The sequence below is a fragment of the Amborella trichopoda genome, chromosome 9, assembly GCF_054954075.1.
Source record: "Amborella trichopoda isolate Santa Cruz 75 chromosome 9, AtrichopodaSantaCruz75HAP2 v2.0, whole genome shotgun sequence".
NCBI classification, from domain to species: Eukaryota; Viridiplantae; Streptophyta; class Magnoliopsida; order Amborellales; family Amborellaceae; genus Amborella; species Amborella trichopoda.
Window position 1 is genome coordinate 47,792,675 of NC_142344.1, and position 68,002 is coordinate 47,860,676.

At 35.8% G+C, this 68,002-nt stretch overlaps 2 protein-coding genes and 1 long non-coding RNA gene across 4 annotated transcripts; 2 read left to right on the forward strand and 1 right to left on the reverse strand.

Moving 5' to 3' along the window:
* Positions 1-13,221: 13,221 nt before the first annotated feature.
* Positions 13,222-14,464, forward strand: LOC105421471 (snakin-2-like). The gene is made up of 3 exons (XM_011628937.3): positions 13,222-13,378; positions 13,879-13,912; positions 14,012-14,464. The coding sequence occupies exons 1-3, from the start codon at positions 13,292-13,294 to the stop codon at positions 14,191-14,193; spliced, it is 303 nt and encodes a 100-aa protein (XP_011627239.1). The 5' UTR covers positions 13,222-13,291; the 3' UTR covers positions 14,194-14,464.
* Positions 14,465-20,684: 6,220 nt separating this feature from the next.
* On the reverse strand, positions 20,685-30,322 carry LOC148780576 (uncharacterized). Its single transcript, XR_016040170.1, has 3 exons — positions 28,601-30,322; positions 27,226-27,857; positions 20,685-22,919 (listed from the first exon to the last, which is right to left on the reverse strand). It is a non-coding gene; the product is annotated as an uncharacterized LOC148780576 (long non-coding RNA).
* A 3,548-nt stretch (positions 30,323-33,870) lies between these two features.
* LOC18441810 (BURP domain-containing protein 3) lies at positions 33,871-36,371 on the forward strand. 2 transcript variants are annotated; one of them, XM_011627798.3, is made up of 2 exons: positions 33,871-34,044; positions 35,415-36,371. In XM_011627798.3, the coding sequence occupies exons 1-2, from the start codon at positions 34,003-34,005 to the stop codon at positions 36,258-36,260; spliced, it is 888 nt and encodes a 295-aa protein (XP_011626100.2). In that variant the 5' UTR covers positions 33,871-34,002; the 3' UTR covers positions 36,261-36,371. The 2 variants fall into 2 exon arrangements, with proteins under 2 accessions (XP_011626100.2, XP_020527500.1); XM_020671841.2 differs by having other exon boundaries at positions 33,939-34,044; positions 35,421-36,371.
* The last annotated feature ends 31,631 nt before the right edge of the window (positions 36,372-68,002 follow it).

The following is a 68,002-nucleotide window of genomic DNA, read 5'->3' on the forward strand; positions in this document are numbered from 1 at the left end:
GGGTAGCAATTTGTAAAGACATTCTAGCATAATTGCCAGTTTAATATGTATAGAAAACTCTTATAGAATTTCAAGAATACGGAATTATCACAATTTATGAGATGTCAATTCGCAATTAAACATTTCACGACAATTCTATAATCAATTGCAAAAATTTCAATTTTTTTAAATAATAAGGCAATCATTGCACATGAAATTTACAATGTCTAAATATTCAAAACAATAGAAAGAAATCTCACAATTTTACTAATAGCAGAAATATCACATTTATTTCTAATAATTTTATTTCTAAAATTTTCTAAAAATAGACAAGAAAAATAAATAAATAAATTTATTTCTAAGAATTTACAGCATTTAAAATTTCTAATATTATAATTTTATTAAAAAGATTATTTTTCAAAATAATGAGGTCACTTGCGCATAAAATTTATCGTGCCTAAAATTCATGATAATAAGTAGAAATAATTATTTCATTTCATTTTTAAAAATAACGAATTATTTTTCAAGATAATGAAGCCATTTACCTAAAATATTTGAGAGAGAGCTTTCGATAAAAATTCAGCTAGGGAGAGGAGGTCACTGTGTTTCTACCAGAGAGAGAAAGATCTCAGAAGTTTTCTAGGGTGGGAGTCCTCGCCTCTCGTATTTAAACTCTTACGACACCTTATTATAATATTTTATTAAGTTACTCCTCATACACGAGGTGTAATCGTTATATTACCCCTTATATGCTTAAAGCCCACGTCCACTGGATGTGACAAGGCAGGAGCAAACAAAAGAAACTCAACCAAAAGATTTTGAAAATAGTGATGGTCCCTAAGGACCATCATGCTCATACGAACCATCACTTATTAAAAGTTTCCCCCTTTTTTTTTAAAAAAAAAATTTATTTTATTTGAAATTTTAGAATTATTACATTCTTCTCCCCTTATAGAAATTTAGTCCTCTAAATTTGTGTATCTAATTACTGAAAAAGATAAGGATATTTTTCTCTGATATCGTCTTCTCGTTCTCAAGTCGACTCCTCTCTTGAATGGTATTGTCATAATCTACGGACCAAAGGAATCTCCTTGTTACGCAACACTTGTACCCTTCTATCCAGTACAAAATTGGCTGCTCAATGAAGGATAAGTCCTTCCTGATTGTTAAAGGTTCATATTTCAAGATATGCGTTGGGTCGGGCGGATATTTTCGCAGTCACGATACATAGAAGACATTATGGACGTTTACCAATTCGGGTGGTAAGGCAAGTCTATAAGCGACACCTTCGATTCTTTCCAGGATTTCAAATGGTCCGATGTAACGTGGGCTGAGCTTTCCTTTCTTACCGAATCCCATAATGCCTTTTATTGGTGAGATTTTTAGGAAAACTCGATCACCTTCCTCAAATTCAAGATCTCTCCTTTGGTTATCGGCATAACTCTTTTGTCGACTCTGAGCCGTCCTGAATCTTTCTCGAATTAATGCTATCTTATTTGTGGTTACCTGGATATTTTTTGGCTCCAAAAGCTTCATTTCACCAACCTCGTCCTAACAGATGGGTGACCTGCATTTCCTTTCATACAAGGCTTCATATGGTGCCATCTGGATATTGGCTTGGAAGCTATTATTATAAGCAAACTCAATCAGGGGTAAATGATCATCCCAGCTTCTTGTAAAGTCAATGACACAAGCCCTCAGCATATCTTCTAAAGTATGGATGGTCCTCTCCGATTGTCCATCAGTTTGGGGATGAAGGCAGTGCTAAAGGTGAGTCTCGTCCCCATGGCTAACTGTAGCCTAGCCCAAAATTTAGAAGTAAACCGAGTATCCCTATTTGATACAATACTGACCGAAACTCCATGCAACCGCACTATTTCCTTAATATACAACTAGGCCAGTCGATCCAAGGTGTACATTGTGCTAATTGGCAGAAAATGGGCTGCTTTGGTCAGCTGATCTACAATGACCCAAATACTATCATGTCCTCAATTTGTTCTAGGCAAGTCAGAGACAAAATCCATAGAGATGTGCTTCCACTTCTACTCTGGCACAGGTAAAGGCTGCAACAACCCAGCGGGCCTTTGATGCTCAGCTTTTACTTGCTGACATGTTAAGCACTTAGACACAAATAACGCTACCTCTTTTTTCATATTATTCCACCAAAAGGTTTTCTTCAGGTCCCGATACATTTTAATACTTCCGGGACGTATCGTATAACAAGAGTGATGTGCTTCTTCCAATATATTTTTCTTCACTCTAATCATTCAGGACACAAATCCGACTTTTGAATCTTAGCAAATCCTCGCTATATATAGAGAATTCGTCTCTCATTCCTTGTTTCACCTCTTCTACAATTGTTATAAGCTGAGGGTCTTTCTTTTGTGTCGATCGAGTCTGTTGGATTAATTGGGGTTCTACCTTAATGTTAGCAATCATACTTACCACACCATTAATGAACAGAACCGGATGCCAATCCACTATTTATTCTAACAATCTCATTTCTTGGATCATTAGATGAGCTAAGATTTCCGTAAATTTTTACTTAGAGCGTCGGCCACAACGTTAGCTTTTCCTGAATGATAATGGATTGTACAATTATAATCTTTTAAGAAATCCATCCATCTTATCTGCCGCATATTCAAATCCTTCTGAGAGAAAAGGTATTTCAAGCTCTTATGATCCGTATATATTTCGAATTGCTCACCATATAGATAATGCCTCCACATTTTCAAAGCGAATACTATTGCAGCCTGTTCCAAGTCATTAATTAGATATTTTTTTCTCATATTCTTTCAACTGTTTGGATGCATATGCCACTACTTTTCCATATTGCATTAATACACATCCCAAGCTTTTATGTGAAGCATCACTATAAATCACAAATCCCCCACTCCCCTTAGGAATAGTTAAAATAGGTGCCAAAGTTAATCGAACTTTTAGTTCTTGAAAACTCTCATCATATTCACTTGTCCACTCAAATTTGACATTTTTCTGTGTCAATCAAGTCAATGGGGTTGCGATTCGAGAAATCCTTCTGCAAATTTTCAGTAATATCCTACCAACCCCAAAAAGCTTCGAACTTCAATCACATTACTTGGTTGTTTCCAATAAACAATGACTTCAACCTTTGAGGGATCAATTGATAGACCTTCCTTCGATATGACATGTCCTAAAAATGTCACTTTTTGAAGCCAAAATTCACATTTACTAAGTTTGGCATACAATTTCGTTTCTTTTAATATTTGCAATACCATTCTTACATGCTGCTCATGTTCCTTTTGATTCTTGGAATATATTAAAATACCATCGATGAATACCACAATAAATTTATCCGAAAAGGGCCTAAAGATCCGATTAATCAAATCCATAAATGCAGTCGGTGCATTGGTCAATCCAAAAGGTATGACTAAAAATTCATAATGGCCATACTTTGTTCTGAAAGTCGCCTTGAAAACATCTTCACTTTTAATCTTAAGCTGATGGTATCTAGATCTAAGATCAATTTTTTAAAACACTTGTGATCCTTGTAAGTGATCAAATAAATCATCAATTCTAGGTAATAGATACTTATTTTTCACTGTCACTTGGTTCAACTGTCTATAATCAATATACAATCTCATAGTCCCATCTTTCTTTTTAACAAATAGTACTGGAGCACTCCAAGGTGACACACTGAGCCTGATAAAACCTTTATCTAATAATTCTTCCAATTATTGTTTAAGTTCCTTAAGTTCTGCAGGTGCCATTCTGTAAGGTGCCTTAGAAATTGAGGCCACCCCTGGCAATAATTTAATAGAGAATTCAATTTCTCTGTAAGGCGGTAATCCTGGCAATTTCTTCCGAAAAAACGTCGGGAAATTCTCGGATAACCGGAATGGTATCCAAATTTATCTCTTCCTTCCTATCTTCTTTGATATAAGAAAGAAAGCCTTGACACCCTTTTCGAAGGAGGCGATTAGCTCGAATACAAGAGATTAAATATGATGGGGAGTCTTTTTGATACCATTGAAGTAAAATACTGGTTGATTCGGAATACTAAAGGTAACCATTTTCTTGCAATAATCAATATTTGCATGGTATGCAGAAAGCCAATCTATGCCTAAGATTACATCAAAATCTTGAATTTCTAAGAGTAAAAAAATCAACCAACAGTTCCTTTTCTTCTATCTTTATTACACATGATTTGTACGCTATATTGGTGTCAATTGAATTTCCCATCGATGTGGCTACCTCTATAATGTAATCTAATTGTTTTGGTTTTACCTTTAAGTAGCATACAAAGTGTCGTGACACGAATGAATGAGTATATCGAGGATCAATCAAAACATGATCTACTTTCTGGAAGATAATAAGAGTACCTTGGATCACTGATTTGAAGCCTGAGCGTCTGATCGCAAACACTCTTCCCTTCATCTGAGGCTTTTAAGCTATCTCTCCCTGCTTTGGAAGCTGTTGCATCTGTAAGCTAGGACATTCTTTAATATGATGCCCAATTTTCTACAGTTAAAATAAGCTCCAGTATTTCAATAATAAGGGCTCGACCCATGGTTTTTCCCACATTTTTTACATGGTTTTATTGAGCTTTGAAGTGCCCAGGGCCTTAGCTTCTTGTTTGGCCTTTCAAATTGTTGTTGATTAGATGATGTGGGTCTAACATGACTTTTTTGATTTTTCATCTTTTAGTAATCTTCAAAATCTTTTTCGATAATTTGGGCTCGATCCACTATTTTAGCATAAGTTCTCAATTTCAAGACTGATATCCTGCTTCTCATAGCTGGCCTAAGACCCCTTTCAAATTTTTTCACCTTTCTTGCCTCATTGTTAATCATATGTAGTGCAAACCTGGCCAATTCAGTAAACTTGGCCTCGTACTGTGCTACTGTCCGATTTCCTTGGATTAATTCTAGAAATTCCATTTTTTTTTCTCGAGTAAAATCTGGGAAATACTTTTCATTAAATGCCTCTAGAAATACTTCTCAAGTCAATGGTTTATTTTCTTTGACCAATACTCCTTTTGCCATTCGCCACTAGTGTTGTGCTTCACCTTCTAACATAAAAACTGCCAAGGCCACTTTCCTATCATCAGAACATTCCATTACCTCGAATATTTTCTCCAATTGCATAATCTATCCCTCGGCTTCCAATGGGTTTACAGCAAGCTTAAAAGAAGGTGGGTTCAATTTCTTAAATTGTTCGATATTATTCCCACCATTTCCCGTAACTGACTGCCTGGGTGGATTGTTGTTTTCCATCTGATGTTGCATGAAAGAAACCATATTTTTCAAGGCTTTGTGAATTCCTTCCGTATTAGCTTCAGCTATTCTGAATATTGACTTCGTCCAGTCTGTAAATGCAATAAATGTGATTTTAAGTACATTCTTTTTAAATTTCTTAAGAATCTTAAACCTATTGCTCTGATACCATATTTGTCACACCCCAAGAATTTACAATACAAATATTCCTGAGATGTGTCAGTCAAAACATATATACATCTCTTGATAGTACAAATTTACAGTGGCGAATTCTTACAAAGTAACAAAATAAAGCTTAGGCACAACTACAATATCTTCCAAGGTTGATCCTGACGAGCACTCAAATAAAACCGCAGTTATCCTGAAAAATGTTTACCATAGTTTAATGAGTTTGGTTACTCAGTAAGTGATCATCATAATCCTAAAAATAATCATGATGAAAGAAATAAAATAACTTTCAAAATGGAGGTCAATTAAAAACAATGCGAGCACAGGTATGTATAGATAACAATTTTACTTTCAGAAATGCACAATTAAACATAATCCAAATGATTGAAATGCATATAACATTTTGACGACATTGCATAATTCAAAAGATTCCACAAAATTACCTTACTGGCGTCTCAAGTAGGTCACCTATATACGCCATCAACGTCCTGATGGATCCACTTAATCCCAATCGGCGTCCCAGATAGGTCCACTTAATCCCTACAGGTCTACTTATACCTCACCGGCATACCGGATGAGTCCACTTAATCCCAACCTGCATCCCGGATAGATCCACTTAAACCTCACCGACGAACCGGATGAGTCTACTTGCATACTTAAAGTGTTTCTAAATCTCTTTAAACATTCGAAAGCAGCAATATTATGTACTCAACATATCACTGAAATCATTAATATGAATTTCACTAAAACAATTAATAACAGTCACTTTCAATAACATTTCAAAAATAACCAATCAAATATTTTGGGCTCAAATTTAGAAGGGTAGCAATTCGTAAAGATATTCTAGCATAATTGCCAGTTTAATATGTATAGAAAACTCTTATAGAATTTCAAGAATACGGAATTATCACAATTTATGAGATGTCAATTCGCAATTAAACATTTCACAACAATGCTATAACCAATTGCAAAAATATCAATTTTTTTAAATAATAAGGCAGTCATTTCACATGAAATTTACAATGTCTAAATATTCAAAAACAGTAGAAAGAAATCTTACAATTTTACTAATAGCAGAAATATCACATTTATTTCTAATAATTTTATTTCTAAAATTTTCTAACAATAGACAAGAAAAATAAATAAATAAATGTATTTCTAAGAATTTACAGCATTTAAAATTTCTAATATTATAATTTTATTAAAAAGATTATTTTTCAAAATAATGAGGTCACTTGCGCACAAAATTTATCGCGCCTAAAATTCATGATAATAAGTAGAAATAATTATTTCATTTCATTTTTAAAAAGAATGGATTATTTTTCAAGATAATGAAGTCACTTACCTAAAATATTTGAGAGGGAGCTTCTGATAAAAATTCGGCTAGGGAGAGGAGCTCACTGTGTTTCGACCAGAGAGAAAAAGATCTCAAAAGTTTTCTAGGGTGGGAGTCTTCGCCTCTCGTATTTAAACTCTTACGACACCTTATTATAATATTTTATTAAGTTACACCTCATACACGTGGTGTGACCGTTATATTACCCCTTATATGCTTAAAGCCCAGGCGAGAGCAAACCAAAGAAACTCAACTAAAAGATTTTGACAATAGTGATGGTCCCTAAGGACCATCATGCTCATACGAACCATCACTTATTAAAAGTTTCCCCTTTTTTTTTTTTTTTTTTGAAATTTTTAAATTATTACAGAATATATTCGAGGGCAGTACCCCTACATATAGTCAGATATATAGGCACCTTATATCCTTCATATCGATGGTTTTCCACTTATTTGTATATTTGTCCATTTGGAGCTGTGAATGTATAGGTTTTAAGGCATGAATACAGAGTGTTTGATCGGATATAGTGGGTTGATGTAAATTTTAATAGGGATTGTAAGTTCTTAGAACTCCTCACGCACCGAGTACATATGTAAAAAACCATTATTGTTTCCATGATATGAAAATTAAGGGTGATTTTGGCCCCGATTGTGTTAGTCTCCTGGTTATTTCTCTGATATGGAGTCATAATACATTAATCATCTGCTCCTTAATACATTTCGGAGCTACCAAATCTCTGGCGAATCCACTGGGGAGGAGTTCGCCCTTCATCTTGGGTAGAAACTAGGAAAAATATAGCATTTTCTCTCTCTTGAATCGAGCTTCACAATAGTCACTCTCTTGTTCGATCTCTTTCTTTACTTTGACGATCAGTCCTCACCGGTGCCATGCATTTTTCTAGGATAGTCAATTTTGTGCATTTTCAGCAAACAATCACGTAAGTTAGATGCCTCGTTGAAAGAATCGACAGGACTGATGTATCAATCGCAGAAGCATGGGGTAAGATGATTAGAAAATCTTGGGTTGAAGTCAATGTTGCAGTGTGCAATAGCCCTCTTCAATTCACTCTGACCAATCGTGAGAAGCGACGATAGATCGTGAGTTGCAGTAGGCACTCCAAACGTCATGTGGTAACCATCATTCAATGTATCATTGGAAACATTATTGTTATACGAAATGTTCCATGAACGCGAGGGACAGGTTGTCGCATGGCTATAAATCCCAGGACTTACCATCGAAAGTTGAATGTCCCAAGCCAAATGCATTATCGAATAATAATGGACATCAACCGAAAATGGCTCATGCACCAAGTAAACCCCGCGAGAATAGATATAAGCTTAATCCCACACCATGTACAGTGCATGGGGGTAGAGAATTGTTCAAGCATGACAATCCATGTCGGACAAGTCACTCGAGCAATTCATCGAGCCAAGGAAGCCCAATCGGTGTCGCCTAAACGCCTTTGACCATTGAAAAACCTCGTTCATAAAAAAGAGTAGAAAGGCTGGCGGTAAACATGCTTGGACCCATATCTAATGTTCATAGGCCGGGAGTCAAGTCTCCTCTTGAGCCTAACAAGTCTGGACTCATAACGCAAAGCTCATGCAACCTTAAGGAGGTGGCAATATTTTTGTTCAGCAGCACCATTTTGTTGTGGTGTTGCTGTACATGAATGTTGATGGAACACACCTTGAGTTTACAAAAAATGTTTCATATCATTAGAGAATAATTCAATTCTATTGTTGGTATGAAGGGACTTAATTAAATAAGTAAATTGAGTTTTAACCAAGGTAAAAAAGGCTTTCAAGTGGTGATTAGTTTCAATTTATGTCAAATTAAAGATATCCAAGTATTACAAATAAAATCATCAACGAAGGTTAAAAAATAGCGTGCGCCATAAAGGAATGGGGAAGCATAACCTTCCTACATATCACTGTGAATAAGTAGAAAAGGTGAAGTGGTAGAACATGAACTAAATAGAAAAGATAGTTGAGAATATAAGACAATAGCGATCAACAGAATAAAAAACATTAGAATGTTTCTCAATAAGAGTTTGTAACCAAGCATTGGATGGGTGGCCAAGATGTTAGTGCCGTAGGTCCATGCATTGTGGGTGCTGATCAGATGAAGGAATCACATCTTTAGAAAATTGGAACAGATAAAGTCCACTCTATTCTCTACTGGCTCTAGTCGTCTTCCTCGTTAACTGGTCCTAAAAAACACAGTGGAACGAAAAAAATGTTACTGAACAGTGGAGATCAAAAATCAATTTCTTAACAAATAATTTGAATGAAAGAACATCTAAAACATTTTGAAAAGAGATCTGATCAGAAAGGACAACAATACCAATCTGTGAAACAGATGTCGTGCCACCATCATGTAACTTAACCGGTTGGATGGGTGATGAAGGTTGGATAAATGATGAAAAGGATGGTAATGAAATAATACGGCAGTTAACACCACTATCAATTAACCAAAAAATATTGGAGGAAGGAAAAATAGAGCAGCAAATAAACTTACCAGCAAGATTGGTCAATTTGTTGGAACTACTTGCTTGGAGGAGATTCAACAAATGGCGATGTTGTTCGACAGTAAACTGTGGTGCACTACGCAAAGATGGTTGGCTAGGCGGAAGTGGCGCTCATTAAACCTTGTTTGCATGAGGCTTGGGCTGCCTTTTGGGATAGCCAATGAGCTTGTAACAATGGTCTTTTGTGTGGTCGTCCTTATGACAGTAATCACATTGTAATAGCGGTCAGGTCCCACCCTTATGATAGTAATCACAATGTAATAGTAGTGGACGGTTTAGAAGTGGCAAAGGCAACAACATCTGTGGCTGCTGTGTGTAGCTATATGTCAGACACAGTGTGTATTTATAAGGGATGGAGTGGGAGAGTTAATGAAATAGATAGCATACACAAACGAAGTACTTAAAACAAGTTATATTCAATGTTTTCAAGGATATAATTTACCAATGAAACTACCAAACATATGAAATTGATTATAAAATGCTTTTTTAATGTGTTTACCAAACATGAGTTTGCAAAAGTGTTTGTTTTACATATGTAAATACTTTACTCGTGTAAATGTTTTCACACAAATCAAACACGCATTCGATTGTGCCAGCTAAGTCTTCTTGTCAAAATAAAGAAAATCTACTGCAAATCTAGTCTTATTAAAATAATTAAAACTAAAGAGGAAAAGAGAAATGAAACTTACCTAACCGGGCCGGTTGGCACGGGACGCTAGAATTTGAAGATGCCGCCCATATCAAGACCGTAGGTTATTTACGCTTTTTGCCTTCCCTTCTCTTTGAACTTGATTGAATTCTAGCTCTGAAATTTATAGAATAATTAAACTCTGAATGGTTGTAAAAAGGATTAAAATTGTATTAGGTTTTGTAGCCTAGATCTAAGATCGCGATTTTTAGCATCTAGGATTTTGAAGGCTAAAGCTCTAGAGCTAAGTTAAAAGGACCTAAGCTAGGGTTTATTCTCTGGAATTAGGTTTTAAAAGCTTAGTGTTTGAGTCTTTATAGAGATCGGGATTCTAAAATATATTGGGTTTCTAACCAAGATTAGGTGTCCATCTGAATGGGCCAAATTAGATCCCTTTTGTAGGTTTCTAAGCTGATTCCAAGTCGGTGTAAGAATCACTCTACTGGATTCTTCTCCAAATTTCGGTCTGACTGAGTCAAAAGCTGTCGACACCGCACTCTGAGTATTTGCGGGCAAACTGGCCCAAACACTACGCCCTATGGCATTTAGAGTTTCTGGCTATGTGAGAGTTGGTTTTTCGAATATTAAGGGTCAGACGCCGCACCATGCGGCGTTTAGGGTTTGTGGACAAAACGATACACACCGCTACATCTAGGCCTTGGGCAGCTAGATCTTCAGGATTTCGGTTCCTTTCTTGATTTTGACTTATTTTTTATTGGTTCTTTATCTTATCTTATCTAAAGTCGGTTTTCTATTTTTTAGGGTTTTATGATAATTTTTTAGGATGATTTCCTAGATTTTTAGTATTCATGGGAGATTCTCAAGGGTGTTCTAAAAGACTAGGGCTATGGTTTAAGGGACTATGGACAATAGGGCAGGTGATTTACGGTGTATTAGGATAGCATGGTCCTTAGAGATTTATTAGGCATTTCTAAAACATTTTTAGATATTTTAAAATAAAAAAAATTCAAAAAAAATAGCTAATTTCAAAATGTGGTTTCTACAACTTTGTTTATATTAAAATGTTTTAAATGTCAAAATCTTCCTTTAAATCGCTATGTTTTTTCGACCAAATTGAAAAGGCTCTAAAAGGATATGCAAGACTAGCTGCAAGTAAAACCTCACTTTAGAATTCACCAAAAATTGTAGTTATGGCATTGGAAAAACTTCAAATGGATTATTTTATCCTTCACTATTGTTGTTGAAAAAAAAAAAAAAATCTAACCAAAAAATAGTGTATATTGTAACACATTATTTAAACCGTACATTTCGTATTAAAAATAATTTTAATGGATCTACAACATTTATACCATTTTTTATATTTCTATTTCATAGTCAGTTTTGAAAATTAATTTTAGAAGCCTTCGTTAAGATTTCTAACGAACAAGTATTTGTATTTTTCGGATGGGAATTTGAGATGAGGCTTTACTTCGTTTACATAAACCTCAGGCAAAACTGAGAAAAACATAACCGAGAAAATATGATAGTTACTCTCCAATCATTATATTTGCTCCGAGTCACATCGGAGGCTTCACGTTAACGACACGTGCACCAATAAAATACACACGTGATAATGAACACTTGGTGGAAATAAGCAATAGCATATACTTTAGAAAAGGCACCTCCTACCCTAATTCATTTATTCAGGTGTCACCCATCTAACAACTAAACCTTTTTTTTGAACAGTGGTTTACTTTTTCCTAATTCATTTATTCTGGTGTAACCCACCCAACCACTACACCTTTTTCTCGTACAGTGGGCGACTTTTTCCTTTCGTGCCCGTGGATTCCTCAATTTAACATGAGCAAGAGGCCATTGAGTTAAAAAAAAATATATATAAAAAAAAATAAAAAAATAAAAAAATAAAAAAAAAGACATCTCTTTCCAAGCTTTCACTTTTGGGTTTTCATGATACCCTTCCACCCACTCATTTGGGTAGGACTTTAAATAATCACTATTAAATATAATACAGATTTCTATAAAAGTTATTACATAAGTGTAGAATATGATTTTTTTAGCGATATGTGTCATATTTAAGGTGATTTTTTAGGGTCCTACACATGAGTGTGGAAGGGTCTTATAGAATCATTACTCTTCTTTAATATAGTTAAAAAAATAGGTATATGAAAATTACTTATGTTTGGTTCAAGGTCAAGTCAATTTTGATCTTTAGAGGGGTTGGCAACCGGTCGGGTCAAGTTCGTTACTGTCCCGACTCAGAAACTGAACCAAAAATGAATTATAGGACCCAGACCCGACTAGATCTAGACCTAAAGCCGGACCCAACCCAAACAAATAAGAAAACAAATTAAAAAAAAATTAAATGTTATATTAAATATATACATGTATTACATAAATATTATAATTAAAATATATGGTTATTTTGATTAAAATATTATATATTAAATATTATTTAAATTTTTTGTCAGGTCTTCTTAAACTCAAACCTAATTGGATCCGGACCCAACTCGAGTCAAACTCAAACCATATGTTTTTTTTTTTTTTTTGGATGCAGTGTAGGGTCTTTCTGTTAAAAGAATATTTTGATAAATATTACGAGACTTTAATAATGGAACCCATCCTACGGCTCCTAGGTTATCAAAACCTTGGGAAAAGTAGATAAAGATGGGCGCCCAAAAGAGCAAAGGAGGAAGGCTCCAGAGGGCGTGGAATCTAGATAAGAAACACAACTGTATGCCACAATACTATGAGTAGGACCTTCACACCATCATCACCACCCATTATAATACCAAAAATATGGCAGGCTGGATGGATGGTTGATTCTCCCACTTGTTCCATTTCTTTCCTTAACAAAAAGAACTTGGGAAACTGGAAACTTAAATAATGAAAGGGAGAGATAGGGGTGGCCCCGTCCCACCCCACCCCACCCCACCCCACCCAGGCTCTAAAAAGCTTAAGCCTGGGCTATAGGCCAACCCGGTTTGGCCTTGCCCAACCGCTTTTTTTAGCTTCTTCCTTCTAGTGTCTTTATGTGATTTTATTTGGCCCGGTCTTACCCGGCTTGGCACACAGACAGCCTGGGCCAGCCACAAAGGAACTAGGGCCAGCCTAAGGCTAACGCCCAGGCTCAGCTTATTACCAGCCTTAAGGAAAGAGACCTAAGTCGGCCTTTCCTAGAGGGAATTTCCTCGGTTATAACCTAGCCAGCTGGCCTCTAGGGATTTTTCTAGGTGGTCTCCTTTATCTCTCTTCTTTCTAACAAAAGTGGGTTGTACTCCTTAACTTTGTAATCTCAAAGCATGCTATAAATTTGACTCATTCTCTCTCTGTCTTCTCATCTCTTCCACTTCAACAACTCTCTCTCTCTTGTTATCATGGCTCGCTTTGTACCCGTCTTGGCTACGTCTTTCCTTGCTCTCCTGCTCCTGGCTGAGTTTGGCTTAGCACTAGAACCACAAGGGGTGCGCACCAACAATTATTCTCTCTACCTTCTATACCTCAAGTTTTCTTCCAAATATTATGAGTTCTTATTAAATTACAAATTTTGATTATATTAATAGGAAAAGCATATAAAGTGACTTTTTACTTATAGTACAAAGAGGTCATAGTTATTGATATCTTTCAGATTTTAGATTGGGTCGGTATGGGTCATTGATTAGACTTAAAGTTCCAAAACAAATATTTTAAACTTCATAATACACTCTAAACCATCCGATTTGACATCTAATAGTTAAGAGTAATTTGGACCTTTTTGTAACAAAGATAAATGATTTCAAATACAATCCCATGATATAGTTGGCTTAGAACTATGATGTAACCCCTATCTTATAACATGCAAAAAAATAATCTAGTTCCTTTTTCATCATTTTATCTCATCCATGTAGTGTAAGAATTAACATAGTTTCTTCCATGTTTTCCACTAAATGAAGCTGATGGTCCTATGTTTTTGTATGTTATGTAGGTGATTGAGGGCTCCCTCACCAAAGGCACCATGGGTAAGAGAAACCACCATTTCTTGATGAACTAAGACCTAAACTACTGTTTCTTAATTTATTTCAATGTTTGTAAGCAGTTTTGTGTCCCTTCTTTTGTAGATTGTGGAAAAGCATGCTCCGGCAGGTGCAGATTATCATCGAGGCCTCACCTTTGCAAGAGGGCTTGCGGCACGTGCTGTGCGAGGTGTAATTGTGTGCCCCAAGGGACTTCTGGCAACCAAAAAGTGTGCCCATGTTATTATAACATGAAGACTCATGGGAACAAACGCAAGTGCCCTTAAATATATGAGCACTATGCTCCCTATCTCTTCAATCTCTCCCTTCTGTCTTCTTGGGCAAGCTCAATGCTTTTGACCTGCTTTATATTTCCTTGTAAATCTCTTTCTTCTTTCCCACATGATCAGCTGATGCCTTTGAGTTGAGCTCTATTTTCTATTTGTTTATATGTAGATATAGGAGCTACTCCAACACTGAGCTATACATCTGGTTTGGTATGTTAGTGTGTATGTAGATATGAGTGAATAAATGGCATGTATCAACCTAAATCTACTTCTATGCACTGTCACTGAATGCAAATTTCTGAAATAATAGAAAGAAAGGGCAACAAAAATGAGCACTCCAATAGCCCATGGTAAACCATCAATATCACATCTTAGTTTTTATTTCTTTTTTTTGGTGCACGCACACTTATGGTGTATATACATATACTCGTCTTGTGTTACTTTTGGAGCTTTAAATTTTATAATGAGCGATGGAAGTGGAACTAGATTTTCAGATAATCATAAGGGCTTCTGGTATAAAAATTGTTTCTTTGATGGGGAGGTGAGCCTTAATTTAACTGTTTTATGTTGTTGCCTTACATAAACTGCACCCAGTGTATAATTTGAGTCATCAAATTCCTCTTCATCTCCTCCCCAATTTTTCTCTCCTTTTCACTATTTTCACTGCTACAAACCAAATTCCTCTTCTTCCCCTCCTTTCTTTCTCTCCCTCCTTTTCCCTATTTTCACTTGTGCAAAATAAACCAATTTCTCAATCTTGCCTTCTTGGCTTGAAATGCCTACGGATTTTTGCTCCCACTCATGGAAGCCCTAATTTTTTGAAAGTTTCAAGCTTCTTGGAGCAATGGAAATAAAAATTACGGAAAGCTCAAGCACGAAAAACTAGTCTGAATCTAGTTTTGGGATATATCAAAGAAAGTAATTGGGTGTCTGGTCCCACAGACGAGGGGACCCAATGTCATTTTGGAAATAGATAGAGGTCATCTGCATCATTTTTAGGCAGTTGGGAGTTGGGACCCACTATTATTCCCTGTAAAGAAGGGCCACAAGTGAAAAAGTTCAAATATACCTAATCAATATATAATAAAAGAAAAAGTTTATATAAAGTTGCGTAGAAATACAGATGTATCTCAAAAATCCACCAGAAAAAATTGTTTTAACGTTAAAAAATCCTCTAATCGAGAAAGGTGCAGTGCTTGCATCCTCACGAGAATCACGAGAAAGGAATGAAGAGGCATTATTGATATCCGATATGCGAAAGTGGAAACTTTTGTTTATTCCTACTTTGGGGTCCTCCTCTGAGAATACGGTGGTTTTTCTAGGATCGAGACGCTCCTTTGTGAAGTTTGTACACAAGAATAAGGGGTCTCGGTTGCTTGAACCCATATGCATAGTCTGATGGCACGGGGTGAAGCCGTGCACGAATGATATCAGGCATCGGAGAGTTGGGAATGCAGTACCCAATACCTTTGGGGTGTCGCCAATACATAGATAGTTAGTCAGGAAAGATCAATATATCGGCTCACCATAAAATCAGAAATAAATCGTTTTTGTTTTAAAAAGTCGTATGAAAAAATCAGGCAAAAAATACGGATCGACAAAAGTACTTTATGTAAAAATATTGCAAATATATTGGACTAGGCTAAAAAATTTGGAGTGAAAAAAATATATATGTTTAAAATAAAATTAAGTAGAAATTAAAATAAAATTAAATAAAATAAAAAATAAAATGATAAGTTGATGATAAATATACCATATGAATTTTCTCATTACATGTTTTAACAAACATCACACCCACTTAGTACATAAGCAAAAAAAAAACAAAGTGGGACAATGTGAGATAAATAGAATTGAGTTGACTATATTCATTTATCTATTCATATGGTGAGTGTCCCTTTTGTAACTATAGTTAAGCGATAGGAAGATGTATACATCTTTTATTAGACTAGCAACAAACACAGTAGACCAAGAAGAAGCACAAAACAAGAAGACAAGTATTACGCAGTGAGAGAGAAGCAAACACAAACTCTTCCATAAAGAAACGCAGGGTGAGAGAGAGCATACATAGACACTGAGAAACAAGATGGACATAAACTCTCAGAGAAGACGAAGAACATGGACGACGTAAACCCTAATCCAAGTTTCCAGCCATGAATTAGGTTCGGGGATTGAGCCCTAATCTCTTTCTTTTTTTTTTTTTTTTTTTTCTTTTTTTTTTTTGTTTTTTTTTTTAGTTTTATTTTTTGTTTTTTTGTTTTTAGCGATTTGAGATGTATAAATTGTGATAATTTTGGCCCTTGAGCTCTAATTTGAATGGATTTTTTTATGGAATTTTGCCGAGCCAAAAGTTGGAGATTTAGATTCAATGGTTTTTATGGTATTTTATTCTAATTTGATTCAATGGATGTGATCATAAACCCTAACAATATACTTGGAGATAAAAATTTACTTTTTAAGGAAGTTTTTTTTTTTTGAAAATAATACGCTTTTTAAAAAGCATGGAAATAACAACTACATAAAAAAGAAAAAAAAAAATTATCTTTCAGAAAAAAAAAAAAAAAGATAGAAAAGGCAAAAGTATTTTTGGACTGATTTTTTTGGTAAAGATCAATAAGCCGCGTTTCAAATGTTTATGTAAAAAATATGCGCCTTTTTTTGGATCTTTTCAAAAAGTCTCACTTTAAACGTTTTTGAAAAAAACTTCGAATGTTTTAAAAAGTAGCCTTTTAGACGTCGACTTGCTAATTATAGTACTGGCCAGTGTTCGTAAAATCGAACCACAACGGTTAACCGGTCAAGGGGCTGGGAGAGGTTTGAACCGGAACTGGACTAACCGGGGTGGTAAACCAGACAAACCGGTCAAGTTGTTTTTTTTTTTTTCAAAAAAATGGGTAAAAACCGCCAAAAAAATTTAATTTTTTTTTAAAAAAATATAAAATCTTATATTAATTGTATATTGTCATATTAAATACATTTATCTTAAAAAAAAAAAAAATTGAAAGAAATTTTTATATAAATTAATATTCGAATACTATGGAGATATGCAATATAGTTTACAATTTTGCCGAGCAAAAAAATATATAAGATGACAGCTTTAAAACGTAGAATTAAGATGCATATTTAAATAAAACAGGTTAATTTTTTATCCATTGTAGCATGTGGAAACATGAAAGATGAGTTAAACAGTTTTTAGCTTCTACCACTTCTCTACGTAGAGGCTAACAAACATATTTTAGGAGTATGAAGTTGCAACAAATGATAGATAACTTGTAACAAATAATAAAATAAATTAGAAGAAAATGTCACAACCAAACAAGAAGTTGAGAACACAGACAATAGATTCACCAACAGTCAGTTATCAAATTTTTCATCAAAACGAAAAAATCCACAATAATCCCATAAACTAGCAATTCATGAATAAAGAAATAGGATTGTGGAGCAAAAAAATAATGCACGGTTATAGGAATGAGGAGCAATGAGATCTTGAATTGATAGGATTAAGGAGCAAAACAAAAATCATTATACGAACAAAAAATAAATAAATAAATAGCTAGAGAAAAATAGTGAAGCACTACTGATCATCCATGAAAAAGAAAAGCAAAGTTGGCCACTGATAGATTATTCCCCTAAATTATCATGACTATGAATCAATAAATAGCCTTCGTAACCAGAAAATGATCACATCGGCAACAAATATATTCAAGATATTAACATGTTTTGCCATAGAATTTGTGCCTTTCGTAGACATGCAACTTAAAATGTAGAATTACGATGAAAAAAATTATATAAGATTGCATTTTTAACATGAAAACATATTTTTATACAAAAGTATATATAACATTAAAAACAATCCAACAAGCTCACCAAAAATATATAACATTAAAAAGAAAGAAACATTTTTTTCTCATATTCATCACAAAAAAACATATTTTTGTAAAAAAAATATAACATTAAAAACAATGCAACAAGCTCACCAAAACTATATAAAATTAAAAAGAAGGAAATTTTTTTTTTTCTTCATATTCATCACAAATAACACATTTTTATAAAAACAAAACGTAATTTTTTTAATTTTTTGATGTGGTGTTGCAAGCAAGCATTAAGAGAGAGAGAAGAGTTGTTGATCTTGACACACTTGAAGCATCAGCTTGAGAAGGAACATATTCGCGGGTAGTACCCCTTCATATTGTGGCTTTGTCCACCATGGAATCTGAGTATGTGGCATGTTGTCTAGCAGCCAAGGAGACCGTGTGAAATAAGAAGTTTCTATATCAATTTAATTTTCATCATATACGTTGTGAGGCAGTGCGAATTTTCTACGACAACACGGCGGCTATTTGTGTCCCTAAGGAACCTCGGTTTCACAAGAATTCCAAGCATATCATGCCATACTTCTATCACCTGAGAAATGAGGTGAGATTGAAAGAGATCTAGATTAACTGCATATCTACAAATTTGATGATTGCAGACCCTCTGATTAAAAGAGTTGTCCCTAATGTTTTTGTAAGACATGTGAAAGAGATGGGGATGAGAGAAAGTGAGAAAGAAATAATGTAAGGCCTTCAAAAACCAAGTGGGAGATGTTGGATTTATGTGGCCTTTAAATGCCTTATGAGTATGTAATGAAAAACATTTATTATAGTGGAACATAAACTCAATGGGAGTGTAGTCCCTCGAGGACCATACTAAACAAATGATATTTACTGATACCGGTATGCTTGACGATCTAGGCCAGTCGGTTGGAAAACCCAAGGTACCTGGGCATAAAGAATAAACCGAGAAGGGTTTTTAGGTTAGCCCTTGATAAGGTCGGAGCTTATACCTAAATGAGTGAGTCGAGGGACTGTGTGACCCTTGTGTGAGATGGTAAGCCACCAGAAACGGGGGCCAAAACCTCATCCATGATCCATCACAGGGCATGCATATCGATAGATCGTTCGGGAATGCCAGTTATCCACCTTTTGGGTGAAGCGTATGTATGTGTGAGAGATACCCTTATGCACCATAAAACTGTGGTCCCATCAGGTCGTGGTGACCTTGACTCGTCTCTAGGGGAGGACTTGTAAGCCACAGGCTGGGATTGCGACCTCTTGACTCATCAGGCAGACTTTGGTGACCCGCTAGTGAGCCCCTGCTTGAACTATGGGTCATGAGAAACACTGGGTTGGTTTGATAAAGCAAATGTGGTCTGTAGTCCACAGTTGAAGGTGGAGTACCGTATGACCATTGATAGAATTCCTTAACCATATGAACCCACTTCCCATCATATTAATTTAATTGTGTTCACTTTATTAATTAATTATTTTAGATTATTATTTGAATTTTTGTAAGTCATTTGATATTTTATTTATTTATTTTGAACTTATAAAAATGAAGTTATTAATTTACAAAGTTATAATGTTTTAAAATTCGTTTTGTTCAATTTTAAAATATTTATAAAAAAATACATGGGGGGCCCATAGTGCACATGGGCCCACCATGTGGTTATTGGTGGGGCCCCACGTGCCTCATATGGGTGGCATGCCCCACCCTTGGATGCCTCTTCTTGATTACTTTGAGTACAAGTTTATTGAATATGGTAACTTTATCTCGTAGCATATGATCAAATATTGATTAGGAAATATTGACCATATCTTATCCTGATTATTGAAGGAATATCATGAGTTGATATTATTGAAATATTCTTATGGAAAATATGAGATGGAATATGCAACTTTATGGTATGCACTATATCTTTGATAGATTTAATTTATTTACATATATTGATGGGAAAATGGTTTAAGGTGGTCCATGCACCTTCCATAATGTTTATGGCCCATCTATAGAATGGATGGCTCAGATCTCTTACCTCACAAGTCACCTTGATCAACGGTCCATATTCAATCTCAAGAAAGAGACAAACTATGGAAAACCCTAAAGAATAGACCTAAATTTCACTATATATAAGGGTGGTCTCCCCCATCTCTACTCACCTCTCTCTCTCTCATAACCTCTCTCTCTCCCATAAACTCTCTCTCTCTCCCCTCCCTAGGGGCCATGTCCCTCTCTCTCCTCTCAAGCTTTCTCTCTCTAACCCTCTCTCTCCCAAGACTCATAGGGGGAACGCCCCAACCATAGGTTTCCTTTTCTCTCTCTCTTGACCTAAATTATTTTGGAGTTAGGGTTTTGTAGAGATTTAATGGTGGTTACCTAGTTTGGCAGAAATTAGCTTTTTCGATTTGAGATTGAAGCTAGACCGTTGATCCCGCGCCATTGGATATGGTGACTCAGTGTGAGGTGTAATCAGCCCGGTTGAAGTATTCTCCGGCATCTTCTCTTTTACTTTCTTGCTCTTTTATTTTATATTCTCAAGCATAGTATTAGGTTGAATAAATGACATCAAGTAGTTGAGTTTTATTTTATTGTTGTGTCGTTTTATTTTGAAATATTTATTGATTGTAATAAGACCATCTGTAAGTGATATTTCTGTCAAAATAAAAAAGGGGTGATTATTACCATTAAAAAAAAAAATTGTATTCCTTGGCAAAAGATTACATAAGTCTTTCTTTCAGTTCGCCCTTCATCTTGGGTAGAGTCTAAGAAAGAAATAGCACTTTCTCCCTCTAGAATCGAGCTTCACAGTAGTCACTTTCTTGGTCGATCTGTGTCTCTACTTTGACGATTGGTCCTCTGTGTTTTTACATAAGTCATCAAAAAAGGTTCATACATTGCTGCCTTTGCACTATCTTTCTTAGTCAGAACCATACCAGTGCCATGCAGTTTTCTAGCATCGTCAATTCTGTGCATTTTCAGTAAACAATCATCCAAGTTAGATGCCTCGTTGAAAGAATCGACTGGACTGATGTATCAATCGCAGAAGCATGGGGTAAGATGATTCAAAAATCTTGGGTTGAAGTTAATGTTGCAGTGGGCAACAGCCTTCTTCGAGTCACTCTGACCTATTATGAGAAGCAACGATAGATCGTGAGTTGCAGTTGGAACTCCAAATGTCATCAGGTAACCATCATTCAATGTATCATTGGAAACCTTCATGTTACATGCAATGTTGCCATGAATGTGAGGGACGGGTTGTCTCGTGGCTGTAAATCCCACGACTTACCAACGAAAGGTGAAGGTCCCAAGCCAAACGTATTATCTAATGACAACAGACATCAACGGAAAATGGCCCATGCACCAAGTAAACCCCGCGAGAATAGACATAAGCTTAATCCCACACCAAGTACCGTGAATGGGGTAAAGACTTCTTCATTGGTAATCCCAAGGTTCAAGGACAACAACCCATGTCGGACAAGTCACTCGAACAATTCATCGAGCCAAGGAAGCCCAACCGGTGTCGCCCAAAGGCCTTTTACCATTGAAAAACCTCGTTTGTAAAAAGAGTTGAAAGGCCAGCGGTCAAGTCTTCTCTTGAGCCTAACATGCTTGGACCCATATCTAATGCTCATAGGCCGGGAGTCAGGTCTCCTCCTGAGCCTAACAGATCTGGACCCATAACGCAAAGCCCATGCAACTTTAAGGAGGTTGCAATAGTTCACCAACACCATTTCTTTGTGGTGTTACTGTACAGGAATGTTGATGGAACACACCTTGAGTTTGCATAAAATGTTTCATATCATTAGAGAAGAATTCAATTCCATTGTTGGTGTGAAGGGACTTACTTAAATAATTAAATTGAGTTTTAACCAAGGAAAAAAAGGCTTTCAATAGTGATTAGTTTCAGATTAACGTCACATTAAAGATATCCAAGTATTATGAATAAAATCATCAACTAAGGCTAAAAAATATTGTGCGCCAAAAAGAATTGGGGAATCATAACCTTCCCATAAATCACTGTGAATAAGTTGAAATGGTGAAATGGAAAAGATAGATGAGAATATATGATAATAGAAATCAACAAAATAAAAAACATCATAATGTTTCTTAATAAGAGTTTGTAACCGAGCATTGGATGGGTGGCCAAGATGCTAGTGCCATAGGTCCATAGATTGTAGGTGCTGAACAGAGGAAGCAAACACATTATTAGAAAATTGGAACAGATAAAGTCCACTCTATTCTCTACTGGCTCCAGTCGTCTTCCTCGTTAACTGGTCCTAAAAAACTCTGTAGGATGCAAAAAATGTTACTGAACAGTGGAGATCAAAAAACAATTTCTTAACAGATAATTTGAATGAAGGAACACATAAAACATTTTAAAAAGAGATCTAATAAGAAAGGACAACAATACCAATCTATCAAACGTATGTCGTGCTACCATCGGGTAACTTAAGAGGTTGGGTGGGTGATGAAGGATGGATAAATGAAGAAAAAGATTGTTAATGAAATAATATGGTCTTTAACTCTACTATAAATTAACCAAAAATTATCGGAGGAAGGAAAAATAGAGCAGCAAAGAAACTTACCAGCAAGATTGGTCCATTGGTTGGAACTACCTACTTGGAGGAGATTCAACAAATGGCAATGTTGTTCGACTGTAAACTGTGGTATACTACGCAAAGATGGTTGGCGAGGCGGAAGTGTAGCCAATTAAACCTTGTTTGCCTGAGGCTTGAGCTGCCTTTTGGGATAACCAATGAGCTTTTAACAACGGTCTTTTGTGACAGTAATCACAATGTAATAGTGGTCGGGTCCCACCCTTCGAGCTGCTGGATCCATTAGAAGTAGTGGATGGTTTAGCAGTAGCAAAGGCAACAGCGTCTGTGCTTGGTGCGCGTATCTATATATGAGACCTAGTGTGTATTTATATGGGATGGAGTGGAGAGTTAATAAAATAGCATACACAGAGGACTTAATTAAAGCAAGTTATATTCAATGTTTTCAGGATATAATTTACCAATCAAACTACCAAGCCTATGAAATTGATTCTACAATGTTTTTTTAATGTGTTCACCAAACATGAGAAAAAGAAAGTTTGCAAAAGTGTTTCCTGTAAACCGTGTACATATGTTAATGCTCACCTGTATAAATGTTTTCACACGAACCAACATGCACTCGATTGCGCTAGCTTAGTGTTCTTGTCAAAATAAAGGAAAATTTACTGCAAATCTAATCTTATTAAAATAATTAAAACTAAAGAGGAAAAGAGAAATGAAACTTATCTACCCTGGCACGAGATGCTAGAATTTGAGGATGCCGCACATATCAAGACCGCAAGTTATTTACGATTTTTGCCTTCTCTGCTTCTCTTTGAACTTGATCGAATTCTAACTATGAAATTAATAGAAAATTCTAACTATGAATGGCTGTAAAGGGATTAAAATTGTGTTAGGGCTGTGCAGCCTAGATCTAAGATCATGATTTCTAGCATCTAGGATTTTGAAGAATAAAGCTCTAGGGCTATGTTAAAAGGACCTAAGCTAGGGTTTATCCTCTGGAATTAGGTTTTAGGACGCTAGGGTTTTGAGTCTATAGAGAATAGGATTCTAAAAGATATTGGGTTTCTAGCTAAGATTAGGTGTCCATCTGAATGGGCCAAATTAGAACCCTTTTATGGGTTTCTAAGCTGATTCCAACTCGGTGTAAGAATTATTGTATTGGATTCTTCTTCGATCTGACTGAGTCAAAAGCTGTAGACACCGCACTCTGGAGTTTTGGAGGCAAACTGGCCCAAATGCTACGCTCTATGACATTTAGGGTTTTTGTGGACCAAACAATACGCACCACTGCATCTAGGCCTTAGGTAGTTGGATTTTCGGGATTTCGGTTCTTTTCTTAATTTTTACCTATTTCTTATCTGTTCTTTATCAGATTTTGTCCTCAATTTCTCATCTTAAGTCGGTTTTCTATTTTCTATTTATGATAATTTTTTTAGGATGATTCCCTAGATTTTTAGGATTCATGGGAGATTCTTTAGGGTGTTCTAGAAGACTAGGGCTATGGTTTAAGGGACTATGGACAATAGGATAGGTGATTTAAGGTGTATTAGGATAGCATGGTCCTTAGAGATTTACTAAGCATTTTTAAGACATTTTTAGAGATTTTAAAATTAAAAAAAATGAAAAAAATATCTAATTTCAAAATGAGGTGTCTACAACTTTGTTTATAATAAAATGTTTAAAATGTTAAAGTTTTCCTCTGAATCAACTGAAACATTGAATTTCTATGTTTTTCTGACCAAATTGAAGAACGCTCTGAAGGAATCTGCAAGACTAGCTGCAAGTAAAACCTCACTATAGAATTCACCAAAAATTGTAGTTCTGGCATTGGGAAAACTTCAAATGAATCATTTTAGCCTTCACTATTATGCTTGAAAAACAAGAATAAGATTTCAAGCAAAAAATAGTGTATATTGTAACACATTATTTAGACCGTCCATTTCATACTACAAAATTATAAGCCCTCCAAATTGAACCATCCGTCCAACCAAAAACCAGCTAAGAAGAAAAGGATGTGATTAGATGTAACATATGACGTTATTTTCGGTTTAAGAAATCGTGTAGTGTCCTTTTGTTAAAAGAATATTACGAGACGGCTCCTAGGTTATCAAAACCTTGGGGAAAAGTAGAAAGAGATGGGAGCCCAAAAGAACAAAGGAGGAGGAGGAAGAAGGTTCTTGAGGGCGTGGAATCTAGATAAGAAACACAACCGTATGCCACAATACTATGAGTAGCACCTTGACGCCATCATCACCACCCAATATTATACCAAAAATATGGCAGGCTGGATGGATGGTTGATTCTCCTACTTGCTCCATTACTTACACTAACAAAAAGAACTTTGGAAACTGGAAACTTAAAATAATGAAAAGGAAAGGTAGGGGGGCCGGGCCCAGCCCACCCACCCAAGTACTATAAAACTTAGGCCTAGGCTACAGGCCGGCCCTGTTCAGCCCTGCCCGACCCCTTTTTTTTTATATAGCTGCTTCCTTCTAGTGTTTTTATGTGATTTTGTTTGGCCCGATCTTGCTCGGCTTGGCACACAGAAAGCCTGGGCCAGCCCCAAAGGAACTAGGGCTAAGGTTGGCCTGGCCGAGGCTCAGCCTCTTACCAGCCCTGAGAAAAGAGACCTAAGTCGACCTTGCCTAGAGAGAATTTCCTCAGTTATAACCTAGTCAGCTAGCCTCTAGGGATTTTTCTAGGTGGTCTCCTTTATCTCACTTCTTTCTAACAAAAGTAGGTTGTACTCCTAACTTTGTAATCTCAAAGCATGCTATAAATTTGACTCATTCTCTCTCTTTCTCCTCTCATGTCTTCTACTTCAACAACTCTCTCTCTCTCTCTCTCTCTTTCTTTCTTGTTATCATGGCTCTTTTGTACCCGTCTTGGCTATGTCTTTCCTTGCTCTCCTGCTCCTGGCTGAGTTTGGGTTAGCACTAAAACAAGGGGTATGCACCTACAATTATTCTCTACCTTCTATGCCTCAAGTTTTCTTCCAAATATTATGAGTTCTTATTAAATTATAAATGTTGATTCTATTAATAGGAAAAGTATACAAAATGACCGTTTACTTATAGTACAAAGAGGTCATAATTATTGATATCTTGCAGATTTCACATTGGGTCGGTGTGAGTATGTCACTGAATGGATTTAAACTTCAAAGATAAATAGTTTAAACTTTATGATACACTCTAACCAATCTAATTTGACATTTAATGGGTTGGAGTAATTTTGACCTCCTTGTAACAGAGATAAATGGTTTCAAATACAATCTCATATTAATAATGTCCAGAAAATAATATAGTGGGCTTAGAACTATGATGTAACCCCTATCTTATAACTTGCAAAATAATAATCTAATTCTTTTTGCATCATTTTATCCCATCCATGTAATGTAAGAATTAGCATAGGTTCTTCCATGTTTTCCACTAAATGAAGCTGAAGGTCCTATGCTTTCGTATGTTATGTAGGTGACGGAAGGATCCCTCACCAAAGGCACCATGGGTAAGAATACCAGCATTTCTTGATGAACTAGGAACTAAACTTCTGTTAATTTATTTCAATGTTTGTAAGCCGTTTTGTGTCTCTTCTTTTGTAGATTGTGGAAAAGCATGCTCCGGCAGGTGCAGATTATCATCGAGGCCGCACCTTTGCAAGAGGGCTTGCGGCACGTGCTGTGCGAGGTGTAATTGAGTGCCCCAAGGGACTTCTGGCAACCAAAAAGTGTGCCCATGTTATTATAACATGAAGACTCATGGGAACAAACACAAGTGCCCTTAAAAATATGAGTACTATGCTCCCCATCTCTTCAATCTCTCCCTTCTTTCTTCTTGGGCAAGTTCAATGCTTTTGACCTGCTTTATATTTCCTTGTAAATCTCCTCTTCTTTCCCACATAGGCTAGGCTGATGCTTTTGAGTTGAGCTCTATTTTCTATTTGCTTATATGTAGATATAGGAGCTACTCCAACTCTGTGCTATGGATCTGGTTTGGTATGGTAGTGTCCATGTGGATATGAGTGAATAAATTGCATGTATCAACCTAATTCTACTGCTATGTACTGTCATTGAATGCAAATTTCTGAAATAATCGAAGTATATAAATCTTTCCCATATATAAATATGGAAAAAGTTTATATAGAGTCGAGGCTCTAAACAATCAAATTATTACTCACCTCAAAAATTTCACTAGAAGAGGTTGTTTTGATGCCTAAATATCCTCAAATGGACCATCTCGAAATCAAGATGCATGGACATGAGAAAAACATAGATTTCAAGTTTTAGAAATATTGCATTTTGTAACGTATTTTTGGATAGTCAATTTTCAAGATTTTCAAGTTTTCATAGATCTACACGATCTACAGTATTTTTTAACTTTTAAAATTAAAGATAAATTTTTTTTTTAAGACTATCACAAAGATTTTCAATATTGAAACCACATTTCTCGACACTATTTCAAGATGCGCTTTACTTTGATTGTTTACAGCCTCGGTGGTTCGATGCCTCAATCTCGCCGTCCAGGTCGGGTTGACCTGGTGACATGGTTCCGCGTTCGAGATGGGCCTGGGACCTAAGATCGCTCTCTCAAGAACTATTTAAAGAAGACATGGGCAGGAGTACCGACCGGTGAGAGAGGAATTAAAGTCATGAGGCAGGATTTACCTCACGTGAGTCCGTGACACGCTCGGGCAACTCGCATGGGTACCCTCTTAGATCATGTTGGAATGCCCCCTGACCTACGGCCGATTTGGAATTGCCTCCCTTGACCTGTTTCTCCTTTCTTGCAAACACACACACATAAAAAATACAGAGGTGTGGGTCATAGGACCCCGCCTTGCTATAAAGAGATCAAAGAAGTGAAAATGAGAGAAGAAGTTCGACCAGGCAGCTAGGCTGGCACAGTGGCTAGATTAGTACGGTGACTGGCTTGACGTAGTAGCAAGAAGGGCACGGTAACTCAAACCGGCATGACAGCAATACTACTCGACGATAAAATCAACACCGACCAGCCTGGCACGATGGCTAGTTTGACGTGGCAGCAAGACGGGCACGGTAACTTAGACCGACATGGCGGCAATACTGTTCGACGACAGAACTGGCACGACGGCTAGTTTGACGCAACGGCTAGTCTGACGCGGCAGCAAGACGGGCACGGTAACTCATACCAGCACGGCCGTAATACTACTAGACGACAAGACTGTCATGACCGCTCAAGGCTCAACCTGCCCTCTGGTCAAACAAACGATGGAGAGAAAGAGGAGAGGTGAAGACTAGCTTGACTCTCGCTAGGTCTTCTAAAAGAGACAAAAGTGAAACAATGAATAAAATAAAATTAACATTAGAAGATGTAATTGGAATGAAATAAAATAAATTACAATAAAATAGAGTGAGGTAAAATAAAATAAAAAGAATGGAAGAAAATAAAATAAGATGAGGTAATAAAATAAAATTAATGGATAGAATAGAGTAAGGTATGGTGGGATAAAATAAGTGAAACAAAATAAATGGAACAAAATGGAATAAAAGAAAATAAACCCAAGGAAATGAAATTAAATAAAAGGAGGGAGTAAAAAGGGAAGGGGTGGAAGAAGTAAAATAAGATCGTTTAATAATTCTAATAAATCAATGCCTATGAGTTAGTTAAGGGAGAGAGAGAGAGGAAGTTTTAATAAAATAGGACAAGTAAATTAGTTAAGAGAGAGAACGAGAGGTGGTCTATTGGGTACTTGTTGAGAGGAGGGTTGAACGAAGAGTTGAATGGGGATACGAAAAAGAGACTAATAAAAACTCCAAACGAAAAGAAAAAGGCCAAAAGGGTAAAGTGGATTTCGTTTGTATGTTTAGAGAGAAAATGAAACGTGAAGACACTCTCGGGTTTTGAGGCAGTGAGTAAAACAAAGTTAACGAAACGAAGTAAAAAGGACGAAAAAAAAGGAGGGAGTCGGTTTCACTTATGGGTTTTTAGAGAGAGAGAGAGAGGACAGCGAATGAATGGGAGTTGCAGAGAGAGAGAGAGTGAGATGGCCTCTCGTACTACCTCCTGGAGGAGAGAGAGGGGGTGTGAGAAGAGGACGATGGCAGTTGTGCTGCTGCCAGGTTCAAGTACGTAAAGAGAAGAACAGAGGAGGCGTGGTTGCAGGCGGCGGAACATGGGAAGCTTGGTTGCAGGCAGTGATTGAGGCTGAGCGCAGAGAGAGATAAAGAGAGGGACGGAAATGGGTGGAAGAGATGACAGGTAGGTGGCTGAGATGAGGGCGAAGGATGGGGGCGGGGATGGCGAGCTGCAAGTGGCGGAGAGCAAGCAGATGAATGAAAGGGGTGGCTGCTGCAGCTGCAATTCCATGTGGTGGGCAAGATCGGGGCCTGGTCAGGTGGCAGTGAAATGAAGAAGAGAGGAGCAGAGGGAGAAAGAAAGTAGGAGTGCTCGGGTTGATCATGGGTGGTTTGAGGAAGACGTTGTGGTGGTAGCTGGAGGGAAGAGAGATGGTAGGATAGAGACAGCAGTGAATTGGGGTGGTCGCAGGAGAGAAGGCGGTGAGTTCGGGTGCAGCTGTGGTGTGATGGCGAGAGAACAGAGGCGCAAGGGGCAGAAGTTGCAGCAGCAAGATGGCTGCTATTGAGAGATGAAAGATGGCGGAAGATTAGCGGAGTGGGTGAGATTAGAGAGGGAACTGCCTGCAACAGAGGATTAGCGAGAGAGCAACGGTTGATGGTGGTTAGCTGCTGGTGGTTGGGTAAAGGAGGAGCGCACGGCGATGGGAAGAGGTTGGTCGTATAGACGGCGATGGGTTGGTTTCACAGACGGCGATGGGTTGATTTCACAGACGGCGATAGGTTTTGTTTGAGCGCGTTGGGTAGAAAGGTTTGGGGAATGGTGGTCGCGCGGAACCACAGATTGTGAGAGGAAAAAAAGAACGAGAGGGTGCAAAAGGGGTGATGTGAAGGTGCATAGAAAAAGAAGAGAAAGGGCGGTGGACGATAGATTACCAGAAAAAGGAGGAGGAGGTAGAGCCGGTAGTGCACGGTAAGCAGCAGGTGGTCATATGGGGAATAAAAGAATGAGAAAAAAGATAAATTGTGGCTATGTCCGGTTAGCAGGTGGTCATACAGGATACAGGGAATAAAAGAATGAGAAAAGAGATAAATTGTGGGTCATGAGGGACCACAAGGCAGAGAGAAGAGGAGGATAGTGGTCATAGGAGACCAGAAGAGAAGGAAAGAGAGATGAAGAGATGGAGAAAAAGTGAAACACAGACGGCTCCACTATCAGTGAAAAAAGCAGCGAGAGAAAAGACAAAAAAAAAAAGAGAAGAGAAAGAGAGATTTACATTAAGTTCAAGATGATTTTGCCCCTGCTCAACAATTTATGAAATTTCAAAATAGTTTCGGTTACTGCTATAGAACGTGTGTGAATTTTTATGGATGATTCGTGGTTGCTTCAGCTCCTGTTTTGTAAAAAGATGATTATTTTCTTGTTGGTCGATCAATATGGTACTAACTTCAAGCCACGAATCGTGTTTTTAGGCCACGATCATGCGACTAGAAATTTGTACGAATTTTGGAAACTTCGAATCGATAGTGTGTTCGTTTCTTGATGTTTTTTTTTTATTTCTTTGTTAAATTGCACTGAGCATGCCGTCACGATCATGTTGCAACAAATGCAGCTAGATTTTGTGTTCAAACGAGGATTTCGCCATCTTGGGTTTTTGGTTGGATTTTGAAATCCGACTGCCGGAATTTACAGCAACTTTATCGCCTTCGCATATGAAATTTGACTGTTCATTATACGCGAGGTTGCCCAGATGTAACCTTGGACCTTACGCATACAATGGAACTGGTCTCGCGTTAATCTGTTATGCGAGTGTCGTGATTTAGCCGCTCGAGTGAGGTGCGTCGCTGCTGAATTTTCTGCAACTATCTTAACGAATCGAAAACTTTTATCTAGTTTTTCTCCCTATTCGGGTATCGTCATGGTTCGTGCTACATATCAAAACGTTCGTCTTGAAGAGACGGGTTAAACTTACTATTGTGACTTACTAGGTATTGGCGGTGTATGGCCGGGGAAAAACTTGTGACTAGAGACATCAAGGTATGTGAGCTCTTAGATAAACCGGGAATGGCATAGATGCGACTTTTTACTAGTAAAAAATTCATCAAAACTAGAATTTTCCATATTAAATTATCAAAAAAATATCCATGAATTAGATAAGTAGGAAATTACCAGTTTCGACCGCATTGGGCCCAGCAATGCACCTCACGTAACTTATCTTGTCCATGGCTTAGATTGAGCTGGGTATTCGGGGACATATTTTAGTTGGTAATTTCTATAGAACAATTGTTTCATGTAGTCTGGACCGTATTTGTGTAATATACAGTCCAGAAGTATAAAACATTCGTTTTAAAGATGAATGCAAATAGGTGGTCATCTAAAAGCAATTGTAACTACTAGTTCAAATGCTTTTTTAATATAATTATTATTTCTAGTTTTTAAATTTTTTCTTTTTTTTTTATATTCATGATCTCCATGTTAAAAATTATATATTCTCTAAAACTTAAGTTCAAATTATATTCCAAAAATATATTTATTGTCTATATCCGGATGTGGGGCCTAAAGGCCCAGCTTTTAGATTTGTTTGTTCTTTTATTTTATTTTATTTATTATTTCTCTCTCTCTTTTTATTTATTTATTTATTTTTATTTTTATTTATTTTTTAAACAAATCTCTTTTAAATATGTGCTTCCTAGTTTCTTTTGACTTCTGGTGTTCATTTTGGATTTTGCACAAACCTAAGCTGACTTGGCCAATGTTTTATGAGAAGAGAATCCTTTTGAGGCTGATTTGCTCGTTAATTGGGATTTGATGAAATCCACCTCTTCCGATTTCAAGAACTTCAGTTTTGATACGATGTTATACAGATCAGACTTTGAGTAGTCTCTTCAGTCTCGAAATCATGTGCAAACAAACAGTAGAATAACTTGGCTATAACATTGTTATGTATCCAACTTTTCTAAAAGTAATTTTTTTGTTTAGTGTTATTCTTCTTTCATTGTATGCACTTTGTAAAATTACTGGATGCTTTTTTCCCATGATAGCACCGTGAAAGTTTAGACAAATAGGTGGTACAAGGAAGATAATAAATGGACCAAGTATTGGCGTAATATTATTGCCCAATAACTTTATTGTATCCTCAAATAGAAAATATGCTAATACCCTAAGAAAATATTTTATGCAAATAATTTATGTAGAAAATCATTATGCTCATGTCTAATTTTTAGCTCCACCTGTTTCCCTTTAGCAATTTTATTAAAGTTACAATTTTCATGAAGCCATCTCTTCTTGTCACTCACGGCCTCTATCTCTATGCCCCTCTCACTACATCAACTTTTACCACAATATTACTAGACCCAATAGTAATATTAGTCTTATAGATTCTTACTTCTGGCCAAGGGGATTTTTAGGTAGCCTCAATTCTAACCCACGAGGCCTAGACTTGGTCACCTCCCCACGCCTATAACAAGCCAACTTTGGTTGGTGTATTTTTTTCATTCCAAAAAACTGTTCGATGTTAGCACCATTAAACTTCTTCTACTGCATTCAAAGAGGTTGTTCAATGGCCCCCTCTTATGTATGCAAAAATGAAACAAGAGGTTGTTTAAACATGAAGTGGTTCGATGTTAGAAACATCTGGATGTCGCTACTATTTTAAAAAACATAGATTGAGGCAATTTTATGATGCTAAAACTACGTCGTGTATGGAAAAAATAAAACAAGAGGAGGTCTATGGTCAGAGTGGCATCTGGGGCACCTCTTCCAGAGATATATAGCCAACGTAACCCCTAAGATATATATACTGCATAGATAATTCAAAAAATTATGGAATTGCATTATTTGCCTAAAACGTTGACCCTGTCACCGTAACCTTTGGGGCTGTGTTATATAGACACAGACATGAGTTTCTATTTATGATACATATACGAGCTTCAAAAACGTGAACCCCAAAATATAATTTTTAGACACGACGCATTTGTAGAATATACAAGTATCTACATATATGTGTTTGTCTATATATACGTATATATTAATATCTATGTGTCGTTCACATCTGTAACATAAATATACAATTCATGTCATACAACAATAGTAAAGCATCTAAAAATTAAAAAAATTGAATTTAGTCTAAAAAATGTTACTTTGTGAATCTGAGTTATATACATCACTTATAGACCAATACAATGTTGAACATGATAATATTGAAAAAAAGTACAAGAAATTTAAATAATATCAAAATATTAGTATAATCTTTCAAAATTAATAAAAATAAATTACTAGGACGAGACAAGGTACAATACAATTCATACTACTAATGGCAAGAAAGATTAAGGAACGCTAAAGATTTTAATATGACACAAGGGACAATAAGAAGGGAACAAATAAATGTTGAAGAAAAAGGATGAATGTTCAGTGGTCCATGGCTTGGAGAGGGTGAAACCAATGGTCCACAAGGCTTGGACAGGGAGAAAATAATGGTCTATGGCTTGGAGAAGGAGCAACCAGTTGGGAAGGGAGAAATCCTAAGGTCCTTTACTTTTAAAAGAATAATCTTCAGTGAATAATAAAGTTTATAAACAAAAAAACGTCATTTTAAATAAAAGAAACATGCTAAAAGATATATTTTTGGTACTAGAATTTTTTTTACGGCCTAAAAATTCTATTGCTACCCTAATTATAAAATTTAAAGCTGCAAAGATGGTGTCTATAAACACTTCAAAATTTTAAAAATAAATTGTCTAGATAACGTGTCACCAAATGCATTATTTTTAAGACTTGAAAAAGTTTTTTTTTACATATCCATACATCTTGATATCAAGTTGATCAATTGTTAGATTTTTAGTTGTCAGTACAACCCTTTCAGACATATTTTTGATGTGCATCTTATTTTTACAATGTAGGATTGATAGATCACAAAAAGTTTTCCAAATGAAAAAAAAAAAAAAAAATTAATTTGTGTGGGCTTATGAAAAGATTAGGTAGAATCCACTAGAATAGGACCTAATTCTATTGCGGGTCCCATTCCATCTATTTGGACGATCGCGATGCATTAGATTCGACGCGGCTTTTCAATGGTCGTTGGATCACACTACCTTCACCCACTACAAACCGACGGATTTTCCACGTCAGCAAGGGGGCCAAAAGGGCCGCATGTCCAACATGCACTGGAAAAGGTGTATCCCACATGGGCTCATTGCCTAAGTTTAGCATGGCCCTCCTTATCCAAGATATGAATGGGGGGAGACCTAACGCCGCATGTCCACCATGCACTTCAAATGCGCTCTCTCTCTCCAAACCTAATTTCTATTAAATGGGTGGACTCACTACACATTACATCTTAAACCAAATCATCACCCTCTTTTGCTTTGTAACCTCCACAACAAAAACTCATGGAGAGGCTCCCTCTTGCATGTGCCCTACTTCTTCTTCTGGTAACTTCTCTCTTCCTGTTCTTAAAACCTACCTTGTTACATAATCGGGTCTGTGTACCATACACAATGCGCTATCTATTATTCGGAAATGTTTTTATACTTCTCCTATCGCATAGAAGATCTATGCGTCCCCTACCATCCAGCTGTTCAATTTTGATCAAGAGAGCTACTCACCGTTTGATTTTAGATCCGATGTCTCAAAGTATTTTATTTTTAGTTTTTTTTTTATATAAATTTTATGAATATAAAATTTGGTAGGTGCCCTCTTCTCATTCGGGCGCACCTATAAAAAATATTAAAAATAAATTTTCAATAAAATATAATAACCAAAACACCCCTTGAAATTTTCAAAGGTATTTTTATCATTTTATTTTATTGAAAATATTTTTTTTTGTATTTTTTGCTAGTGAGAGTTCAATAGAGGATTGGACGTTCAAAATTTGGTGTCAAAATAGTTTTTAGAAGACAAATTAAAAATAAAATAGTGTATAGACGTGACATTGTGATTGGAGCAATCTTAACCCTCCTTTCAGAATGGACAGTTGGATAAGGGGAAGTATATACGTTTTATGCTATAGGGGAAGTATAGAAAGCTTGCCCTCTACTATTTGCCCTAAGATTTGTTAAGTGCATATCGTATGCTCCCTCAACAGTGTATCATACATTTACTTCTTTGGGCGAAACACTTAATTTTTTTTATTTTTTATTTTTTGTATTTTTCTAATTTGAAATTTCATGATCTATCTATTATACATAAATGATTATTTTCAAAGAAAAAAAATTGGAATTTGAGTTCTTGAACATCTAATCATTCCGTAAAAAATATGATCTGTCTGGTCCGATCTTGGGATATTTTTTTTGTGCATGTCAGGAATAGTTTTTTATTTGGAGTTGGGTCGTGAACATCCCCAAAATTTGGGATAAAAATGATATTTCTAGTGTAAGTTTTGCCCGAGGGAGTAGATGGATACTATACTCCCATGGGAGTAGAAAATCTGTTGGTATATTTGCAACTAAATAATGTTTCATGCAAACGTTATGAGTAGTGGATGTTTTTCTACCACCAATCCTCCCCTTTATGATATTTGCAGAACCTTGTGTATATGCTATACTGTCTGCATTATTTGTGTATATTGATTCCCTAGTAGCAATTTAGCTTTTATGATTTCTTGTCCCTCCTGTCTGCAAACAATGGGAGGCTTTCGAATCGATCAATGAGCATGTATAGCTCTGTCTATGCTATTCCATACACTTTCCCCTTAGTATTAAAAATTGCTTCTTGTTAACACTTCTGGGGTGTTAGGAGTCTTAAGACTTTATGCATCCTAGTAACACTGATAATCTTCACTCACTTCTAGTTACATGACTAGTTGCAGGGAATGATGAACCTATACCATGTAATGGCGACACCGCAGGAGTACTGGGCACGGTCGTTCCCCAACACTCTGATGCCTGATGACATTTGTGCTCGCCTCCGCCCCGTACCATTAGGACTGTTGCATATGGGTTCAGATGGTCGGGATCCCCGCTTCATTTATACTGAAACTTTAAGGGAGTATAATGATCCTAAAGAAACCACACTCTTTTTAGAGAAGAAGCTAAAAGTAGGAATGAGGAAACTTTTCCACTTCCCCAAGTCCGACTTCAACAATGCCTCCCCTTTCCTTCCTCGTGAGGCTGCAGACGCCATACCTTTCTCATCTGCTGAGGTGCCCCGCATCTTACAAATCTTCTCGTTGCCTCCGGCCTCCATTGAGGCTAAGGAAGTTCACCGTGGCCTAGCCTGGTGCGAGTCTTTGGCAGCTAATGAAAAATGCCCAACATCTTTAGAGGCCATGATTGACTACGCCACCTCCTCTGGTCTGTACAATAACATCACCGTGCTGCACACTAGCATTGAGAAGGCTTCTGTGCTCCAAGTATACACGGTGAAGAAAGTCGGGCACGATGCTATAAAGCCGAGCTCTGCAGTGTGCCATAACATGCCTTACCCCTATGCTCTGTATTATTGCCATTTTGTCAAAGAAGGAAGGATCCACAAGGTGGCTTTGAAGGGGGAAGATGGGAATGTGGTGGAAGCCATTGCAGTGTGCCATTCAAATATTAGGAGTTGGCCATTGTGGGTTATACCAACCGGCGGTAGCATTAAGGCAGATAATCAGAATTATGCTTGCCACTTTTTACCTGATACCCACATTGTATGGGCTTCTGCTTGAGTCTCATAAATTTCAGGATGCAATCAAAATAACTCATCTTACTTTTATTATGGTATGCACAATAACATGTAAAGCTTTTCTACGAATTATGGCTTACATAGATTTATTTCATTTGGTTTTAAGCTTTTTTTTTTTTTTAATGAGGAACATTTAAAAAAACGGATCAGTGACTCGAATCGGTTACACCCATATCGGATTGGGGAATCTGTGGATCGGATGAAAGAATTGGCGAAATCGGTAATTTTTGTCCCCATATTTTTGAAAAAATTAATTGAAGAAAATATTGTTCATCCTTTTATTTTTTTGCTTGATTCAGTAAAGAATCGGTCAGACTCGGAGAAAAATTGTCGGAATCGATGGTTCCACAAAAAAATCGACGAGATTACTACTTTGAATTGACCGAATTCTGGTTTTTTACTGAATTCGAGACGATTATGGTGATTCTCGAATCAGATCCCCCGATTCCGAATTAGTTCACCGATTTTTAAATCACTGCTATGGAATATGGCTTATATGGTTTACTTCATTTGGTTCGAAGTTATGTTTTCCTTTCTAGTTTTGTTTTGTTTGGCTTGATTGGCTTTTTAATGGGACGAAGTGTAGGATTCAAGTTCTTAAGAAGAACTTGATGTAAACTTTGGGCAGGAGGTATAGAGGGATCGATAAGACATGTTGAGACTTGGGGCTTGGTTTATCGGATTATTGGCATCTTGATCTGATTGGACATTGGATGAGGACAAGAAGAATGGAACTGGACCGGTCAACCCGTCATTGGCTGGTTCCGAGTAACTAGAAAGGGTATGTGCCATAGTTTTACATAAACCACTTGTGGATCCGACCCATTAGAAAACCGCCATCCTTTCATTGGTCAACAATAATTCATATGCTCCATAGTTGTCCGTGAATCAAAGGGCGGAAGAACCTACTGACCCACGAACACATTTTGTAAAGTGTCCCACACAAAAATTCCACATGGACCATGCAAAAAAAATCCCTATAAAAGGGCATATTTAAAGTTCATAAATTCATAATCACCATGGCCTTGATCATGAATCTTTAGAAATCTGGATAAAAATCCATCTTGAAGATGTATTTTAGAGAGGAGACGCATAGGTAAATATGAGTCAACTGAGAAATCTCATACATTATATTATGCTTATATATATATATTTTTTGGGATTGTCTACAAAGAGATCATTTTTCTTTTATACACGGAGGTCACAATCACCATTGTCTCTTAAATTTAGAAATGGTTGGTTGTAAAATTGTTATTGGATAAACACAAAGTTCAAAAAGAAAAAAAGTTATCGGATTTTGTGACTCACCCCACCCATTCTATTTTGACATCTAATGAGTAGAAATTATTGTGACCTCCATGTATAAAAATTAAATGGTCTCTTTGTAAACAATCCTCCTCCTGCATATATAGGTAACCTCACTCCCCGATTACACACGTTTAATAAAAGGAAAATGTTTATCTAAAGTTGCAATCTTAAAATATAAAATTTAGGTGCATCTCAAAATTCTATCAAAGAAAGTTGTTTTGGTGTTTATAAGCCCTCTAATTGATCATCTTGACATTAAAATGTATGAATACGATAAAACAAGGTTGTTTTGATGTTTATAAGCCCTCTAATTGATCATCTTGACATTGAAATGTATGAATACGATAAAACAAAAACAAATTGAATCCCAAAAATAATGCAACTTGCAACAAATTATCTGGACTGTCCGCTATCAATATTTTCAGCTATCAATATTTTGTTTATAGATCTACTATTTTCCGCTATCAATATTTTGTTTATAGATCTACCATTTTCCGCTATCAATATTTTGTTTATAGATCTACTTTGTTTGGTCCGCTATCAATATTTTTTTTATAGATCTACTTGGTTTGAATCATTTTTTAATTATAGATCTACTTGATTTTTGAATTATAGATCTACTTGGTATTTTGTTTATAGATCTACTTGGTTTGAATCATTTTTGAATTATAAATCTATTTGGTTTTGTTTATAGATCTACTTGGTTTGAATCATTTTTGAATTATAGATCTATTTGGTTTGAATCATTTTTGAAGTTTAAAATTTTATAATTAAAAATAAAAATGGATTCTTATGCCATCCTACGTAGCGATCACAACAAATTAACGGCAACGTGCAACGCACTCACGGTGTTTCAAATTTTCGATAGCTTGTAAAGTGGAACAGTGTACTTGAATGGCGCCAACAAACACCATATGTACCAGCTCACCCTCCCACGCATGCACGTGTGCATTGCCTCATGATTAACATTTTATACTGTACTTGCTTTTTTAGAATGTGTATATGGGACTTGTTTTATTTGGTGGTTTAAAAAACGGATCGATGATTCAAATTGGGAATTGACCGAATTGATTGGGTTCAGTTTTAAAAAAATCTAAAAAAATTATTAACATGCATTATAAATGTCGTTTTTTAGGAAGCTAATAAGAAATGAGGCTATTTCATTAAAAACTTTCAATTTTTTTTACATCAATACACGAATATGGAGATGTTATTTCCCTGTATGAGAAGAACATAATTGGCCAATTTACAAATAAAACATTTATTAGAATAAATTTTTGCCTCGTCTACTAAAGTTGAATATTAGTATGATGAGCAATGATCCAATGCAATGGTTGTATCATAGTATAATGCAATGACACTTCTAAAAAACCATGTTTGTGGTATTTGTATGACCTCAAATTTTGCACACACACTCTCTTCACTTCAATAATCAATCTCCCCTCCAAAAATGAATCTAGACCATTCATTTTCTGAATTTCAAGATCTTAAACTCAAAATCATTTTTTTTCTTGTTTAACATTATTCATCTAATGATAATAAAGCTATCTAAAAAAATTTAAAATGGAAAAATCCTTCTAAGGCCTAGATCTAAGCATCTTACCAAAATGAACGGCTTATGTTAATTGGGCTAAAAAAATACTTTTTAGGTTGTGTTTTCAATATTTTTTTTTGGTGATTGTTCATTAGAATGAAAAGAGTGTATATTTTAAAATTTAGATCAAACAAATGGCCATAAGATAGGTTTTTAAGGTTATTGTGTCATATTACTATACAACGGTTGCTTGAAATCATTGCCGTATTATGAGAAAGGTGGTCACTATTAATCTTGACCATTGGATGTGAAATTGGGTGGCTACATTAATTTCATTTATCAATACCAAAGTTTAAAATTCTTTTTTCGAACTTTATAAGACATCCAAACTACCAAATGTTACATCGAATGGGTGGCTTAGTCTATTTAAGCAGGTTTTAAAGGGATTACTAGCTTAATTAGACAAGTTTAAACTAGTGGGTTGGGCTAATTAGGCAATTTAGGGCCTCCTAAGCGTGTTTAGGGTGGTCAATTGGAGGGTAGATTTAGGCTGGGAAATGGGTATTTAGCGGTTTTTGGGGATGTGTGCTACGTTCAACACGCATGATATTAATAAAGCATGCACTCAATGTCGTTTCTTGATAAAAACAACTTCGTGTAACAGAATATGCACTGTGTGTCGTATAACATGCAGTCAAGCTGGTTTGTTGGAAATAATCAGTTCGCACATTTCGTACTACGTACTGCATTAATTTACACACGTACTAACAGAGCAAGGATTCAAATGGGCTTTTTGTAAGCAAATTTGTTCAAAGGAAGCTTTCCATGTTTCCAATATAGAAGTTCTATTCTCTCCTTACCATCGTTTGTTTTTTTTAATGAAGAGCACTATTTATTGTTTGATGTTAGATCAGACGGATCAAAGTATTTTATTTTTAATTTTTTTTAATATAATTTTTTTGAATATGAAATTTGATACGTGCCATCTTGTCAGGGGCGAACCTATAAAAAATATTAACAATAAATTTTCGATAAAATATAATAACCAAAATACCTCTTAAATTTTTTAAGGGTATTTTGATCATTTTATTTTATTGAAAATGTTTTTTTTATATTTTTAGTTAGTGCGAGTTTAATAGAAGAATGAACGTCCAAAATTTGGTGTCAAAACGGTTTATATAAAACAATTAAAAATAAAAAAGTGTAAAGACGTTACATTGTGATTGGGACAATCTTAGCCCTTCATTAAAAAATAGAGGGTTGAATAAGGGGAAGGATAGAACTTCTATATTCCTGAGGGAACATAAAAAGTATTTCCATTTGTTCACGTCATAGCTTCTTGTCAAATTTGAGTAATTCATAGACCCCGTTGGAACGCTTACAAACTCCTCCATTATTTGATTACAAATTTGGTCCAACTTGGGAGGCATCCAAGGCATGTACTTTTGGGTATTAATTATGTCTCTAGATAGAGAAGCTAGACAACCTATTTATATTTTTAGAGAGATATGAATATTAATGGGAATAGAGAGAAATAGGACATTTTTTTTGTCATAAATATAACTGAGAAGTACTTTGAGGATTAACAAGAAAAACAAAAAGTATTTTGGATTAAGGGGTGAGGTAGACTTTTCAATCGGGGACACTATGAGAACAACATCCAATATGATGGGGTTTTAGTAATTTCTTTTAAAATTCTATGGATTCTAGAACCCTAAAACACTTCTTTTCTGTATTTGTTTCGGACTTCGCAAAAACTTAAACCAACTCAGCCACAAATTTGTGAGGAATAAGTCTTCTCAAGCTGATTTTTTGGTAGATCCGAATTTGATGAAATCGAGCTCTTTCGGCTCTTAGTTATTAAGTTTGGACACAATCTCAGATAAATTAGACTTTGATTTGTTTGGTCAGACTTGAAATCACGTGAAAACAAGTCCAACTGCCTGGAATTTTAGGCTGTCCTAGTTTGATTCTAAAGTATAAGAAATAAGGTAAAATTACAAATAACCTTCAAGAGTAGATTGCCTATGTAAGTTATTCCCAACCAAACTATTTTTCTTGCTTTTTACCTCAAAATATACTTTTTTAACAAATAACCTCCCCTCCCACCACAAAAGAAAATAAAAAAAATACTAAACCACCGTGTGGTCAGTGCCAAAAAGCGTATGTTGGAGTAATGGGAGAGAGAGACTTTTGGACGCAGTTGAAAAATTAACTGGCAGCCAACAACTAATAAATACAACAATGTTCTTAGATAGAGAAACAAAATCTGAGAAGAAATTTGCAAGTTTATATAAGGATGCATACAACTACGGATAAACCTAAAAAATCAATTGGAAAAGGTAGTTTAATGTTGAAAAACCCTTTGATTGATCATCTCGACATCGAGATATATGACCATGAAAAATAAAAAGATTTTAAGTCTCAAAAATAGTGTATTTTACAACATATTTTCTACACCGTCCATTTTCAAGATTTTTAAATGTTTATGGATCTACTTGATTTTAACCATTTTTGAAATTTAAAATTCTATAATTAGATATAAAAATAGATTTTGAGATAATCCTAAGAATATTTTACATCAAAATTACATATCATGATAAAATTTAAAGATGCACTTTACCTCTACACCTACGGATGCATCCGTATGCAAACTGCACCCAAAACGATAACTAAAGGATATGCATGTAAATAAGCATTAAAAGATAGGATCTCTAAAACAAATAGATAATGAAGGGTAACTTTCCGTTCTCCAACGTCCTATTCCACCCTTTTTCTAAGAGAAATACTTCTTCAACTTATTTTCTAAAAACAGTCCTTCCTAAAAGAGTTCCTTACATTTTCTAAAGATAAGCATTTCCAAAAGGGTGCGGTTTCTAAACAATCCAATTAAGACGCACCTCCAAATTTATCATAGCATGTAATTTTGATGTAACAAATTATTAGGATCATTTAAAAATTTATTGTTATATCTAATTATAAAATTTTAAATTTAAAAAATGGTTAAAATCAAGTAGATCTATAAATATATGAAAACCTTTAAAATGGACGGTCCAGATAATGTGTTGCAAGATTCATTATTTTCAGGACTCAAAATCTTTTTTTGTTTTCTTCATATTCATACATCTAGTTTTCGAGATGATCAATTAGAGGGTTTTTCAACATTAAAACAACTTTTTCCGATGGATTCTTGGGATGTATCTGTAATTTTACATTTTATGGTTGCAACCATATATAAAATGTTTCCCTTACAAAATGGGAAAAGTAATCCTAACTACTAAAATTTCCAATTATGATTCGTGGTGAGAGGGTGCTTGTCCTCTTCCACTGTGCCCTAGGGCTCCAATATCTCGAGACGAATCTTCTACGCTTGCCAAGAACCCTGCAACTTCTCAGGACGACAGTGCTTCTTCTTCGAACATGTGAGTCAAGTCTAATGAAGATGTTTCTGACATAAGCTTGGAAAAAGCGCAAGTCGAACTGGCTCGATGGGTGGCCTTTTTGGAGGCTCTCAAAGAGGATGATGAGTCCAAATCGAAAATAAACAAAATTTTTAAAAAATATCCTAAGAAAAATTACAAGTAGACCTAAAACTCAAAGTGAAAAATAAAATAAAAATTTGATTAAGCCATATCTTGATCGTCATTATTCTCCTCTGGTTGAAGAAAACTCTCATCGAGGTTTGAAATAAGCTAAGATGAATTTTTTGTTAGTCCTACAACCTTCTTCAACTTGAATTTTATAAACATGATATTGAGACTTGTGGGGTATTCCATTAATCAAAACACAATGATTGTGCATTGAAATTGAAAAAACTTCATGGAAAGGGCCACTATATATTGATAGAATATGTTTAGGTAGATAATCGATAGAATATGTTTAGGTAGATAAACTTGTTGAATTGCATAATCAATATAACCTTGCTGAAATTACTTAGGCTCAACTTTAGAACACATCACGTGTCCATATTTGAGATAGATGCTTTCGATGACTGAACCAACTTCACCTATTGATTCTTCTTTTTAGTCCTCTATCATTTCTTCGTCAAATATTAATTTATTCACAAAATCTTGATCATCATTGTAGGTTAGATCTCCTACAAGATGTAAAAAAAAATGTAGTTTGTCTGATTTGCGGTTATCAAACCACTTTACAGATGAGGTGATTTGATATATTTAACATAAAACTGCCCCCAAATATTAAAAACTAAAATATAAAAAATAAGTCGTTCGATGTTTGAAACATCAAACCAAGTCAAATTGAAAAAAGAATAACAAAAATCAAAAGAGCAGGACATAGTCATAAAATTACCCAGCTTCTAGACCAAAATGTTAATTTAATAACTTTACCAAGTCCTAAAAATCCCAATTGGACAATAAATATATGAGAAGTCGATGTCCACAACACACATTATGTACCATGTACCGATAAAGTATGCCAATCCCTTTGTACCAAGGTTTAAAAAAATGGATTGGTGACACGAATTGTCCTCACCCATACCGGTGTCGGATCGGTGGATTGACGTGTCGGATCGAAGAATCGGCCATATCGGCAAGTTTTGTCCCAAAATATTTTAAAAAAATCACTTACAAATCTCAAAAAATATTGTTCTTTTAATTTTTAAAAGAAATTAGGAGTGATACATTATGTACTCTTATTCCTTTATAAAATAAGAATAGTGAGATGTTATTTCCCTGTTTGGATGTCTGTTAATTATAATAATATATTATAATAATTTAAAAATATTAAAAAATACTTCCATATTATGAGATTTTAACAATACTTCGATATCATGAGATTTTCCCTGGTAATATTCTTGCACACTTGGAAAGAAACCCTTTTACTAACCTGCATTCACTGCATAAACCCCAATACAGAGGCAGAGGGAGAGAGAGGGCGGGGGCCGCATGTTCAACACGCAATCAAAACTCTTATCTCACAACACGGCACTCCTTATCCAACATGAATGTGACCTACCGCCTCATGGCAAACACGGACTTCATAAGCTTTCTCTCGATGATTCGCTATCTATGTTTACCATTACTCCTCCTCCAATATATATCGGTCACTTCACTTCACTGCACAAATCAAACAAATTCACGAAACCAGCAGCCTCACTGTTTTGTAGTCCAAAAGAATCATGGAGATACTTCCTCTTGCATGTGCCCTACTTCTCCCTGCGCTAGGTTATGTCTCAGTGCGCACAAAATCCACTCTACATATTATGTGTGTTTTGTACCATACATGATGGGCAATCCACTATTTTCTTGCATATTGTGGTTCCTCATTTAGGCGATTGCCTTTTTTTTATTTCTTTTTTTTATTTTTTAATATGTTGCTTGTTTAACGCTTTATTGATATAGAATGCTTTTCAATTACCAGTCAACCCTTTTTGGTATTTGCGAACTTTGTGTATTCGATACTGATATGTGTACGGATGGTTTTCTCCGGTAGTAATCTAGTTTCATACGGTATTTGATTACTCGGACGAGCAACTTGAGAGTCGTTTGAGTCTTACGTGTCCAATTTGGGGATTTAATTTTTTTCTTAAAAAATAGGAATATATATATATATATATATATATATATATATATATATATATATATATATATATATATATATATATGTTTTCTATCGTTTAGGGAGAGATTAGAAAATATTTTTGGCCATGAATACTTGTTATTACAAGTTTCTCCTTTTTTTTTTTTTTTTTTTATTATTTTGTAAAAGGTGTGGTTTGTATAGAGCCTAGGCTTTAAACATATCAAATTAGAGCCTACCTTCAAATAGTGTCGAGAAATTTGGTTTCATTATTGGAAATCTGTGTGATAGCCTTAAAATATATTTTCATATTTATATATAAAGTTCAAAGTTTCAAAATAGTGTAGATTGACAAATCTATGAAAACTTGAAAATATTGAAAATTGACGATCTAAAAATGAGTTACAAAATACACTATTTCCAAAACTTGAAATCTATTTTTTTCTCATGTCCATGCATCTTGATGTCAAGATGATCAATTTGAAGATATTTGGGCATCAAAACAACCTCTTCTAGTGAAATTTTTGAGGTAGGCTTAAATTTGATTGTTTAGAGCCTCGGCTCTATATAAACTTTTCCCTTTTGTAAAATGCCCCGTTCAGAAATTTTTATTTTCAAAATTCACAATTTTCACTACTTTTTTAACCTCATTAACTATTTTTTGTTTAGTTTTAATTTAAGCCTTTATTTTTATTTTTTATTTTTTTGTATTTTTGTTAAGGAAAATGACCTCTACCTCCCTCTTTAAAATTTTCATCCCTATTACCCTTCTTGGGTTCACCAAAATCCCTAGTATCTCCTCAAGTGTAAAATATTGGAACCACTAGTGCCCCAATTATGCTTTCCCTTATTCTTTTTATAAATTTGATCATTTGGTTTTATTAAATGTCAAACTCATACATTAGTCATCTATATATTTTTTTTGTGACTTGATATACAAATTTTATTGATGATGATGATGATGATGATGATGATGATGATGATGATGATGATGATGATGATGATGATGATGATGATGATGATGATGATGATGATGATGATGACGATGATGATGATGATGATGATGATGATGATGATGATGATGATGATGATGATGATGACGATGATGACGATGATGATGATGATGATGATGATGATGATGATGATGATGATGATGATGATAACAAAAATATATTAATTGTTAAATAATTTATCGTTTATAGGTATTTTGATAAAAAATTTTATAAATGAATAAATAAATAAATAATAATAACCCATTAAAAATTGTAATAAATATTTGGGTTAATCATTTTGCAAGTTCAAAAGATATTGATGCAATTGTAAAATAGGCCATAATATTAAAAAAAAATTTATTTTCTTTTCAAGCCTAAATTTGTAGAGTGGGTTCCACAGAGGTAAGAATGGTTTTGCACAAATGAAATAGAGAGGGAAGGGAGTTTACTAAACGATGGGTTTGGCCTTTTGTAAAATAAAAAGATCAAATTTATAAAAAGAATAAAAAAAAACATAATTGGGGGGCTAACGTTCCCAAAATAGGGATTTTGGTGAACCCAAAAAACTAATAGGGATGGAAATCTCATGGAGAGAGATAAAGGTCATTTTCTCTTTTATTTATTTTTAACAGTTTTTGTCCATAGTCAGAACTTTTAGCCCAATTACTCGGACTCGGGCCAAGTCGATCATGGCAATACTGTTTTGTTATGATCATTTTTTGTGCATTGCCTTTGTGTATAATGGGATATTTTGAGTTGAACAATGTAACATGTCTTTTTGTCTATGTTATACCATGTACTTTCTTCTGTGTGAAGATTTACTTGTTCTTGTTGTATGTAGGGAAGGATGAGCCAGTATCACGTATTGGCGACACCCAAGAGGTATTGAGCACATGCATTCCCCAACATTCCGATGCCTGATATCATTAGCGCACATCTTTGCCCCGTTCCAGCAGGACTACTGCATATAGGTTCAAGCAACCGAGAACCCCGATGCTTGTATTCCGACTTCACCAAGGAGCATTTGGATCTTAGAGAAACCACCGTGTTCTTACAGGAGGACCTCAAAGTAGGAATGAACAAAATTTTCTACTTTCACAGGTCGGATTTCAATAATACCTCTCCATTCTTTTCTCGTGAGGATGCAAGCACTACACCCTTCTCGACAGCTGATTTCCCCCAAATCTTACACCAGTTCTCGTTGCCTCTTTTGTTTGGAGAGGCTCAGGAAGTATGGGGAACTTTAACTTGGTGTGAATCTTTGGAAGACAAGGAGAAGTGCCTGAGTTCGTTAGAGGCCATGATTGACTATGCCAACTCCTTTGGTTTGGGCCGAAACATTTACTGTGCTCCACACCATCATCAACAATGCTTCTGTGCTCCAAGCATATACTGCTAAGAAAGTGGAGAGAAAGGATACGAAGCTTAGCTCAGCAGTGTGCCATAACATGCCCTATCCATGTGCTTTGTACTATTGCCACTATGTCAGATATGGAAGAATCTAAAAGGTGTGGTTGAAAGGGGAAGATGGTAGCACAGGGGATGCAATTGCAGGGTGCCCATGCAAGCACTAAGTCTTTGGGATTTTATAAAATTTTGGTATGTCAGCCCCCCCATGGTTTGAAGCCGGATCATGGGTTTTTTTTTTTTGCCATTTCTTGCTTGATACCCACATTGTATGGGCTTAAGTCCCTTAATTCTCAATGATTTGAGGATGCAATGGAAATAAATATTCCCAATCCTATTATGATTGGCATAATAAAATGTAGGCAAGGTATTCTAATAAATGAGTTTTACATGGTTTTATTTAATTTGTAGTTGAGTTCTTTTCTTACTTTCTTTTATTTTTTTTATTTTTATTTTTGTTTCTAGGGTTTGATGGGCTTTCAGTGGGGAAGATCAGTGTTTAAAAAAAATGGTGATCTAGATCAAAATAGGCTGGCTAGGCCGATCCAGATCCCATAATATATTCGGCATCTATTGATTCCCTTAATGAACCGACCGGTTCCGATAGGTTTGTACCAAATCTCCGACAGAACTGCCGGTTTTGTTAGAGAACTAATACAAATCAGTACAACCTTTTTTATTTTTAATTTATTTTTAATCACTAAACTAGGCAGTTCAATGCAGTTTTATCTAGTTCTATTAGAGAACTGTCCAAAGCTTGCCCCACTTAAATTTTTCAATTTTTTTTAATTTCTGGTTAAGTGGACCAAAGAACCAATCTGCCAAACTACATCGAAAATCTGGAGGTGCGATCCGTGTCACTGATCCATTTTTACGAATATTGGGGAAACCTATACGCTTCGTTCCCATAAGGAAATAAGCACACTAGGAGCTATTCGATGTGCTTTTCAATTAGATGTTATATTATTGGTATTGCATCCGTATCTGATTTGATCGATATGTTGACATTTTCGATATCCATTGGAGAAAGGGAAGATATTGTGATGGCACATGGTGACATCCATACATGATACTAAGCCATAGCCGGGTGAGGCCCCATTCATGAGGGGGTCACACACTGTTCATTATGGCACGCAAATGAGGGTTTCCGCTCGTCACTATAGGAGTAGGGTGTGGTTCTCAAATGAGCAGGTACGGGTGAAAAAAACTCGAAGAGGAAACCACATGCATCCTTTTCTTGTAAATAAGAGAACAATCTAATTGGTATAGAGAAATAAGTTGTGTGAGAGAGATTCATGCTTGTTATTTTCAGCCTCTACTTAGGGATGGCGACGGGTTGGGTCAAGTCCGTGTTGACCCTGACCTTGACACCACCTAACTAGGGGACCTGATCTGACCATATAGGAGCGAACCTGGACCCAACCTAGGTCAAGTCCAAATCATTTGGACCCAGACTCGACCCGCCGGGTTAGAAATATGGACTTGGACTCAGACCCAGTTCGGGTTGACTTGCCGACCCGATTGCTACATTACTTGTAGTTTGACTCCAGTTTGTGACCCAGTTCGGGTTGACTTGCCAACCCGATTGCTACATTAGCTGTGGTTTGATTCCAGTTTTGATAAAAGAGTATGTATACGTTGCTCCTGTAGGAGCAATGTCGTGCATTTAAACATTTAAAAGTCGTTTATACTCGAAATTTTCAATAATGAGAACGCCAAACTTCTTTTATTTAAGATGTACAGATGACACTATACGGATACGTACATACAACTGCAACAACTATTAACCACAACATACAACTACAATAACTACTTAATAAGTGATATCCATGATTAGTGCTTGTAATAGGGAAAAGGTTAAAATGATGATGATGATCCATACTTAGTACTTTTAAAACCCATTGTAGCTTCCTAATGCTATGTACCCAATTCCCACTATTGAAGACATGTAAATATTCACTTCCAATAATATTAGGAAGGCAATATTTATCTAAATAATTGGACTAAACAAACTATAGAAACCAAATCTGCCTATATTAAGCCTACCGATTTTGACTTAATAGCAAAATATCCTAATAAATTTGGTATTTATGTCTTGGTCCTTGATTGAGTTTAGGTGTAGGTTGATTTCAAGGGTTTAAGGGTTTCCATCAAAGTTTAGGTGTTGGTTGAGTACGTGTAAGGTTAACTATTAAGGGTTTGGTTAATGAAGGAGCGTATATGGGTTTTTTAGGTTGTTCAATAGTGTAATGGAGTATGGGAGTGGTGCACAAAACGGTCCTTAGTATGGCTTAGGCTAGGAATAGGATACTTTCATGGGGCGAAATACAGGAGTTTTGGGACATGCTTGGGAAGGGTCTAGGTCAAGGTCCGAATTCTTGTTTTTGTAGCTGAGAAAAAAGTGTCAACGAGAACCCACATGCTTGGTATGCGAAGATCATTATATCTCCCTACTCTTTTTATAAAGCTTTTCTTTCTAACAGATAAAACCTCAATATAACGTCCTACCTTAAAAAGACAACTAAAATGATAGGCTCTTCCTAAAACCAAAAGATAACGAAGGATAAATTTCTTCAACTTATTATCTAGAAGAAACCTTCCCAAAATGAAGGAACCGAAACTGTAATTCCTCAAAATAACCTAATAAAAATTACAATTACACTTGAAAATTAAAATAAGACTTGTTATTGTTCAAATGAGTGATATTTGAAAAACAAATGCCCATTTTATCAGCTAACCGGTCCGGTTAGTAGAAGACCGTCTGGTTAGCAATAAAAATGGCCTGTTTGAAGCCAAACTGATCAATTTTTGGCTAGACATTTTGCATGGGTGTTCTATAGTATACTGGCTACCTAAAAAATTTTAGAGAGAGAAACTAACTCAAATCATAAGTTTTAGAGAGAGAAATTATAATTTTAGAAAGAGAAACTGGCAGAAAACTTTTAGAGAGAGAAACATCTCAAAATCTTTAGAGTGAGAAACTATATTAAATTTAATGTTTTTGAGAGAGAAAGTATGTTGAAATTTTAAAGATAGAAACTATATCAAACTTCAGATAAAGAAACTACCTAAAAATTCTTAGAGAGAGAAACTACCTCAAAAATTTTAAAGGGAAACTATCTCAAATTTAATTTTTTGAGAGAAAAAGTATATTAAAGTTTTAAATACAGAAAGTGCCTGAAAGTTATAGAGAGAGAAAGTATATCTACATTATTAGATAGAGAAACTACATCAAATTTTATGATTTTGAGAGAGAAACTTTTCTTAAAGTTTCAGAGAGAGATAGTATATCAAATTTTAAATAGAGAAAGTACTTGAAAGTTTTGAGAGAGAAAGTATATCAAAATTATCAGAGACAAAAACTATCTCAAATTTAAAATTTTAGAGAGATAAAGTATATTAAAATTTTAGAGAGAGAAACTAGTTCAAAATTTTAAGTACGGATACCTCTTAAAATTTATTTTTTAGGGAGAGAAAGTATCTTAAAATTTCAGAAAGAGTAACTATATCAAAATTAGAAAAAGTGTATATAAGCACGAGGCTCTAAACAATCAAATTAGGATGCACTTCAAAAAATTCACTAGAAGAGGTTGTTTTCATGCCTAAATATCCTAAAATTGGTCATGACCTCAAGATGCATAGACATGAGAAAACAAATGGATTTCAAGTTTTGAAAATAGTGCATCTTGTAATGCATTTTTAGATCGTCGATTTTCAAGTTCTCATAGATTTGCACAATCTATACTAGTTTTGAAGCTTTAAATTTTATAATTAGAGATGAAAATATATTTTAAAGTTATTACAAAGATTTTCAGTATTGAAACTACATTACACTATTTAAAGGTGCACTTTACTTTGATTATTTAGAGCCTTGACCTTATACAAACTGCACCCATTAAAATTTGGAGGGAGAAAGTACATAAAAGTTTTAGAAAGAGAAACTATCTCAAAATTTTAGAGAGAAATTATCTCAAATTTTATGCTCTAGAGAGAGAAAGTATTTTAAAATTTTAGATAGAGAAACTACATCATATTCTAGGTAGAGAAACTACCTAAAATTTTTAGATAGAAACTATCTCAAATTTTATATTTTAGGGAGAGAAAGTAACTTAAAATTTTAGAGAGAGAAATTATATTAAGTTTTAAGGTTTGTAGAGTAAAATTTTAGAGAAAAACCATATCAAATTTTAGAGAAAGAAACTATCTCAAAACATTTAGAAAGTGAGAGACTATCCTAAATTTTGAATTTTAGAGAGAGTATGTTACAGAACATTTTTTTATCGAATTTTGTTACCAAATAATGGGCGTGAAAATGATTGTGAATTTTGTACTCTATATCCAAACAAGAGATTCAGGGAATTCATGAATAAAATCCTTGATTTTCCAAATCCATAAATTTTAAATATCTAAAATTCTTAACTTCCCTTTTCCAAACGGGGCCTTATAATATTGTTGAGCACCTGGAAAGAAAGCCCCCTTTATAGGCCGAGCATTCACTGAATTAGAGAGATGGAGAGAGGGAGGGGCCGCATGTGGTCCATTGCCTATGTTTAGCATTGCTCTCATCCTACATGGATGAGACCTAACGCCGCATGGCAAACATGCACTTCCATTGCATTCCTCCTCAAATATAAACTTCACTGAAGAAATCAAACAAATATATAAAACCAGCAGCCTTATCACTTTTTAGTCCACAAGAATCATGGAGAGCCTCCCTCTTCCTGTTGCACTTCCATAGAATTCCTCCTCAAATATAAATGGGTGACTCCACTGCACAAATCAAACATGCACTTCCATAGCATCCCAGTGTCCACAAAATCAATACTGTAAATTATGCGTGTTGCCTACCATACACCATGAGCAGTCTACTTTTGCTTCCATGTTGTTGTTGTTCCTCATAAAGGCGATGCCTTTTTTATTGTTTATTTTAATTTATTTATATGTTCCTTGTTTAACGCTTTATTGATATAGAATGCTTTTTAAATAGCAGTGACCCCTCTTTGGTATTGCTCTATAGTGATATGCGTACTGACTGTTTTCTCTCCTAGTAATCTAGTTTCATACGTTGTTTGATTACTCGGACAAGCTTGCTCGGTGTCGTTCGCGTCCTGAGTTGGGTATTCAACTTGGGGATCTTAAAAAGTTTCAAAAAAATAAAAAAATTTGTTTGTAATATATATTTTTTTAAAATGTTTTGTAGCTTACGGGCAAAGACCCAAAAGTAATTTTGGCCATGACTAGTTTTTATTACAATTTTTTTTTTTTGGATTATTTTCTAAAATGCCCCCACTCACAAATTTATTTTTTCAAAATTCAATATTTTCACTATTTTGAATATTTCTTTTCCTGGTTTTTTGGATAGTTTTTTACATTTTTTAGTTTTAACACGTTTACGCCTTGGCCAAAACTTAGTGCAACTTGGCCAAGTTACCAAGCTCTGGCCGAGTTACTCAAACTCGGGCCGTATCAATCAGTCCAGCACTGGTTTGATGAATTTTTTTGTGTGTCGTCTTTGTAAAACGAGATACTTTGACTTGATCAATGGAAAATGCCTTTTTGTCCGTCTTACACGATGTACTTTCTTGTGGGTTAAAATCTACATGTAGGGAAGGATGAGCCAGTACCACGGCGACACCCCAGAGGTATTGGGCACATGCATTCCCCAAAGTAGGAATGAATTGGGCACATGTTCTTAGTGGAGGACCTCATAGTAGGAATGAACAAAACAAAATTTTCCACTTTTGCATGTCCGGATTTCAATAATGCCTCTCCATTCCTTTCTCTTTACTATGCAAGTACTACACCTTTCTCGACAGACGAGTTCCCCCAAATCTTACACCGGTTCTCAGTTCCTCAAGTGTCTAGAGAGGCTCAAGAAGTGTGGGGAACCCTAACATGGTGTGAATCTTTGGAAGCCAACTAGAAGTGTCTGACTTTTTTAGAGGCCATGATTAACTGTGCCAACTCCTCTGCTTTGGGCCATAGCATCACTGTGCTCCAGACCATCATCAATAATGCTTAAGTGCTCCAAGCATATACAATGAAGAAAGTGGAGAGAAAGGATACGAAGCCTAGCTCAGCAGTGTGCCATGCTTTGCACGATTGCCACTATGTCTGATATGGAAGAATCTACGAGGTGAGGTTGGAAGGGTAGATGAAAGCATATGGGAAAGCGAACCCCCTCAAGGCATGGAACCCGATCATGGTTTTGTTTTCCATTTCTTTCCTGATACCCACATTGTATGGGTTTAAGTCCAAATGATTTGAGGATGCAATAAAAATAACTCATCCTAATGTTATTACGATTGGCATGAAATCAATGCAAGCAAGGTATTTTAATGAAAATGTTTCACATGGTTTTATTTTATTTGGTGTTGAGTTTCTTTTTGTTCTTTATTTATTTATTTTATTTCTTGGGTTGGATTGGCTTTCTATGGGGAAAACCATTGTTTTAAAAATCGGTTACACGCATCGGAACCGGTTGATTTGGATTAGGAATCGGTTAGACTGATCCGGATCCGGATCCTGGAATGTTTGGGGAATCAGCTTATTCCCCCGGTCCATACCAAATCTCTGACCAAACTGCCGGTTTTGTTAGAGAATAGATACAAACTGGCTTCACCTTTCTTATTTTTTTATTTTTTTTAACCACTAAACTAGCCGGTTCGGTTTAGTTCTGTCCGGTTCTATCAGAGAACTAGCCAGAGCCTGCTCTACTTAAAATTTTCAAATTTTTTTAATGTTTGATCTGATAGACGATATATCCAATCCGCTAAACTAGATTGAAAATCTGGCGGGTCGATCCGGTTTACCAATCCATTTTTTAAAACCTTAAGCAATCCTATCCTCTTCGTTACTTGAACCAGATAGGCAGACTAGGTGGTCTTCAATGCTTTCCAATTGGACATTTTATTTGCATTTCATACGTATCTAATACGACCAATGTTGACATTTTCGATATCCACAAGAGAAAGGGAAGAAAGTATGTTAGCACATGGTTACACCCATAGCGGTGTGTCTACCACCAAGCGGTAGCCGGGTGAGGCCCCAATAATGAGTGTTTCCTCTCATCACTATAGAAGTAGGGTATAGGTCTGCTACTAAGCGATATCACTGCAGCATTTATTAATCATCCAAATACTGCTGGTCTAAGTGTTAGAGTTTAGGGCAGTAGCTTAACTCTTCGTTGTTTCAAGTGCGGGGAGGCGGGTCACAAGAGCCATATGAGGATGATCTTGTCTATGAAGATATTGGAGAGTAGATAGTTATTCAAAAAATCCTACTAATGTCAAAGCAAGAAACATAGGAGGTTTGGTTAATGACTAATATTTTTCATACCACTTGCACTATTGGAGGCAAGGTGTGCAAGCTTATTATTGATAGACAGAGTTATGCGATGTAATCTCACAAGATGCAGTCACAAAGCTTAAGCTCGGACCAGAGAAGCATCGCCAACCACAGAAGCTCATTGGTTCAAAAAGGGCAATGAGGTACGAGTAGAAAGTAGATGCCATGTTTCTTTTTCTAGTGGAAAGAAATAGTTTAATGATGTATGGTGTGATGTGGTTGCCATGGATGCTTGTCATCTATTATTGGGTAGACCATGGTAATATGACCGAAGAGCTACACATGATAGGAAGAAGAACACATATACTATTTGGAGAGATAGTAATAAAACTGTGTTAGCTCCCATAAAAAAAGAAATTACAACCAAGTCTAAACCAAGGGAGGGTGTAAATTAACTTTCAATAGCTAACTTTATGGAAGAGGTTCAGGAGATTAGGTTAATGTTTAATTCAATGGCTCATGAGGAGTGTTTAGATTCTATTATTCCAAAGGATATCAAGGAAGAAGAAAATGATGCATATGTAGTGTGCCTTAAGGAAATATTTGACCAATTTCAGCAAGTTTATGTTGCTGAAAAATTGACATACAACAACCATGTCTTTGAGGACTTATCAATTTCAGTATAGAATCGTTGTGTTTTGAACCCACACGTCGCTGGATCGTTTTTTCAATATTCATATTGAAGAAGGCGACATGACTACTACAAATTTTATCTTAGTGCATTTCAAAACTTGAGGATCTGTTTTCTCCAACCAGAGGAGAATGATGTATATCAATATCTGGTTGCTATAAATTTTAATTCTAATTTTTGTTAATTTTATTTTTAAAATATAGGTATATATATTTTTTATATATTTTTAGGATCAAATTTTAAAAGTAGGATTAATAAGGATTTTTTTTGGTATAGTTTGACAAAGTCTAATTTTAGGAATTACGTTTTTTTAAGTAAAATTAAGTAGGTTTTTTTTTAGTTTAAATGAGTTGTTATCTTTTTTTTTTTAGATGGTAAGTTCGCTCTTATCCATGGGTATGAACGTGAATAGGAAGGTCTACATAGGATCAATTTTTTTATGATTATCTATTAGAAAGGAAAGTGTTTTTGTTTTTATTAAAATCGACATCCTTTAGGAGTTTAGGTTGATCTTGTGGAAAGTAGATGAGGTTGGAACGTGAACATTATTGTAGGAAGTGGTTTGTTTTAGGACAAAGAATATTTAGATATATCTTTTACAATATGAAGGAGAGAGTTGCTTTATTAGATAGAGTTCTAAAAGGTTATCTTTTAGAGAAAGGTTAATGTGACTAGTTGGTACGGGAAGTTGTAAAAGGTATATAGAAAGGAAAGAGCTCATTGTGCACAATTGATTTTGATTGAATGAAAAAGAATTAATCTTTATAGATCGTACAGAGAAAGAGTGGCCCTTTATGGGTGTTTTTTTTTTTTTTAATTTTGTCTTTGCTGGAATATTTGTATCCGCACATTTTGTTCTTTCTTGTGATTGTCTTTACGATTTTTATTTCCCTCTCTTAAATGTGTTAATTTTATCGGTGTTGTTTGCCCGATAAATTTTATACTGCGTTAAAATAGGTCTCACATCAGCAGGAATGGGTGAAACAAACTCATCGAGGAAACCACATGCTGCCTCTTCTTGTCAGAAAGAGATTAACCTAATTGGTATAGAAAAATTAGTTGTGTTAGAGAGGTTCGTGCGTGTTATTTCTTGCCTCTAATTAAGGGTGGAGACGGGCTGGTCAAGTTCGTGTTGACCCCAAACGTGACATGAGCCGACTAGGTGACCTTACCCAACTCGGTAGGGTCCATAACGGTCGCAACATAAGTTAAGTCCAAGTCATTTGGACCCATACTTGATCCGCCGAGTTGGAAACATGGATTTGCACTAAGAGCTAGTTAGGGTTGACTTGCCAACCCGATGGCTACACCTATCTGTACTCTAATTCTAGTTTGTGATAAAAGAGCATGTATACTATGCTCCTACAGGAGCAATGTTGTGCATTTACGCATTAAAATTCCTACAATGTATGCCCTTTTCGTTCTAAAAGTTTGAAAAAATATCTTTATACCCTCTATTTTTAAGTTTCATTTCACAATAGACCCAAGGTTTTAAAAGATATCTTGGGGTATTAAAATTGTAGATTTTATTTCTTCTAACCCCCTGAGCTAATTTAAGACTGTTTTTTTAGGCCAAACAAATCTAAAAAGACATGTCTTCTCTAAAAATCATCCTCCCAAACTTCTAGAGAGAGAGAAGGGCTTTATAGAGGTGAGAGGTTATCGAGAGAAGTGAGAGAGATGTTTGGAGAAACATGGGAGGAGAGAGAGAGTGGGAGAGACGTAGGAAGAGAGAGAAAGAGAGATGTTTGGGGAATATAAGTGAAGAGAGAGAAAGGATTGGGTTAAAAATAACATGTCTTTCTCACATTTGTTTCTGTTAAAAAATAGGTTTAAAGTGTCTAGGGGATAGAAGATATTTTTTGAAACCTTGGGTTTATCAAGAAATGAAACTTAAAAATAGGAGATATGGAGATGTTTTTCCTAAAAATTTTGGAAACCAAATAAGAAAATAGATGATTATTTTGGTAAGAATAATTTGAATTTTGAGTGTTTTTGACACTTACGTCGCACGATTCAAAGAATGGACAATCTCTATTCGATCTTGAGATGGTATTTTTTTCTAATAGTTAGAGAGCTCAATATCTAATTTTTTTCTCCTTTCTTTTTTTTTACCGAGGTTCGTCAATTATGAAGAAGTTGTATCCCAAAAATTTGAGCTCCTAAAATTACTCCTATATTGGGGTTTGCCCGAGGGAGAAATAAACAGTCTTTAACGGGAGTATAAAATCTTTGGCATGATAATATATTACTTCTTTGAATAAAAACCAAAGGCTCAAGGTAAAAACTCAAAACGAGTGCAAACAGAATTGCTTGCATTTGAAATGCATTATCACATTGGTTTCACATACAATATTATAGGCGAATGAAAAGAATATAAAGAGACCATTTACTTGTAACGCAAAGAGGACACATTCACCATTGTCTGTAGACTTAAAATCAAGTAGTTGTAAATATGTTACTGACTAGACTCAGAGTTGAAAAATATTGTTTTGACCTTTGTGCCACACTTCAAGTCATTTAATTTGACATCTAATGGCTAATAGTAATTGTAACATCGCAAGAAATATTAAGGGTCTCATAACATACAATCCCTTAATAAAAACCTCACATATAAGCATCATAACACATATAAAATATGGACTTCTCCTTATCTATGGTAAAAAAGAGTAGGAGGTTATTTTCATCATAAAAAGCCAATTATAGGCTTGAAATTGATAATCGGATATATCCCAAAGAACTCTCCTGAAAGAAAAACTTTGTCAAGTGTCCCAGTGAGATTATCCCCGTACTTGGCAACAAGTACACTCACCCATTAAAGAATTTACGAAAGAGAAAGGAACTTCTTGAAAGAAAATTGTGCCCCACACTTACCTTGTCGTGGTTCTTTTCATTGTATAATGGTATCACAATGGTGTAATATACACTTTCCTATCTTGTTACATGCAATATGCATTTTCCTATCATGGTTACATTTTCCTCTTGAAGGAAAGAGCAATATTTCTTTTATGGGCTTTCCAAGAACTAGAATTTTTTAATTGTATTTCTATTACTCCCCCTTAAACTAGGTTGGGGAAGCATTTGAAGCCCACTTTGAAGTAAAGGTCTTGAAAAACATCTTGTGGCAAAGGTTTGGTGAAGATATCAGCTAATTGATGGCAAGAGGAAACAAAACAAGTGATAAATAATCTAACAGCAATATTTTTACACGCAAAATGCTAGTGTACCTCAATGTGCTTGTGCATGAAAAATAGGATTAGATGTCACATTAATACTATTACAAAAAAGCATTGGTGGTTGAAGAAGAGGCAACCCAATATCCCGAAGATTAAAAGAAAGCCATGTGAGTTTTGCAAAAGTGGATGGCATAGATCTGTATTTCGCTTTAGAACTGGAACGAGCCATAATAGAATGTTTCTTAGTACTCCAAGATATGCAATTGGAATCAAGTTAGGTTAAAAAACCAATAGTTAAATGGCAAGTCGTTGGCCACCCATTTTGCATCAGAAAAAGCATATAACTCAATGGAACTAGCAGATAGGATTCTTATACTAGAAGATTTTGTACCATTGAGATAACGAAGAATTCGCTTAACTGCCTGAAAATGTGCAATTATAGGGGAATTCATAAATTGACACACTGTACTAACACTATGAGAAAGGTCTGGCTGTATTATGGTAATATATTGGAGTGCACCAATAATGCTCCGATAAAGAGATGGATCAGGATTCCCATAAATATTATTTTTCATTGCCATTGGTGTTCAAATAGGTTTGACACCTAGCTTTGGAGCACAAACAAGGAGATCCCAAGGATATTTGCTTTGTTAATTCTATGAGTCATTGTTGTAGGCCTCTTTGGAGATTGTGTTCATTGAAAGAAATTGTACTTCTAAGCTTGACGTTTTTGCTAGAAATCATTGGAAGATCCGACCCATCTATAGAGAGGTCAACTTGATTGTTGATGCCTTGGCCAAGGCTGTGGTTTTTATGAATGAAGCAGCAGTGTGGCGTGCACGCCCCCCCATATTTTTTAATACCTTTCATTTTATCTGATGTTGCTAGTGTTCCTTTTCAAGGGTTTTATAAGGATTGTTCACGCAACATATTGTTTCCATTTTAACAAAATGGGTAGGGGCGCAATATCCCCATCGACTCACCCAAAAAAAAAAAAAAAAAAATCATCGTTGGATCATTGCTTATTTAGAAAGCAATTACCGTACAAACCATTGGATTGACCACGTGAAAGAGAGAGTGGTCAATGGTCGCATGTCCAACATGCACTAAAGACTCTCTCTTTTTTTTGACAAATGTTATGAACTTATATTAAAGCAATATTTCAAAAGCATGAGATTACAAAGATTAAATCAAATCGTTAGAAACTTGTAAAAAGGGAAGAGAAACACCAAGTTTAGCTAGCCCATCAACAGCATCATTGGCGTCACGCATTATGTGGCCAAAGCTTATCCTCAAATTAGGCCACGCACACAGGTCTTGAATTTTTAACCAAAGAATAAATAGGGACCAGGGGATCCTTTGCTCTTTTCTACACCACTTGATAACATTTAAGGAATCCGCTTCAATTATAATATCACCAATGAAACCCCTGTCGATGATAATATGAAGGCCTTGAAGGAGAGCAGCCAATTCAGAACGATTAGCTGTTGTAGACCTATAAGGACCTGAATAAGAAAAAAGAACCAATCCCAAATTGTTGCGAAGAAGCCTACGAACACCTGCAGGCCCTAGATTTCCAAATGAGCAAAATTAAGTTTGAGGCAAGCTTCTAGAGGTGCAGTCCAAGATCGAAGGGGATGGCAAGAGTGAGAAGAGGAATGAGCCAAAAAATTCAAATTCATATAAATATTAGTCTGAAGAGCACCCCGTCCTTTAAGCGTGTAGGAAAACCAATTCCAAAGAGATTGTAAAATGAGATCTTTTACCCTTTCAATACTCTAAGACATCCCATCAAAAGTTCTCATGTTATGTTCTAACCAAATCTGCCATAAGATTGTACTTCTGAAAATTTTCCAAATCACAACTCCTTTTTTTGGCAATCCAATAGTAAAAAGATAGTTAATAATGTTGATGAGATTCAAAGGTATCATGAAGAAAAAACCTAATAAGGAGAAGGCCCAAAGCAATAAGCTTGAGGCAAAAGGACATTGAAGGAAAATGTGAGAGCAAGATTCTTCATCATTTTTGCACATCAAGCAAATGTTTGAAAGAATTTTATTCCTCTTTTGCATATTGTCTACTGTTAAACATTTCCTTTGACATACAACCCATAGGAAGGCTTGGATTTTAATTGGAACTGGCCATTTCTAAATAGAACCCAAAGATGTATCAATAATACGGACCCGATCCATAAAAAGGAGCCTATACACTGATTTGACAAAAAAAAATACATCAGTTTCTGATTCCCATATGACCAAATCTTCGGCATTAGAAGAGATGTAAACTTGTTCAAGCTGTTTGCGGAGATTATGAAGCTGCGAAATAACCATGTCTGGTAGCCTATTGTAGCGGCATCCAATGTTCCAGCACATACAATTAGAGGAAGAAAGAGAAATCAACTCGAAAAGTTTTGCATGAGGTTGAGCAACTCTGGCAAAGAGGTCCGGCTAAGTAGAAGAGAGTTGTGCATCACCAAGCCATATGTTGAACTAAAAGATAGTGTTATCTCCATTTTCAATAAGCCATCTGATGTTGCTGAAAACAATATTTCTGTAACTATAAATATCTTTCCAAATCTGTGAGGTGAATTTTCCTCCTCTACCTTTTTTAATCAAGTGGGTTCGATGATCGCAACCATATTTAGCAATTGCCACATCCTTCCAGAGATGAGAATAGTCTTGAAAGAGTCTCCCCCACCATTTGGAAAGAAGCACCCAGTTTACAAGTTTAAGCTTTTTGATACACAAACCCCCTCGCTTTGACGGCATACAAATCTGGTCCCAGTTGACCAAATTAAACTTTCTGTGGTTATCCTCTATATTACCCCAAATGAAGTTTCACATATATTTTTCAATAAGCATGATTACTTCACTAGGTATATGCAGGACTGACATCAAATAAATAGGAAGATGTGCATAAGTGGATTTAACCAAAGTGATATGCCCACCAAAAGATAAAGTCTTGGTCTTCCATCTGTTAAATATAACTTGTTTGAAAACTCTCTCTCTCTATGGCACATTGCCTACATTTAGTATGGCCCTTCTCGTGTACAAAAGGGATTCCTCACTCCACCACAATACAAATCAAATAAATTCACAAAACCTCCATCCTCTTTGCTTTGTAAAACATGGTTCTGCTCTATCTAACATGTGCTCTACTTCTCTTTCTGGTAGGTTATGTCTCAGAGTTCACAAAATCCACATTGAAAATAAGCATGTTGTTTACCATACACAATGGGCAATCTACTATTTCCCAATAGATATGGTACTCAACATGTTATTTGGAAACACTTTTATATGCTGTCGTGTTTACAAAGGAGATATTGAATGGATTCCTGCTCACAATGCTCTCTTCAAGGACAAATTTTCGTACGCTTAAAAATCCTCTTGTGAAAGTATTTTACTTGAAAGAACTTTCGTGATTAAATGTAAGACTTGTTTCACATTAATTGGCTGCTTATCAATGTTAAAAATGCAACAGGACCGATTGGTGTTAAAGAACTCTCACACCTAATCACACATGAGAAAGTGTTTTTTTATATGAAATACTTCATACTTAACAAAAGTTCCCTCAGGTATTTTCAAAACATTTGGGTCCAAAACGTATCTCCCATTAATTATCTAGTTTCACTAATTGTTGATGTTGTCCCTCCGCTTAGCACAAAAATGGTGAGCTTTTGAGCAGAGCAAGAGCCCTGTCAGTTCTTACTGTACACTTTATGCATATAGAATGCTTTTTACTTCTCAACATGTATTAATCGTTTACATTAAAAGAAAAAAAAACAGCCACTAATCCTTCACATATGAAAATTTTTTCCCCTAGTGGCAGTACTGATCTTCATTCACTTGTCAAATGCTGCATGCAGGCCAGGCTTAGACATTACCATGTTGCGGAAACACCAGAGAGGTACTGGGCCCAGCCATTCCCCAACACTCGAATACCTGATGTTATTCACGCCCGCTTTCACCCTATGCCGTTAGGACTGCTGTGTATGGGTTTAGGCAATCGAGACCCTTGCTTCTTGTAATCCGACTCCTCTAAGGAGAATCATGATCCAAGAGAAACCACCCTCTTCTTAGAAAAGGGCCTCAAGTTAGGGATGAATAAAATTCTTTATTTTTGCAGGTCGGAATTCAGGTGTGCCTCTCCTTTCCTTTCTCGTGAGAATGCAGATGCCACACATTTCCATCGGCTAAGCTCCCACGCATCTTACAACGCTTCTCGTTTTCTCCTGCTTCTAGTGAGCCTGTAGAATGGGTGTTAGCCTAAAATGGTGCGAAACATAGGAAGCCAGGGAGAAATGCCTCACTTCTTTAGAGGCCATGATAAACTACATGAACCGCTCGCTCAGGACCATAACATGACTATTCTCGGCACCAGCATCAACAAGGATTCCATGCTCCAAGCTTACACTGGAACAAAAGTGCTGAGAAAGCCTGAGCAGTGTGTGAAAACATGCCCTATCCTTATGCTGTCTACTATTGCCACTATATCGGAGAAGGAAGAATCTACGAGGTGAGCTTAAAAGGGGAAGATGGGAGCACGGTAGAAGCAATTGCGAGTTGACATGGACACAATAAGAATTTTTAACCATTTCCAATCTGGTTTCAAGCCCTCCCCGCAGGCGAAAAGGCAAATCAACACAATTATGTTTGCCATTTCTTACCAGATACCCACATGGACTCCATGATCAGAGGATGTATTAAAAAATGTTAAAGATGATGCAAAAAAGATGGATGTAATGGGCAGTTATCTAGGTAGTGGGTAGAAGTTATCTCTCTCTCTCTTCACGTAGGTAATGGGTAGTTATCTAGGTAATGGGTAGTTATCAAGGTAGTGGGCAGTTGTGTTATAATCGCCTATATATTTGGGCTCCTTGAATTGAAATGTGTCAGTGGTTGAAATGTGAGCGTGTGGAAAAACTTGAGTAAAGTTGAGTTTTGTGCTTCTCTCCATGAGTACGTGTCCTTCTAAAATTTCAACAGTGGTATTAGAGCATCATCCAAAAACTTGCAACATGATATCCAAGCCTCGTCTATAAATTTTCAAAAAATAAAAAGCTCATGTTCCCTGTATGAAAACTAAATCATGTTACCCATATGAAAATAACTCATGCGGCCGGTATGATTCGAATAATGACGATGTATGTAGGGTCATAATAAGGTTTGGCTTGCATAGCTTCTCTCAATTCGATACTTAATTTCCGTAGTCCTTTTTGCTCATCTGGAATTATTATATATATTTTTAAAGTACTAAAAGCCCATCATTTCGGAAAAATACACGTACCCGTGTATCTAGACTTGGTCAAGTCCATAGAAAATTACAAAAAACTCCCAAGAGTAAACCCTAAATTACCCTCCTTCACTTTTATCTTTTCACACCTCTATCTCTTCTCTCCCACCAAAATAGGGACACCGACACTGTGTATGTGAGGTCCAACAGTAGGGCTCCGATACTGTATAAAGTGTGGTTTGGCAGTAGGGCTCCAAGACAGTGTAAGTGTGTTCCGGCAGTAGGGCTTTGGCACTATTTAAAGTGCGGTACGGCAGTTGCAAAGGGCGGTCTGACAGTAGATGTTACTGGACTTTAGGACTCCAACGCTATGTAAAGGACAGTCTGGCAGGACTCAATTTCGGTTCGGTAGTTGTCTTAGGGCGTTTGACACTTATACGCTCCAACAATGTGATGGTGCACTCCGACAATGAGCTACTGGGGTCAAATCTTACCCAAATGATTTTTGTGTACCGAAACGTCATTTCCATCTAAAAAAAGAACTTTTTTTCTAAGAGGGTATTTGCATAGAAATTTGTTTTGAGAAAAACATGAGAGAAAAAGTTAGGTTAGGGGTAACTTAATAAAAATTGTGGTCTTAGGGTCCCAACTTGTGCCGAGTACCCCCTAGTTGTAAGTATAAGTCAGGGTTATACTAAAAATAAAATAAAAATAAAAACTTCTACGAAATTGTAGAAAATCCTCATTCTCTCTAACATCTTTGCCTAGCAACTATTTTCTACACCATCTACCTTTTTCTGGTATTCGTTACCATTGGGATTCCGAAATTCCAGCAAGAATTAAGAGAACTTTCATGCCCATAAAAGACTTCTGTTCACAAAAGTTATCTCCTTGGGGGAGACAGACCATGGAAATATTTTCAGCGGAGTCATCCACTTCGTGGAGAGATGCTATGGTTGGAGAGAAGCCATGGAGCGAGAGAGAGAGATGTGCCATGCCTGCGGTCGGAGATGGCAGATGAGAGAGGTGTGTGGAGAGAAAGAGGTGGTTCCCTGCTCACCACGCATTCATTTCTGCATCCATTTGCAGCTCGTTGCCTTAAGATCCTCTCCCTCTGGGCCCGGCTCTTAATTTTTCATATTTTTTGCTTTAGTTTCCTCTAAGGGTCAATGCCGGTCCTTAGGGTGCCCGGCCTGGTTTGTCCCAGTCCAGTCCATTGCCAGCCCTACTCTTTCCATGGATTACATATGCCGAGAACATCACAAACAGATTATTAATGGATCACTAAAACTGCACCTTAGAACCTGTTTAAAAAAAAAATTACCGCTTACGACCACCTTTTTGATGCAGATCAAGATAAGATAGAGCTTGATCTGCATCACCTTTGGTGTTGAATCAAGCATCACAAACAAACTGACGAAGCAAGAAAAATAAGTGCAAAAGGTTTTGAGAGTGAATTCGTCCTGAAAGAAAAAATTCAAGCCAGTTTTTAGGAGATAATGAGCTTCTTTTTATTCATGATGTTGTACGCACGATACTATACGGATCCATACATACATACATACAACTGCAGAAATTATTGGCCATTAACCACAATGTACAACTATAGTAAGTACTTAATACATGGTATCTATAATTAGTGTTTTTAAATCCATTATAGTTTTTTTTTGGGTAAGTCAGTGGGGAAGAAGGCTCTCGACCTGATTTTTCATTAATAGAAAAGGGATAACACGTTATTATACAACCCTATAATAGGGTAGTTGCGCCAAATCTTGTAATAAAAGAAAAGAGAGAAAGTCAGGTGGAAAACTACGCCAAATTGTGGCTCCTGTATAAACCGATCATATCCTAGCGAGGCAATCAACTACCGTAATCGCCTTGTGAAAAACATAACCAATAGACCACCTGTGAGCGATAACTTTGCATGACAATTGTCAACTATCATTTGTAATCTCCAAGGGGCATGATGTTGATATTTAATGGCATATGAGTCACTCTCTATCTGTATCGGAAAGTAGCCCTTTTGAATAGCTAGAAGAATGCCTTCTTCTATAGCCTGGAATTATGCAAAATTATTGGACGCAAAACCTAAGTGTTTAGTAAACACCGCCAAAAATCCACAATTGCAGTTTCTTATCACCCCACCACCACCTGCCAAACCAAGTTTCAATATTCAGCTTATAACAACGAGCTTCTGGAAGTGACCATGCAACTGGGATCATGTATTTTGGTTGTAGCTGGCACCACTTAATTTGTAGATTGCCAATAATTGCCTTTTCTGATAGATGAAAGGCCCATTCTTTAACTTCTGCAAGGTCTTTTACATGGGAAGTAATCTATGGGAAGTAATCTTAGTGACAACCTGCTCTCTTCTTACTGCGTTAGTTCGAAAGATTCTTTTGTGTTGCTGCTCCCACAGAAACCAGATTGTCGTGAAGAAGATAATCATCCAAAAAACCCCTCTCATTTAAATCTGAAGGCTAGATAAAACCCATTATAGCTTCCTAATGCTATGTACCCAATTCCCACTATCCATGCAAATTTACCTTCCAATAATATTGGTAAGATAAGATTTATCTAAATAATTTGACTAAACGAAGTATAGAAACCAAATGTGCCTATATTCATCCTATCAATTTTGATTTAATTACAAAATGCCCTAATAAATTTGGTATTTCCATCTTGGTCCTTGAGTGACTTTAGGTGTTTGTTGATTTCAGGGATTTAAGAGTTCTGAAATAAGTTTAGGCGTTGGTTGAGTGAGTGAAATAGACTATGGAAAGTCTTGCACTATGACCCATTAAGTTAATGTAGTCCTTAGTGGGGCTTAAGCTAGGAATAGGGTGTTATTATAGGGCAAAATCCGGGTGTTAGCTTTCAGACATGCTTGGGAAGGGTCTGGGTCAGGGTCCCATGGTTTTTGGAATCCGGCTTTGTCGAATTCCCTTAGCTGAGAAGAAGATGTCAACAAGAACCTACAAGCTTGGTATGTGAAGATCATTGTCCCTACTTTTTTTATAAAGCTTTTCTTTCTAAAGATAAAATAAAGATAATGTCCTACCTTAAAAAGATAAAAAAATATGTATATAAATTAGACATTAAATGATAGGCTCTTCCTAAAACCAAAAGAGAATGAAGGAATTAGTTTCCCTTCTTCAATGTTCTATTCTACCATTCTTTTAAAAGATAAAATAAACCTTCCTTAAAACAATGTAATTATCACTTCTTCACATTTTCTAATATAAGCATTCCCAAAATGAGAAAATGTAACCCTAACTTCTAAAATAAATACAATTCTTAAAAAATAACCTAATGACAATTACAAGTAGACCTGAAGATCAAAATAAAAATATTGATTTAACCACAGCTTGATCCACATCATTCTCCTATGGTTGGATAAAACTCGTCCTCAAATTTTGAAATAAATTAAGATGAATTTTGTATTAGTCCTGCAACATTTTTCAACCTGAATATGGTAAACATGATTCTGGAACTTGTGGGTTATTACCCTAATCAAAACATAATGATTGTGTACATAAAATGAGAAAACCTCGAGAAAAGGATCATTGTAAGTCGATAGGTATGTTCAGGTAGATAAACTTGTTGAAATTTTATTAATTCATGTATGGAAAAAGTTTATATAAGGATGCTACCTTGTAATGTAGAACTACGGATGCCCCTCAAAAATCCATCGGAAAAGGTAGTTTTAATGTTGAAAATTGATTGATCATCTTGACATCGAGATGTATGATTATGAAAAACAAAAAGATTTTAAGTCTCAGAAATAGTGCATTTTACAACATATTATCTACACCGTCAATTTTCAAGATTTTCATATGTTTATAGATCTATTTGATTTTAATCATTTTTGAAATTTAAAATTTTATAATTAGATATAAAAATAGTTTTTGAGATAATCCTAAGAACATTTTACATCAAAATTATATACTACGATAAAATTTGAAGGTGCAGCTTTTCCTCTACACCTACGGATGCATCTGTATGCATATTGCACCCTTTATTTATATAACCTTGTTGAAATTCTATAGGCTCAACCCTAAAACACACTACATGTGCATCTATAAATGAGCACTTTTGATGACTGAACCAACTCCGCCTATTGATTCTCCTTTTAATTCTCTATCTTTTTCTTCATCAAATATCAATATCCATGAAATCTTGATCATCGTCGTAGACTAGATCTCTTACAAGATCTTGTTTTTCATCAAATATAGGAATTTTATCAAAGATTTGGTGACATCAGGAAATGATGATTCCAATTGAATATCCAAAGCTATTTATTCTTCACTTTCAATTGGTTCTTCCTCAAACTTAGATAGATCAACTTTAATGTTGAAATCCACAGCCTAATTTCCCCAACATGATGCTCTCGTCAATGAGCGTATATATAGAACAAGTTCAGGAATATGACTTTTTATTCAGTAGCTTATTATAGTATTCTGGGATTGGGTTTTGCACCAAGCGCTGGGCTTGCCTTCTTAAATCTTCGAACTCAATGTTTCAGAGGTCATTCCCAATATTTGGCCATTTACCATA

What these genes read in the sequence shown, in the direction of transcription:
- LOC105421471 (XM_011628937.3), top strand. Translation starts at nt 13,292, where the DNA reads ATGGCTCGCTTTGTACCCGTCTTGGCTACGTCTTTCCTTGCTCTCCTG. An exon ending in TAGCACTAGAACCACAAGGG is followed by an intron (nt 13,379 to 13,878) that starts GTGCGCACCAAC and finishes TATGTTATGTAG; the next exon opens with GTGATTGAGGGCTCCCTCAC. An exon ending in CCTCACCAAAGGCACCATGG is followed by an intron (nt 13,913 to 14,011) that starts GTAAGAGAAACC and finishes CTTCTTTTGTAG; the next exon opens with ATTGTGGAAAAGCATGCTCC.
- LOC18441810 (XM_011627798.3), top strand. Translation starts at nt 34,003, where the DNA reads ATGGAGAGGCTCCCTCTTGCATGTGCCCTACTTCTTCTTCTG. An exon ending in GTGCCCTACTTCTTCTTCTG is followed by an intron (nt 34,045 to 35,414) that starts GTAACTTCTCTC and finishes TTACATGACTAG; the next exon opens with TTGCAGGGAATGATGAACCT.